We start from the raw sequence: 72,089 nt of genomic DNA on the forward strand, positions 1-72,089 counted from the left end.
TAAGAGCCTAACAAATGCCATTATTATTATTATTGTTATTATTATTATTATTATTATTATTATTATTATTATTATTATCTCTCCCTCCATCTGCCTAATGGCAGCAAAGAAGCCACCGCCCAAGGTTTCCGGGTGACTCCAGAATAAATGCAAAACACCAGAAGTTAATTGAGGCTCCGATGATGCCAACTCTCCAAGAAGCCTCGGATATGATCATCGTTATTGATTATTATTTCGCTCGGCAAGGGGAACCAGAGGCCATTGGCTTGGGCGCTGTCCGTGATCCTCCCCCCTCCTCTCCCGTTAATACTTAAAATAATAATGCTTTGGATTCATGTCCGACTCTCCTCTGGGGAGAGAAGAGCACTTTGTGGAGAGGAGGGTATTTTTAATTCAGCATCCGTCGGGGGCGGAGGAGGGGCAGTGGATGATCCACAACAAAGAGGACGAAGACGATACTAATGATAATGATAATAATCGTATTTGTTAAGTGCTGACTATGTGTCAGGCACTGCGCTAAGCGCTGGGGTGGATCTAAGCAAATAGGGTGGGGCACAGCCGTTGTCCCTCGTGGGGCTTACGGTCTCCATCCCCCTTTTACAGATGAGGTAACTGAGGCCCAGAGAAGCGAAGTGACTTGCCCAAGGTCACACAGCGTGGCTCAGTGGAAAGAGCCCGGGCTTTGGAGTCAGAAGTCATGGGTTCAAATCCCAGCTCCGCCAACTGTCAGCTGGGTGACTTTGGGCAAATCACTTCACTTCTCTGGGCCTCAGTTCCCTCATCTGTAAAAATGGGGATTAAGACTGTGAGGCCCATGTGGGACAACCTGATCATCTTGTTTCCCCCCCCAGCACTTAGAACAGTGCTTTGCACATAGTAAGCGCTTAACAAATACCATGATTATTATTATTATTGAGTGGCAGAGCTGAGATTCGAACCCATTACTCCCACGCCCGGGCTACTCAACTACGCCATGGAGTCGCCGCAGCTTTCTCAGGGAATCCATGCCACCTTCTCACCGCCCTTCCTATTGGGAAGTTCTTCTTCAAGTCTAACTTCATTCAGTCATAGTTACTGAGCGCTTACTGTGTGCAGAGCACTGTACTAAGCGCTTAACTTGACTCTCTCCTGCTGCAATTTTCTTTTAACGGTATTTGTTAAGTGCTTGCTGTGTTCCAGGCACCGGACTCAGCGCCGGGGTAGACACAAGATAATCAGGACACAATCCGTGCCCCACGCGGGGCTTACAGTCTTAGTCCCCCTTTTCAATCAATCAATCAATCAATCAATCAATCAATCGTATTTATTGAGCGCTTCCTGTGTGCAGAGCACTGTACTAAGCACTTGGGAAGTACAAGTTGGCAACATATAGAGACAGTCCCTACCCAACAGTGGGCTCACAGTCTAGAAGGGGGAGACAGAGAACAAAACCAAACATATTAACAAAATAAACATATCTATAAATAGAATAGATATGTACAAGTTCTTCCCTGGATCCTGTTCAGTTTCTCTTGATCCCTTTTTAACAATAATAATAATAATGGTATTTGTTAAAATAAATAAATAAATAATTTCCAGCCGAGGGCACCGAGGCCCAGAGAAGCGAAGTGACTTGTCCAAGGTCACACAGCAGACAAGTGGCGGAGCCAGGATTTGAACTCGATAAATAGCGCTGATTGATGGATACAGTAAGCGCTCCATAAATCACATTGATTGATTGGTTTTGGTTGGTTGGTTGATTCCATGGCCGAATCGATGCATCCAGGCCGATCTCGTCCAGTCTTCCTCCTAACCAGAAGAAGCAGCATGGCCTAGTGGGTAGAGCCCGGCCCTTGGAGTCAGAAGGTCCTGGGTTCTAATCCCGACTCCGCCACTCGTCGGCTTCGCGACCTTGGGTAAGTCTCTTCACTTCTCTGGGCCTCAGTTCCTTCACCTGTAAAATGGGGTTTGAGCCAGTTAGCCCCACGTGGGACAGGGACTGCATCCAACCTGATCAGCTTGTATCTACCCCAGAGATAGTGCCTGGAACACAGTAAGCGCCTAACGAATACCATTAAAAAACAAAAATAAAAGAAGCTTCTGTGGGCCTCAGGTCCCTCGTCTGTAAAAATGGGGATTAAGAGTGTGAGCCCTATGTGGGACGTGGACTGCGTCCAACTCGATTGGCTTTTATCTACTCCAGTGCTTAGTACAGTGCCAGGCACATAGTAAGCACTTAACAAATACCGCAATTAATATTATTAAGACACTTCACTTCTTAGTGTCCCAGTTCCCTCATCTGGAAAAGGGGGATTAAGAGCGTGAGCCCCACGTGGGACATGGACTGCGTCCAACCCGATTGGCTCGTATCTACTCCAGCGCTTAGTACAGTGCCTGGCGCATAGTAAGCACTTAACAAATACCGCAATTAATATTATTAAGTCACTTCACTTCTTAGTGCCCCAGTTCCCTCATCTGGAAAACGGGGATTAAGAGCGTGAGCCCCACGTGGGATGTGGACTGCGTCCAACCCAATTGGCTTTTATCTACTCCAGCGCTTAGTACAGTGGCAGGCACATAGGAAGCACTTAACAAATACCGCAATTAATATTATTAAGACACTTCACTTCTTAGTGCCCCAGTTCCTTCATCTGGAAAACGGGGATTAAGAGCGTAAGCCCCACATGGGACATGGACTGCGTCCAACCCGATTGGCTTTTATCTACTCCAGCGCTTAGTACAGTGCCAGGCGCATAGTAAGCACTTAACAAATATCGCAATTGATATTATTAAGTCGCTTCTTAGTGCCACAGTTCCCTCATCAGGAAAACGGGGATTAAGAGTGTGAGCCCCATGTGGGACAGGGACTTTGTCCAACCTGACTGGCTTGTATTCATTCAATCGTATTTACTGAGCGCTTACTGTGTGCACAGCACTGGACTAAGCGCTTGCTCTACCCCAGCACTTAGTATTTATTTAATCGTATTTATTGAGCGCTTACTGTGTGCAGAGCAATGTACTAAGCGCTTGCTCTACCCCAGCACTTAGTATTCATTTAATCATATTTATTGAGAACTTACTGTGTGCAGAGCAATGTACTAAGTGCTTGCACTACCCCAGCACTTAGTATTCATTTAATCGCATTTATTGAGCACTTACTGTGTGCAGAGCACTGGACTACAGCCCCTGTTCCACGCGGCGCTCACAGTCTAAATTAGGAAAGAGAATAGGTATTTCATTCCCATTTTGCAGATGGGGAAACTGAGGACCAGAGAAGTGAAGTGACCTATCGAAGATCACACAGCGGGCAAGTAGCAGAGCCTGGGTTAGAACCCAGGTCCCCTGACTCCCAGGACCGGTCTCTAGCCACTAGGCCACACTGCTGACGATTATGGATCTCATTCCCTCATTCACAAAGGCTGAAATTTCACTTTTCTTTTCTCTTTGAATGGTTTCTGTTAAGCACTTACTATGCGTAAGGCGCTGGACTAAGCGCTGGGGTAGATTCAAACTAATCAGTTTGGAACAGTCCCTGTCCCCCAGGGGGCTCACAGTCTCAATCCCCATTTTACAGATGAGGGAACTGAAGCACTGAAGTCACAAGTGAAGTGACTTGCCCAGGGTCACACAACAGACGAGTGGTGGAGCCGGGATTAGAACCCAGGTCCTTCTGACTTCCAGGCTGGGGCTCTAGCCACTGGGCCACGCTGTTCTCCATCCTAATCCCAGCTCCGCCACTTATCAGCTGTGTGACTTTGGGCAGATCACTTAACTTCTCTGTGCCTCAGTGACCTCATCTGTAAAATGGGGATTAAGACTGTGAGCCCCAAGTGGGATGACCTGATTACCTTGTATCTACCCCAGTGCTTAGAACAGTGCTTGGCACATAGTAAGGGCTTAACAAATACCATCATCATCATCATTATTATAACGATAACAAATACCATCATCGTCATTATTATAATGATAAAAGACATACACAACAATGCTTATAATAATAATAATAATCATGATGGCATTTATTAAGCGTTAACTATGTGCAAAGCACTGTTCTAAGTGCTGGAATGAGAAGCAGTGTGGCTTAGTGGAAAGAGCCCTGGTTTGGGAGTCAGAGGTCATGGGTTCTAATGCCGGCTCCGCCACTTGTCTGCTGTGTGACCTTGGGTGAGTCACTTCACTTCTCTGGGCCTCGGTTCCCTCATCTGTAAAATGGAGATTAGGACTGTGAGCCCCACGTGGGACAACCTGATTACCTTGTATCTATCCCAGTGCTTAGAACAGTGTTTGGCACATAGTGAGCGCTTAACAAATACCATCATCATCATTATTAATATTAGTGGAAAGAGCAAGAGCCACCAGAAAACCTGGCGTTCTCTTCCCAGCCCTGCCGCTGGCTGGCTGTGTGACCTTGGACAAGTCACTTAACCTCTCTGGTTCCTCTTCTATAAAATGCAGATAAAATGCCTGCTCGCCCTCCATTTTGGACTGGGACACCTGTACGGCCTAGGGGCTGGGCCTAATCGGATTATGTGGTATCTACCCCACTGCTTCATCCTTAGTAAGCGTTTAAGCAAAACCACCACCATTATGGATACTAGCGCCCATGAGAGCCGATTTTGGAGTTACAGAGCGTTACAGCCCGGGCTTGGGAGTCAGAGGTCATGGGTTCTAATCCCGGCTCCGCCAATTGTCAGCTGTGTGACTTTGGGCAAGTCACTTCACTTCTCTGGGCCTCAGTGACCCCGTCTGTAAAATGGGGATGAAGACTGGGAGCCCCCCCGGGGGACAACCTGATCACCTTGTCTCCTCCCCAGCGCTTAGAACAGTGATTTGCACATAGTAAGAGCTTAACAGATGCCATCGTTATTATTACTGTTTTCCTCCCAAGATGCTTGCAGACTCTTTTCCCTCTGCCGTCTCGCTCTTCCCCACACCACCTCTGGCCTCTCAGGAGGGAGCGCTGATTGGCCTGGGATTCCCAAGCACAGAGAGGCCAAGGGCCTCGCCAGAGGTCACCCAGCACGTGGGGGAAATGATGGTAGAACTCAGGAGACCTGGAAGCCCCCACAACGCCTCTCCAGCCCCCCGAGACCCCACCCTGCTCTAACACGGGATCCTCTCTCACTAGGCCCCCTCCGCCAGGACCCCCGCGACCCGGTTCGCTCTGGTGACCCGCAGCGGGGCGGGAGGGTCCGGTGGTGTTTCCCCTTCGGCTCCATCGCTCCCAGACACCCCAACGCGCTTTCGACCAGAGATGATATCATGCTCTCCAAATTGGCCAGAGCCTGTCTCCCCCAGGGCCTGGACTCCTCAGCAGCTTCCTGGACTGAATAATTTATCGGCCTAACTGGCCCTGCTGGCCTTTAGTACCTCTTAAGACCCCACCACCCCCGCCCCGGAGCCCGACCCTGAGCCAAGCTCGATCCACTTGGACTCTGAAAACCTGCGGGCGGGATGGGGGAAGGGAAGTGGGGAATCCTGACCATCTGACTGAGACTGACTGAGACTGAGCCCCCTTTTTCCTCTCCTCCTCCCCATCCCTCCCACCCAACCTCTTTCCCCTCCCCACAGCACCTGCATATATGTTTGTACAGATTTATCACTCTATTTTTTTTTACTTGCCCATATTTACTATTCTATTTGTTTTGTTAATGAGGTGCATCTAGCTTTATTTCTATTTGTTCTGATGACTTCATCATCATCATCAATCGTGTTTATTGAGCGCTTGCTATGTGCAGAGCACTGTACTAAGCGCTTGGGAAGTACAAATTGGCAACATATAGAGACAGTCCCTACCCAACAGTGGGCTCACAGTCTAAAAGAGTGGGCTCACAGTCTAAAAGAGTGGGCTCACAGTCTAAACACCCATCCACATGTTTTGTTTTGTTGTCTGTCTCCCCCTTCTAGACTGTGAGCCCGTTGTCAGGTAGGGACCGTCTCTGTATGTTCCCGACTTGTACTTCCCAAGCGCTCAGTCCAGTGCTCTGCACACAGTAAGCGCTCAACAAATATGATTGATTGAATGAATGAATGAATCCTGACCATCTGACAGAAACTGAGGCCCCTTTTTCCTCTCCTCCTCCCCATCCCCCCCGCCCTACCTCCTTCCCCTCCCCACAGCACCTGCATATATGTTTGTACAGCTTTATCACTCTATTTTTTTTGCTTGGCCATATTTACTATTCTATTTATTTTGTTAATGAGGTGCATCTAGCTTTATTTCTATTTGTTCTGATGACTTGACACCCGTCCACGTGTTTTGTTTTGTTGTCTGTCTCCCCCTTCTAGACAGTGAGCCCATTGTCAGGTAGGGACTGTCTCTCTATGTTGCCGACTTGCACTTCCCAAGCATTTAGTACAGTGTTCTGCACACAGTAAGTGCTCAATAAATACGATTGAATGAAAAAAATCAATATTTCAGCCCCTCACGGGTGGGCCTGCGAGTGGCCAGGACTGAGGAACCAACAGGGTTGGGAAGAAGGGGAAGGGGGGGAGCCCAGCTGACCGCTTTACCCGAGACTTGAACCCAGACCACGAGTTCCTTGGGGTCCCTCAACCCCGAATCCTGCTGGATGGCAGCGTGGCATAAGGGATCGAGCCCAGGCCTGGGGGTCAGAAGGACCTGGGTTCTAATCTCTTCTCTGCCGCTTGTCTGCTGGATGAGTTTAGGGAAGCAGGGAAGCAGCGTGGCTCCGTGGAAGGACCACGGACTTGGGAGTTAGAGGTCGTGGGTTCAAACCTCGGCTCCGCCAATTGTCAGCTGGGTGACTTTGGGCAAGTCACTTCACTTCTCTGGGCCTCAGTTCCCTCATCTGGAAGGTGGGGATTAAGACTGTGGGCCCCACCAGGGACAACCTGATTACCTTGTATTCATTCATTCATTCATTCAATCGTATTTATTGAGTGCTTACCGTGTGCAGAGCACTGGACTAAGCGCTTGGGAAGTACAAGTTGGCAACACATAGAGACGGTCTCTACCCAACAGTGGGCTCACAGTCTAGAAGGGGGAGAAAGAGAACAAAATAAAATAAATAGAATAAACGTACAAAATAAATAAATAAATAAATAAATAGAGTAATAAATACGTACAAACATACATACATACATGCAGGTGCTGTGGGGAGGGGAAGGAGGTAAGGCGAGGAGGGGGAGAGGAAGTGGGAAGGCCTCCTGGAGGAGGGGAGCTCTCAGTAGGGCCTTGAAGGGAGGAAGAGAGCTAGCTTGGCGGATGTGCGGAGGGATCCTCCCCAGAGCTTAGAACAGTGCTTTTGCACATCGTGAGCGCTTAACAAGTGCCATTATTATTATCATTATGAGTTTGGGCAGGCCTCTTCACTTCTCTGGGCCTCAGTTACCTCATCTGGAAAATGGGGATTAAGAGACTGTAAGCCCCCTGTGGGACAGTTTGCTTATATCTACCCCAGTGCTTAGAACAGTGTCCGACATATAGTACGTGCTTAACAGATATTATTATTATTATTCTAGGGGCCCATGGCCGGTCTCATCTGGGGAGGAAAGCTCGTCCCCATCTCTCGGCTTCTGCAGAAAGGACTGTGGGCAGGATGAAGAGCTGGTCCAGAGGCCGGGGCAGCACCTGGGCGGCCCCAGGAGTCCCGGCCCCGGCTGGGGGCGATCAGCAAGGAGCCGCCCCGCAGTTCTGGGGGTTGGGGTGAGGGGGGCGAGGAACCCAGGGGCGGCTCCCCTTCCCACCCTCAAGGCCCGAGTGAAAAGTCCACTGAGGCAGAACGGCGGGAGGGGAGCGAGGGCGGAGGGGGAGGGTGGGCCGACACGCTAGAGAAGCAGTGTGGCTCAGTGGAAAGAGAACGGGCTTTGGAGTCAGAGGTCATGGGTTCAAATCCCAGCTCTGCCACTTGTCAGCTGTGTGACTTGGGGCAAGTCACTTAACTTCTCTGCGCCTCAGTTACCTCGTCTGTAAAATGGGGATTAAGATTGTGAGCCCCCCGTGGGACACCCTGATCATCTTGTAACCTCCCCAGCGCTTAGAACAGTGCTTTGCACATAGTAAGCGCTTAATAAATGCTATCATTATTATTATTATTATTATTATTATTCCAGATCTCCATCAAAGGGCAGCGAGCAGCATGCCACGCCCCAGAGGATGATGGGAAGGAGAACCACAGTGACTTTAAGACGGGATCCAATGAGGCACGGATTAAAGAGCCTACTCTGGGCTAAGTCCCGGGATAGGTCCAAGACCATCAATTTGGAGCCAGTCCCTGCCCCCTCCTGGGGTGCCCTGCCACAGAGGGAGGGAGGCCGGACTGACAGCTCACCCCCATTTTGCAGATGAGTTGACAGAGGCCCAGAGAGGTTAAGTGGCTTGCTCACGGCCCCCCAGCAAGCAGAGCGGACACCAACCAGGGAGGGGAGTTGAAAGGCTTTTTGGAGGGAGGATCTGGTTGCCCCCAGAGGAAAAGAAAAAATCACGTCTCTGGGCAAGGAACTCGGATGGTGTCAGGTTGTCTTGGGAAGCTTCGATTAATAATTCAGCCACACTTCGATTTGCTCTGTCATGGCTGGGCTGGGAGCTTTGTGTTCCTCCCCTCTCCCCTTCCCCGCTGCCTGTTGAGACCCCCGTGCCAGGGATCAGATCGGGTGGGCGGACCCTGGAGGGAGTGTGGAGGGGGCTGCGGGGTCCGGAAATGGGGTGGGGAGGTGAGGGAATTCCTTAAGGAGGGAGGTGGGGAGAGGGATGCCTTGTCTAGAGGCAGGGGGATGGACTAGATGACCCCTCCAGGGCCCTCCCACCCTTGAGCCCACTGTTGGGTAGGGACTGTCTCTATATGTTGCCGACTTGTACTTCCCAAGCGCTTAGTACAGTGCTCTGCACACAGTAAGCGGTCAATAAATACAATTGATTGATTGATTGATTGATTGAAGACGGGGACCCAGAGATTCAGTTGCTCGGGTCTGTTGGGCTCGTGGCTGAATTCTCCCCGTGTATAATAATAATAATAATCAATCAATCAATCAATCATATTTATTGAGCGCTTACTGTGTGCAGAGCACTGTACTAAGCGCTTGGGAAGTACAAGTTGGCAACATATAGAGACAGTCCCTACCCAAGAGTGGGCTCACAGGGTGGCATTTGTTAAGCACTTACTATGTACAAGCCACAGTTCTAAGCGCTGGGGAGGATACAAGGTGATCAGGTTGTCCCACGTGGGGCTCACAGTCTTCATCCCCATTTTACAGATGAGGGAACTGAGGCCCAGAGAAGTGACTTGCCCAAAGTCACCCAGCTGCCAGCTGGTGGAGCCGGGATTTGAACCCATGACCTCTGCCTCCGAAGCCCGGGCTCTTTCCATTGAGCCACGGAGCGAGGGCCAGAACGGGCATCAGAGAAGGCTCTGGCAGGGCCCAGACTCCAGGCCGGAGTGGCTGTCAGGAAGGGAATTTCCGGAGGGGGCTGGCTGGTCTGGACAAGAGCCCCGGGATGCCGGCGGAGGGGGATTGATGGAGGTGATAGTGGGGAAGGAGCGGGCAGGAAGCGGGAAGCCAGGATGCTTGCCTCTCCTCTCCCGCCCCCGGATCTGGATCCGGAGGGGCTGCGGGTTCCCCCGGCTGCAGGTCCTGCTCGTGAGACGCTAATGGAGGCAAATCCAAGAGCCATTCGGGGACACGGCTCAGCAGCTGGAGGGGCAGGGCATTGGGGTCCCCTCCACCGCTAATCTCCTCACTGTACCTCGCTCTCGCCTGTCCCGCCGTCGACCCCCGGCCCACGTCATCCCCCGGGCCTGGAATGCCCTCCCTCTGCCCCTCCGCCAAGCTAGCTCTCTTCCTCCCTTCAAGGTCCTGCTGAGAGCTCACCTCCTCCAGGAGGCCTTCCCAGACTGAGCCCCTTCCTTCCTCTCCCCCTCGTCCCCCTCTCCATCCCCCCATCTTACCTCCTTCCCTTCCCCACAGCACCTGTATATATGTATATATGGTTGTACATATTTATTACTCTATTTATTTATTTATTTATTTATTTATTTTACTTGTACTTTTCTATCCTATTTATTTTATTTTGTTGGTATGTTTGGTTCTGTTCTCTGTCTCCCCCTTTTAGACTGTGAGCCCACTGTTGGGTAGGGACTGTCTCTATGTGTTGCCAATTTGTACTTCCCAAGCGCTTAGTACAGTGCTCTGCACATAGTAAGCGCTCAATAAATACGATTGATTGATTGATTGATTGATTGATTGATTGATTGATTCTGGCCTCCCCCCTACTTTGAATCAGGCCGAGGTTCGGCCTGGGGCTCCTCATCGGGCCCCGCGGGGCATGGCGGAGAAGCAGCGTGGCTCAGTGGAAAGAGTCCGGACTTTGGAGTCAGAGATCATGGGTTCAAATCCCGGCTCCGCCAATTAATAATAATAATAATGGCATTTATTAAGCACTTACTATGTGCAAGGCACTGTTCGAAGCGCTGGGGGTATACAAGGTGATCAGGTGGTCCCACAGGCGGCTCACAGTCTTCATCCCCATTTTCCAGATGAGGCAATTGAGGCCCAGAGAAGTGAAGTGACTTGCCCAAAGTCACACAGCTGACAAATAGCAGAGCTAGGATTCGAACCCATGACCGCTGGCTCAAGTCCGTGTTCTTTCCACTGAGCCACGCTGTAATTGTCAGCTGTGTGACTTTGGGCAAGTCACTTCACTTCACTTCTCTGGGCCTCAATTGCCTCATCTGGAAAATGGGGATGAAGACTGTGAGCCCCCCGTGGGACAACCTGATCACCTTGTAACCTCCCCAGCGCTTAGAACAGTGCTTTGCACACAGTAAGCACTTAATAAATAGGCCTTCCCAGACTGAGCCCCCTCCTCCCTCTCCCCCTCCCCATCCCCCCCCCGCCTTTTCTCCTTCCCCTCCCCACAGCACCTGTATATATGTATATATGTTTGTACGTATTTATTACTCTATTTATTTTATTTGTACATATTTATTCTATTTATTTTATCTTGTAAATATGTTTTGTTTTGTTGTCCGTCTCCCACTTCTAGACTGTGAGCCCGCTGTTGGGTAGGGACCGTCTCTAGATGTTGCCAACCTGGACTTCCCAAGCGCTTAGTACAGTGCTCTGCACACAGTAGGCGCTCAATAAATATGATTGAATGAATGAATGAATGAATAAATCCCATTATTATTATTATTATTATTATTATTATTATTATTATGGTGGGAGTCCGGCTCCGGAGGCTCAGGGGAAGATCCCTGGCCAGCGGAACCCGGTGGGAGCCCCTCTTTCTGCCTCTACTATCTGGAGTCCCGGCGTGGGGAGGGTAAAGGCTACAACCGGGGGCCATCCTGTGCCAACCAGGCTGGGCGTAAAACACACAGACACTCCCTTCCTTCTGTTGTACTTCCCAAACGCTTAGTACAGGGCTTTGTACCCGATGAGAAGCAGCGTGGCTCAATGGAAAGAGCCCGGGCTTGGGAATCAGAGGTTATGGGTTCTAATCCCAGCTCCGCCACTTGTAAGCTGGGTGACTTTGGGCAAGTCACACAGCTTCTCTGTGCCTCAGTGACCTCATCTGTAAAATGGGGATTAAGACTGCGATCCCCATGTAGGACAACCTGATCACCTTGTATCCCCCCAGTGCTTAGAACAGTGCTTTGCACATAGTAAGCGCTTAACAAATACCATCATTATCGTCATCATCATCAATGGTGCTCCTCCTTCCTCTCCCCCTCCTCCCCCTCTCCATCCCCCCCACCTTACCTCCTTCCCTTCCCCACAGCACCTGTATATCTGTTTGTACGGATTTATTACTCTATTTATTTTACTTGCACATATTTATTCTATTTATTTTATTTTGTTAATATGTTTCGTTTTGTTCTCTGTCTCCCCCTTCTAGACTGTGAGCCCACTGTTGGGTAGGGACCGTCTCTATATGTTGCCAACTTGGACTTCCCAAGCGCTTAGTACAGTGCTCTGCACACAGTAAGCGCTCAATAAATACGATTGAATGAATGAATGAATGAATGAATGGTGCTCAATAAATACCATAGTAACTAACCTACCTAGTATGGTCTCACTTGCCTGCTGTGCAACCTTGGGCAGGTCACTTCCCTTCCCCATGCCTCACTTTCCCCAACTGTAAAATGGGGGTTCAATCCCTGTTCTCCCTCCCTTTTCGACCGTAAACCCCATGTGGGATGGGGGCTGTGTCGGCCGTAATTAGGTTGTATCTTTTTTTTATGGCGTTTGTTAAACTCGTATTTTGTGCCAGGCACTGTACTAAGCGTGGGGCAGATACAAGCTAATCCGATTGGTCAGAGGCCCTGCCTCACATGGGGCTCCCAGCCTTCATCCCCATTTTACAGATGAGGGAACTGAGGCCCAGAGCGGTGAAGTGACTTGTCCAAGGTCGCAGAGCAGACAAATTTCAGAGCCGGGATTAGAACTCAGGTCCTTCTGACTCCCGGCTATGTGCTCTATCCACTAGGCCATGCTGCTTCTCAGATGACTTGAGCATTAGGGTGTTTGGTCCATAGCAAGCGTGTCTCTATATGTTGCCAACCTGTACTTCCCAAGCGCTTAGTACAGTGCTCTGCACACAGTAAGCGCTCAATAAATACGATTGATTGATTGATTGATTAAATACCACCACTGTTATTTTTAAGTGCCAAGTGCTGTGCTAAGCACTAGGGCAGCTACAAGACATTAGGCTCCCAGTAATTTAGGATACCAGGGAAGGACACCCGGATAATCTCAGAGTCGCCTAATAGTTACAGACCGAACCCGGGAGTCAGAAGGACCTGGGTTCTAATCCTGGCTCCGCCACTCGTCTACTGTGTGGCTTTGGGCCAGTCAGTTCACTTCTCCGGGCCTCAGATCCCTCCTCTGTACAATGGGAAGGAAAACTGTGAGCGCCAGGTGGGACGGGGACCGTGTCATTCATTCAATCGTATTTATTGAGCGCTTACTGTGTGCAGAGCACTGTACTAAGCGCTTGGGAAGTCCAAGTTGGCAACATCTAGAGAAGGTCCCTACCCAACAGTGGGCTCACGGTCTAGAAGGGGGAGACAGACGACAAAACCAAACATATTAACAAAATAAAATAAATAGAATAGTAAATATGCACAAGTCAAATAAATAGAGTAATAAATCTGTCCAAACATATATACAGGTGCTGTGGGGAGGGGAAGGAGGTAGGGCGGGGGGGAATCAATCAATCAATCGTATTTATTGAGCGCTTGCTGTGTGCAGAGCACTGTACTAAGCGCTTGGGAAGTCCAAGTTGGCAACATATAGAGACGGTCCCTACCCAGTAGTGGGCTCACGGGCTAGAAGAGCTAGATGGGGGGGATGGGGAGGGGGAGCCGGATTAGCGGCATTTATCTCGGTGCTTAGAACAGTGCTTGGCATCTAATAATCCCTTAACAAATACCATCATCAGTGTGGCTCAGTGGAAAGAGCACAGGCTTTGGAGTCAGAGATCATGGGTTCGAGTCCCAGCTGTGTGACTTTGGGCAAGTGTCCCGAGGTGACCCTTGGGTACCGGCCATCTCAAGGTCAAAAGCTATCTCGTGACCACCTGAGCCAGCAGGCGGAACTCGGAAGTGAGGGTGGGATACCGCCCCCATGACCAAATCTGCTAGATTGACAGTCCAAGCTGGGAATACAGAAGGTGTCCCTCGCCCCCGTGCCAATCAAATTAGGTATGGAGGAGGCGGGGAGGGCAGAGATTGGATAGACTGTACCCGGAAGCTGGAATGGCCTAGGGGCACAGGCAATAAATACCTGTCGCCTCTGACCTTCCGGGTCAGAACACCAGGACATGCAGCAGCAGGAGCAGCAGCAGGAGCAGCCCACGTGTCTCTCCCTGCCCAGAAGGCCAGATGCCCGCTCTACAACCAGAACCAACACACTGAGGCAAGGGCCGCGGGATGGGTGAGTGTCTCGTGGGTGGGACCCAGGTATCCCGCTGCTGATGGGAATTATGAGTGGATTCCTCCCATGTAGGGAGAGCACATTGTGAGAGCTAGCCGCCCACCACGTGCGCGGGTAATGTAATGAATTCTTCCCATGTGGGAAAGTAAGTGGGTTCTTCCCGAGTGGGAAGTGCACATGGGTAAGAGTTAACCAACTCACCCACGCGCGATTAACGGATGATTGTGTTCCTCCCGTGTAGGGAAGCTCTAATATTGCTAATTGATTATATTCCTCCCGAAAGGGAAGCTCAATCCATTGCGCCTAAACAATTACATAAATTCAATGCACCTCGCGGAATAAATTTTATATAAAACTTAGGCTTTCCGTCCCCGGCCTCTCTCTCTCTCTCGCCTCGCCGATCACTGAACGAACCCGTCCCCGGACGACGGGTGACAGCAAGTCACTTCACTTCTCTGGGTCTCAGTTCCCTCATCTGTCAAATGAGGATTAAGACTGTGAGCCCCACGTGGGACAACCTGATCACCTTGTAACCTCCCCAGTGCTTAGAACAGCGTTTTGTACATAGTAAGCGCTTAATAAATGCCATTATTATTATCATCATCTCTCCGGCCGGCTGAGGGTCTCCCGACTCGACCACCAAGCCCCGGGCCGATCTGGGTGGGAGAACCAGGGCCCGAGGTGACATCTTCCGGAAGCACATTATCCCCGCTTCCGTCAGTAAAGGTACTCCCGGTAATGGGCACGGTTCATTTTGATGCTATTTTACAGTCATTTTCTCCCTGACATTGTCTCTCCTTGGGCCCAATTTCCAATAATCAATCGATAAGAACTCAGAAAGAACGGGCAGGGAGAGGTGGAGGTTTTCTCTGATTTGGGGCTGGAGGCTCGGAGGGGCCCAGTCTGGCTCGGTCCCAGCCGAGGGGTTGGCAGATTGATGATTAAGAGGGGAAAAGTTGGCGAAATCCCTGTCTTTCTCTCTCCCTCTCTCTCACACGCACGCACACACAACACACACACACACACACACACACACAACACACACACACACACACAGCTCGAGAGGGATTATGGAGGAGGAAGTTGGCAAAATCTCTCACACACACGCAAACCTCTAGAGTGATTATGGGGGGGAAAATTGGCAAAATCTCACACACACACAAACCTCCAGAGTGATTAAGGAGGGGGAAAATTGGAAAAATCTCTCTCTCACAATCAATCAATCAATCAATCGTATTTATTGAGCGCTTACTATGTGCAGAGCACTGTACTAAGCGCTTGGGAAGTACAAATTGGCATCACATAGAGACAGTCCCTACCCAACAGTGGGCTCACAGTCTAAAAGGGGGAGACAGAGAACAGAACCAAATATACCAACAAAATAAAATAAGTAGGATAGAAATGTACAAGTAAAATAAATAAATAAATAAATAAATAAATAAATAAATAGAGTAATAAATATGTACAACCATATATACATATATACAGGTGCTGTGGGGAAGGGAAGGAGGTAAGACGGGGGGATGGAGAGGGGGACGAGGGGGAGAGGAAAGAAGGGGCTCAGTCTGGGAAGGCCTCCTGGAGGAGGTGAGCTCTCAGCAGGGCCTTGAAGGGAGGAAGAGAGCTAGCTTGGCGGATGGGCAGAGGGAGGGCATTCCAGGCCCGGGGGATGACATGGGCCGGGGGTCGATGGCGGGACAGGCGAGAGCGAGGTACAGTGAGGAGATTAGTGGTGGAGGAGCGGAGGGTGCGGGCTGGGCAGTAGAAGGAGAGAAGGGAGGTGAGGTAGGAGGGGGCGAGGTGATGGACAGCCTTGAAGCCCAGGGTGAGGAGTTTCTGCCTGATGCGCAGATTGATCGGTAGCCATTGGAGGTTTTTGAGGAGGGGAGTAATATGTCCAGAGCGTTTCTGGACAAAGATAATCCGGGCAGCAGCATGAAGTATGGATTGAAGTGGAGAGAGACACGAGGATGGGAGATCAGAGAGAAGGCTAGTGCAGTAGTCCAGACGGGATAGGATGAGAGCTTGAATTAGCAGGGTAGCGGTTTGGATGGAGAGGAAAGGGCGGATCTTGGCAATGTTGCGGAGCTGAGACCGGCAGGTTTTGGTGACGGCTTGGATGTGAGGGGTGAATGAGAGAGCGGAGTCGAGGATGACACCAAGGTTGCGGGCTTGTGAGACGGGAAGGATGGTAGTGCCGTCAACAGAGATGGGAAAGTCAGGGAGAGGACAAGGTTTGGGAGGGAAGACAAGGAGCTCAGTCTTCGACATGTTGAGCTTTAGGTGGCGGGCGGACATCCAGATGGAGATGTCCTGAAGGCAGGAGGAGATGCGAGCCTGGAGGGAGGGGGAGAGAGCAGGGGCCGAGATGTAGATCTGGGTGTCATCAGCGTAGAGATGATAGTTGAAGCCGTGGGAGCGAATGAGGTCACCAAGGGAGTGGGTGTATATTGAGAACAGAAGGGGACCAAGCACTGAACCTTGGGGAACCCCCACAGTAAGAGGATGGGAGGGGGAGGAGGAGCCTGCAAAAGAGACTGAGAAAGAACGACCGGAGAGATAAGAGGAGAACCAGGAGAGGACGGAGTCTGTGAAGCCAAGGTCAGATAACGTGTTGAGGAGAAGGGGGTGGTCCACAGTGTCAAAGGCAGCTGAGAGGTCGAGGAGGATGAGGACAGAGTATGAGCCGTTGGATTTGGCAAGCAGGAGGTCATTGGTGACCTTTGAGAGGGCAGTTTCCGTGGAATGAAGGGGACGGAAGCCAGACTGGAGGGGGTCGAGGAGAGAGTTGTTGTCTCACACACACACAACACATACACAGCTCGAGAGGGATTATGGAGGAAGCTGGCAAAATCTCACATACACACAAACCTCTAGAGTGATTATGGAGGGGGAAAATTGGCAAAATCTCACACACACACAAACCTCCAGAGTGATTATGGAGGGGGAAAATTGGCAAAATCTCTCACACACACAAACCTCCAGAGTGATTATGGAGGGGGAAAATTGGCAAAATCTCACACACACACAAACCTCCAGAGTGATTATGGAGGGGGAAAATTGGCAAAATCTCACACACACACAAACCTCCAGAGTGATTATGGAGGGGGAAAATTGGCAAAATCTCACACACACACACAACACATACACAGTTCGAGAGGGATTATGGAGGAGGAAGCTGGCAAAATCTCACACATACACAAACCTCTAGAGTGATTATGGAGGGGGAAGATTGGCAAAATCTCACACACACAAACCTCCAGAGTGATTATGGAGGGGGAAAATTGGCAAAATCTCACACACACACAAACCTCCAGAGTGATTATGGAGGGGGAAAATTGGCAAAATCTCACACACACACACAACACATACACAGTTCGAGAGGGATTATGGAGGAGGAAGCTGGCAAAATCTCACACATACACAAACCTCTAGAGTGATTATGGAGGGGGAAGATTGGCAAAATCTCACACACACAAACCTCCAGAGTGATTATGGAGGGGGAAAATTGGCAAAATCTCTCACACACACAAACCTCTAGAGTGATTATGGAGGGGGAAAATTGGCAAAATCTGTCACCCACACACACACATAGCTCTAGAGCAATTATGGAGGGGGAAATGGATGAAATCTCTCACACACACACAGCTCTAGAGAGATTATGGAGGGGGGAAAATTAATGTAGTCACACACAAACACACACAGCTCTAGGGAGATTATGGAGGGGGAAAGTTGGTGAAATCACACATGCACAAACACACTGCTCTAGAGGGCTTATGTATGGGAAAAGTTGATGAAATCACACAAACACACACACAAGAGATAGGTCTCATAAATGAGAAACAGTGTGGTCTCGTGGAAAGAGCCTGGGCCTGAGAGGTGGGGGACCTGGGTTCTAATCCCAGCTCCGCCACTTGACTGCCGTGTGACCTCGAGTGCGTCACTTCACTTCCCTGAGCCTCCTCATCTGTAGGTGTGTGTCTGTCAGTGGTGTGTGTACGTTTGTGTAGGTCAATCAATCAATCGTATTTATTGAGCGCTTACTGTGTGCAGAGCACTGTATTAAGCGCTTGGGAAGTACAAGTTGGCAACATATAGGGACAGTCCCTACCCAGTGTCTGTGTGTGTCTGTGTGTGTGTCTGTGTGTGTGTATGGATTGGTAACTTAGTGAGTGTGCGTATGGGCCGGTGTCTGTGTGTGTGTATGGATTGGTAACTCAGTGAGTGTGCATATGGGCCGGTGTCTGTGTGTCGATGTCTGTGTGTGTGTGTGTGTGTGTGTGCGCTTGTGTGTATGGATCAGTGGCTCACTGAGTGTGTGAATGGGCTGGTGTCTGTGTGTGTGTTGATGTCTCTGTGTGTGTGTGTGTATGTGTGTGAGTGGCTCAGTGAGTGTGTGAATGGGCCGGTGTCTGTGTGTGTGTTGATGTCGTGTGTGTGTGTGTGTGTGTATGTGTGTGTGTGTATGGATCAGTGGCTCAGTGAGTGTGTGAATGGGCCGGTGTGTGTGTGTGTGTGTGTGTGTGTGTGTGTGTGTGTGTGTTGATGTCTGAGTGTGTGTGGGGGGGGGGTATGTGTGTGCGGATCAGTGGCTCAGTGAGTGTGTGAATGGGCCGGTGTCTCTGTGTGTGTTGATGTGTGTGTGTGTGTGTGTGTGTGTGTGTGTGCGCGCGTGAGTGTGTGGGTATGGGTGGGTGGCTCAGTGTCTGTGTGTGTGGATCAGTGACTGTCTGTGTGTGTGGATGCCTGTGCATGTGTGTCTATGTCTGTGTTTGTGTGTCTATGTCTCTGGGAGTTGGTGTCAGGCAAGCGGCTTAGTGGCTACAGCCCAGGCTTGGGCATCAGAAGGTCGTGGGTTCTAATCCAGGTTCTGCCACATGTCTGCTGTGTGACCGTAGCGCTCAGTGCAGTGCTCCACATTCACAAGTCCCGACTCCACCACTTATCCAGCTGTGTGACTTTGGGCAAGTCACTTCACTCCTCTGTGCCTCAGTGACCCCATCTGTAAAATGGGGGTGAAGGCTGTGAGCTCCACGTGGTACAACCTGATCACCCCGTATCTACCTCAGCGCTTAGAACAGTGCTTGGCACATAGTAAGCGCTTAGCAAATACCAATATCATCATCATCATCACCCCAGTGCTTCAAACAGTGCATGGCACATAGTAAGCGCTTAACCTATACTATCATCATCATCATTACCCCAGTGCTTAGAACAGTGCTTGGCACATAGTAGACGCTTAACAAATACCATCATTATTATCATTTCGTCTCCTCCTCCCCATCCCCCGGTCCTACCTCCTTCCCCTCCCCACATCACTTGTATATATATTTGTACAGATTTATTACTCTATTTTCCTTGTAAATATTTACTATTCTATTTATTTTGTTAATGATGTGCATAGAGTTCGAATGGTCATGGGTTCGAATTTCGACTCGGCCACTTGTCTGCTGTGTGACTTCGGGCAAGTCACTTCACTTCTCTGAGCCTCAGTTCCCTCATCTGGAAAATGGGGATTAAGACTGTGAGCCCCACATGGGACAACCTAATCGCCGTGTATCCCCCCAGTGCTTAGAACAGTGCTTTGCCCATAGTAAGTGCTTAACAATTACCACGTGGCTCAGTGGAAAGAGGCTGGGCTTTGGAGTCAGAGGTCATGGGTTCGAATCCCAGCTCCACCACTTGTCAGCTGTGTGACTTTGGGCAAGTCACTTCACTTCTAGACTGTGAGCCCACCGTTGGGTAGAGCCCGTCTCTATATGTTGCCAACTTGTACTTCCCAAGCGCTTAGTACAGTGCTCTGCACACAGTAAGCGCTCAATAAATACAATTGATCGGTTGATTGATTCTCTGAGCCTCAGTTACCTCATCTGTAAAATGGGGATTGTCTGTGCGCCCCACGTGGGACAACTTGATTACCTTGTATCTACCCCAGTGCTTAGATCAGTGCTTTGCATATAGTAAGTGCTTAACAAATACCATTATTATTATTATAGAGCTTTAATACTATTTGACACCTGTCTACATGTTTTGTTTTGTTGTCTGTCCCTCCCTTCTAGACCGTGAGCCCGTTGTCGGGGAGGGACCGTCTCTATATGTTGCCGACTTGTACTTCCCCGGCGCTTAGTACAGTGCTCTGCCCACAGTAAGCGCTCAATAAATGCGATGGAATGAATGGATGACTATCATTATTCCGTCAATCCCATTTATTGAGCGCTTTCTGGGTGCAAAGCTCTGTCCTAAGCGCTTGGGGGAGTACGATAGAACAATAAGCGCTCGATAAATACCATTGATTAATTGACTGATTGATGGATTAATTAACCCGCAAAATCTTGCATCCGGTTTCCTTGAGCACCTGTGGCCATTCGCTAGTATATATGCTTGTACATATTTATTACTCTATTTATTTATTTATTTTACTTGTACATATCTATTCTACTCATTTTATTTTGTTAGTATGTTTGGTTTTGTTCTCTGTCTCCCCCTTTTAGACTGTGAGCCCACTGTTGGGTAGGGACTGTCTCTGTGTGTTGCCGACTTGGACTTCCCAAGCGCTTAGTACAGTGCTCTGCACACAGTAAGCGCTCAATAAATACGATGGATCGCATTTATTCGCTTCCTTGCCCTGCCCCCTTGTGGCCGTCCGTGGAAGTGCGCGAGCCCGCTGGTCACAAAACGGGCTGAAAACGATGGTAATAATCATTATTAATAATAATGGCGGTATTTGTTATTCATAATAATGATGATAACGGTATTTGTTAAGAGCTCACTCTGTGCGGAGCACTGTACTAAGCGCTTGGAAGTACAAGTTGGTGACATCTAGGGACGGTCCCTACCCAACAACGGGCTAGAAGGGGGAGACGGACAACAATTGTTATTCATAATAATAATGATAATTCATTCACTCATTCATTCAATCGTATTTATGGAGCGCTTACTGTGTGCAGAGCACTGTACTAAGCGCTTAGGAAGTCCAAGTTGGCAACATATAGAGACGGTCCCTACCCAACAACGGGCTCACGGTCTAGAAGGGGGAGACAGACAACAAAACAAAACATGTGGACAGGTGTCAAAATCGTCAGAACAAACAGAATTAAATCTCTATGCACATCATTAACAAAATAAATAGAATAGTAAATGTGTACAAGTAAAATAGAGTAATAAATCTGTACGAATATATACACAAGGGTTACACAGTAGACTGTGTAGTCTGGCTTCCGTCCCCTACATTCCACAGAAACTGCCCTCTCAAAGGTCACCAATGACTTCCTGCTTGCCAAATCCAACGGCTCATACTCAGTCCTAATCCTCCTCGACCTCTCAGTTGCCTTCGACACTGTGGACCACCCCCTTCTCCTCAACACGCTATCCGACCTTGGCTTCACAGACTCCGTCCTCTCCTGGTTCTCCTCTTATCTCTCCGGTCGTTCATTCTCAGTCTCATTTGCAGGCTCCTCCTCCCCCTCCCATCCCCTTACTGTGGGGGCTCCCCAAGGTTCAGTGCTTGGTCCCCTTCTGTTCACCATCTACACTCACTCCCTTGGTGACCTCATTCGCTCCCACGGCTTCAACTATCATCTCTACGCTGATGACACCCAGATCTACATCTCTGCCCCTGCTCTCTCCCCCTCTCTCCAGGCTCGCATCTCCTCCTGCCTTCAGGACATCTCCATCTGGATGCCTGCCCGCCACCTAAAACTCAACATGTCCAAGACTGAACTCCTTGTCTTCCCTCCCAAACCCTGCCCTCTCCCTGACTTTCCATCTCTGTTGACAGCACTACCATCCTTCCCGTCTCACAAGCCCGCAACCTTGGTGTCATCCTCGACTCCGCTCTCTCATTCACCCCTCACATCCAAGCCGTCACCCAAGCCTGCCGGTCTCAGCTCCGCGACATCGCCAAGATCCGCCCTGTCCTCTCTATCCAAACCGCTACCCTGCTCGTTCAAGCTCTCATCCTATCCCTGTCTGGACTACTGCATCAGCCTTCTCTCTGATCTCCCATCCTCGTGTCTCTCCCCACTTCAGTCCATACTTCACGCCACTGCCCGGATCGTCTTTGTCCAGAAACGCCCTGGGCATGTTACTCCCCTCCTCAAAAATCTCCAGTGGTGACCAATCAATCTGCGCATCAGGCAGAAACTCCTCACCCTTGGCTTCAAGGCTCTCCATCACCTCGCCCCCTCCTACCTCACCTCCCTTCTCTCCTACAGCCCAGCCCGCACCCTCCGCTCCTCTGCCGCTAATCTCACCGTGCCTCGTTCTCGCCTGTCCCACCGTCGACCCCCGGCCCACATCATCCCCCTGGCCTGGAATGCCCTCCCTCCGCACATCCGCCAAGCTAGCTCTCTTCCTCCATTCAAGGCCCTACTGAGAGCTCACCTCCTCCAGGAGGCCTTCCCAGACTGAGCCCCCTCCTTCCTCTCCCCCTCATCCCCCTCTCCATCCCCCCAGCTTACCTCCTTCCCCCCAGCACCTGTATATATGTTTGTACATATTTATTACTCTATTTATTTATTAATTTATTTAACTTGTACATATCTATTCTATTTATTTTATTTTGTTAATATGTTTGGTTTTGTTCTCTGTCTCCCCCTTCTAGACTGTAAGCACACTGTTGGGTAGGGACTGTCACTATATGTTGCCAACTTGTACTTCCCAAGTGCTTAGTACAGTGCTCTGCACACAGTAGGCGCTCAATGAATACGATTGATTGATTGATTTCAGCAAGTCACTTCACTTCTCTGGGCCTCAGTTCCATCTGTTGTTGTGATCGGGTTTGTCTGATCTCCATTTTGTTTTCCCATTCCTTCCTCCCATCCCTTTGTACACCCTTCTTCACGGAAGAAGAATGCCCGCCAAAACTTCCCGCCACAAAACCTGCCTAACAAAAGGCCTCCCCCACCCTGACCTGCCTGACAAAAGCCATCCCCCACCCTGCTCAGGGCCGTTTATGACCCCAAGCGAAAATTAACCAATTGCAAGCCTCTGTTTCTGTAAACTTTCCACTGATTCGCAACTCCTGACCGTTAGCCTTGCGTTTTTGTGCCTTTATAAACTCCGGCCCTACCCCTGATCGGGGCTGCTTGATCTGGGTTCCTGGCCCCTTGCAGCCGCGCGCTAATAAAATCCACTTCTAAATTACTACCTGGGTCTCACTCGCTGATTCTCGGCACAACACTGTAAAATGGGGATGAAGACTGTGAGCCCTGCGGGGGGCAACCTGATCACCTTGTAACCCCCCATCGCTTAGAACGGTGCTTCATTCATTCATTCATTCCGTCGTATTTATGGAGCACTTACTGTGGGCAGAGCACTGTACTAAGCGCTTGGGAAGTTGGGAAGCAGCGTGGCTCAGCGGAAAGAGCCCGGGCTTTGAAGTCAGAGGTCATCGGTTCAAATCCCGGCTCTGCCACTTGTCAGCTGTGTGACTTTGGGCAAGTCACTTCACTTCTCTGGGCCTCAGTTACCTCCTCTGTAAAATGGGGATTAAGACGGTGAGCCCCACGTGGGACAACCTGGTCACCTTGTAAATTCCCCAGCGCTTAGAACAGTGCTTTGCACATAGGAAGCGCTTAATAAATGCCATTATTATTATTATTATTACAAGTTGGCCACGTAGTAAGCTTGGTACATAGTAAGCGCGGGCGCGCTCCGACTGCGCATGCGCCGCGCTTTCCCGGACGGGCCCCCCTTCCCCCCTCCGGCCCGGGCTCTGAATGCGCATGCGCAGCGCTCTCCAGGGCGGGGGCTCCCTTCTACCCCGGCCCGGGCTCCGACTAGGCATGCTCCGCCCCTCGCCTAGGCTCCGACTGCGCATTTGCCCCGCTCCCTCCTCCCGGGCTCCGCACGCGCTTGCGCAGAGCTCCCTCCCTTCTCTCCCCCTTCCCGGGCTTCGACTGCGCATGCGCTGCGCTCCCCCTCTCCCCCCTCCCCCTTCCCTCCCCCTCTCCCCTCTCCCCCCCTCCCTCCCTCCCCCTCCGTCCCCCTCCCTCCCCCCTCTCTCCCCCCTCCCTCCCCCCTCTCCCCCCTCCCCCTCCCTCCCCCCTCCCTCCCCCCTCTCCCCCCTTCCTCCCTCCCTCTCCCCCTCCCTCTCTCTCCCTCTCTCTCCCTCTCTCTCTATATAATGGCATTTGTTAAGCGCTTACGATGTGCAAAGCACTGTTCTAAGCGCTGGGGAGGATATTAAGTGATCAGGTTGTCCCACGGTGGGGGGGCTCACAGTCTTAATCCCCATATTCCAGATGAGGGAACTGAGGCCCAAAGAAGTGAAGTGATTTGCCCAAAGTCACACAGCTGACAATTGGCAGAGCTGGCATTTGAACCCATGACCTCTGACTCCATAGCCCCTGCTCTTTTCCACTGAGGTACAGTGGGTAGGTTGGCATTAATAATAATAATGGTATTTGTTAAGCACTTACTATGTGCCAAGCACTGTTCTAAGCGCTAGGGGGATGATCAGGCAAAAACTCCTCACTCTCGGCTTCAAGGCTGTCCATCACGTCACCCCCTCCTACCTCACCTCCCTTCTGTCCTTCTCCAGCCCAGCCCGTGCCCTCTGCCGCCACTCACCTCCTCACCAGGCCTCGTTCTGGCCCGTCCCGCCGTCGACCCCCGGCCCACGTCCTCCCCCTGGTCCGGAATGCCCTCTCCCCACATCCGCCAAGTTAGCTCTACTATTCCTCCCTTCAAAGCCCTACTGAGAGCTCACCTCCTCCAGGCCTTCCCAGACTGAGCCCCCTCTTTCCTCTCCCTCCCCACAGCACCTGTATATATGTTTGTACTGATTTATTACTCTATTTTACTTGTACATATTGACTATTCTATTTAGTTAATGTTTTGTCTTCTGTCTCCCCCTTCTAATAATAATAATTTTGGTATTTGTTAAGGGCTTACTATGTGCAAAGCACTGTTCTAAGCGCTGGGGAAGTTACAAGGTGATCAGGTTGTCCCATGGGGGGCTCACAGTCTTCATCCCCATTTTGGTTGTCACGTTCCCAGCCCACAACCAAGTTTACCAAGCTAACCCAGAGGCATGCCTTGCCCAAGGTCACGGCGGGCATATCAGGCCTGTGCTCCTTCCACTAGGCCACGCTGCCTCTTCCATTCATTCAATTGTATTTATGGAGCACTTTCTGCCCAAAGTCACACAGCTTACAAGTATGCACTTCCTCCCATGATTCTTTGGTCCCATTTATTTATTATTTATTGAATACCATTGAATAAACATCATTTATTCAATGGTATTTATTGGGCGCTTACTGTGTGCACAGCACTGCAGTAAGCGCTTGGTAAGTACAAGTTCCCATATAAAGATGGCCCCTGCTCAAAAATGGGCTTAGTCTAGGAGGGGGAAACAGACAAGTTTACTATTTTACATATTTACTGTTCTATTTTATCATTCTTTGGCCCTACATCATTCATTCAATCGTATTTATTGGGTGCGTACTTTGTGCACAGCACTGTAGTAAGCGCTCTGCACAGTAGACACGTGGCAGAGTTGGGATTTGAACCCATGACCTCTGACTCCAAAGTGTTCTTTCCACCAAGCCACGCTGCTTCTCATGTCTGCTGTGTGACTTTGGGCCAGTCACTTAACTTCTCTGTGCCTCAGTTACCTCATCTGTAAAGTGGGGATTAAGACTGTGAGCCCCCCGTGGGACAACCTGATCACCTTCAATCCCCCCAGTGCTTACTTAGAACAGTGCTTTGCACATAGTAAGCACTTAAATACCACCATTACCATTATTATTAACTGGCATCTACCACAGTGCTCGGCACATGGTGAGCACTTAAATGCCATCATTATTATTCACCTTGTAACCTCCCCAGTGCTTAAAGCAGTGCTTTGCACTTAGTAAGCACTTAACAAATACCATTATTATTATTATTATTATTAATTATTATTAATTGAAGCTATATACACATTCCACCCACTACCCCCAAACCGGCCGCAAACAGAAGACTCAAACCCAAACTCCAGAATGCGGCTATTTATTTCACGCCTTTTGGGATGGGACGGAAGAATCCAGAGTCGTCAAGGTGCAGCTCTGAAGCCTCCCGGGAAGCCTGCAGGATAAGAAGCCATGAGGGTCGTGTGATTGTGGCTCTCCCCGGCCGAAGCCCAGGCCCGGGTGGGGCGGGGGCGCTTGGGATTTGGGAGACCGGAGACGGGATTTAAATAAGGCTTTGAAGGAGGGGAGGGTGAAGGTCTGTCATTCATTCGTTCCATCGTATTTATTGAGCGCTTACTGTGTGCCGAGCACTGTACTATGCGCTTAGGAAGTACAAGTCAGCAACAAAAGACGATCCCTACCCACCGACGGGCTCACAGTCTAGAAGGGGGAGACAGACAAAACAAAACATGGAGACAGGTGTCCAAACCGTCAGAACAATTAGAATTAAAGCTATATTCATTAAGCGCTTACTGGGTGCAGAGCACTGTACTAAGCGCTTGGGAAGTACAAGCCACGCAGAGAAGCAGCGTGGCTCAATGTAAAGAGCCCGGGGACGGGTTCGAATCCCAGCTCCTCCACGTCTGCTGTGTAACTTAGGGCAAATCACTTCTCTGTGCTTCATATTACTAGTAATATAATGTATAGTAGTATAGTATAATATAAGATATAATATATTAGTATAATATAATAGTAATGTAATAGTAATAATATTACTATTATTCTCTGTGCCTCATCTGTAAAATGGGGATGAAGACTGAGCCCCATGTGGGACAACCTGATCACCTTGTAACCGCCCCAGCGCTTAGAACAGTGCTTTGCACATAATAAGCGGTTAATAAATACCATTATTATTATTATTATTAACTTCTCTGAGCCTCAGTTACCTCATCTGTAAAATGGGGGTGAAGACTGTGAGCCCCATGTGGGACAAACTGAGCACCTTGTATGCCCCCAGCGCTTAGAACAGTGCTTTGCTTATAGTAAGTGCTTAATAAATGCCATTATTATTATTATTAACTTCTCTGAGCCTCAGTTACCTCATCTGTAAAATGGGGGAAGACTGTGAGCCCCATGTGGGACACCCTGAGCACCTTGTATCCCCCCCCCAGCGCTTAGAACAGTGCTTTGTGGCATAGTAACTGCTTAACAAATGCCATCATCATTATTATTACAAGTTGGCAACATCTAGAGACGGTCCCTACCCAACAGCGGGCTCTCAGTCTAGAATGGGGAGGACAGACAAGAAAACTAAACATATTAACCACATTAAAATAAATAGAATATGTAAAAGTAAAGCTTTGGGGACTGTATCGTTCGTTCATTCATTCATTCATTCAATCGTATTTATTGAGCGCTTATTGTGTGCAGAGCACTGTACTAAGCGCTTGAGAAGTACAAGTTAGCAACATATAGAGACGGTCCCTACCCAACAGCGGACTCACAGTCTGGAAGGGGGAGACAGACAACAAAACAAAACATATAAACCAAATAAAATAGAATAAATATGTACAGGTAAAATAAAGAGTAATAAATATGTACAAAAATATATATACATATCTACAGGTATCTACCTATCCTAGCCTACCTACCCCCTACAGCACCTAGCATGTAGTAAATGCCCCTCAAAATCATCATCATCATCAGATGATGATGATGATGGCATGTCGTATTTATTGAGCGCTTACTGTGTGTAGAGCACTGTACTAAACGCTTGGGAATAGGATAGTATATAGTATATTACACTACAGTATAGTATAGTGAAGCAGTGTGGTTCAGTGGCAAGAGCCCGGGCGTTCGAGTCAGGCGTCAGGGGTTCGATTCCCCCTCCACCGGTTGTCACCTGTGTGATCTTGGGCAAGTCACTTCACTTCTCTGGGCCTCAGTTACCTCCTCTGTAAAATGGGGATTAAGACCGTGAGCCCCACGTGGGACAACCTGATCACCTTGTAAATTCCCCAGCGCTTAGTACAGCGCTTTGCACACAGTAAGCGCTTAATAAATGCCATTATTATTATTACAAGTTGGCCACATAGTAAACTTCGTGTATAGCGGGCGCGCTCCGACTGCGCATGCGCCGCGCTCTCCCGAGCGGGCCCCATTCCCCCCCCCCCCCGGCCCGGGCTCTGACTGCGCATGCGCCGCGCTCTCCCGGGCGGTCCCCCTTTCCTCCCGCCCGGGCTCGGACTGCGCATGCGCTACGTTCTCGAGGACGGGGGTCGCTTCTCCCCCGGCCCGGGGTCCGACTGCGCATGCGCCACACTCTCCAGGACGGGCCTCCCTCCTCCCCCCGTGGCGCACTCCGACTGCGCATGCTCCGACCTCTCCAGGGCAGGGCCCCCACCTCCCCTCGCCGAGGCTCCGACTACGCATGCGCCCCGGTCCTCCCCCGCTCCGGGTTCCGCGCGCGCATGCGCGGAGCTCCCTCCCCTTCACCCCCACTCGGGCTTAGAATGCACATGCGCCGCGCTTTCTAGGGCTGAAGATAGAGCTTTGGCGACTGTATCGTTCATTCGTTCAATCGCATTTATTTATTGAGCGCTTACAGTATGTAGAGAACTTTACTAAGCGCTTGGGAATAGGATACTATATAGTACAGTGCCAGCGCTTAGTGCTTTGCACATAGTAAGCGCTTAATAAATGCCATCATTATTATTATTATTACAGTATAGAGAAGCAGTGCGGTTCAGTGGCTAGAGCCCGAGCTTTGGAGTCAGACGTCAGGGGTTCGAATCCCGCTCCACCGCTTGTCACCTGTGTGACCTTGGGTAAGTCACTTCACTTCTCTGGCCCTCAGTTACCTCTTCTGTAAAATGGGGATTAAGACCGTGAGCCCCGCGGGGGCAACCTGATCACCCTGTAACCCCCCAGCTCTTAGAACAGTGCTTTGCACATAGTAAGCGCTTAATAAATGCCATTATTATTATTATTATTATTACAAGTTGGCAACATAGTAAGCTTTGTGCATAGTAAGCGTGGGCGCGCTCCGACTGCGCATGCGCCGCGCTCTCCCCGGCCGGGCCCACCTTTCCCCTCCGGCCCGGGCTCTGACTGCGCATGTGCAGCGCTCTCCAGGGCGGGGTCTCCCTTCTCTCCCGGCTCGGGCTCCGGCCGCGCATGCGCCGCGCTCTGCAGGACGGGCCTCTCTCCCCCCCCGTGGCGCACTGCGACTGCGCATGCTCCGACCCCTCCGCGGCGGGGCCCCCTCCTCGCCTAGGCTCCGACTGCGCATGCGCCATGCTCCCTCCCTTCTCCCCCCCCCCCTTTCCCGGGCTTCGACTGCGCATGCGCTGCGCCCTCTATGGCTGAAGATATAGCTTTGGGGACTGACTGTATCGTTCATTCATTCATTCGATTGTATTTATTGGGAGAATTAGTGGACAAGTTCCCTGCCCTTAATGAATTTACAGTGTAGAGTTAGCTCTGAGATACAGAAGTATGTATCAGTAAATGTGGATTAGAACAGACCTAAGGTTCCTAGGCTCAGCTCTTTGTGACTACCGTCTGACCCCTTTCTAAAGTATTATTGAATTATTATTCTTGTTATTAATATCATAATTGTATTAATATTCTAATCTCCACTGTAAATCTGAATTGGGTAATATTCCTATCTGGCAGCCTTGCCCAGTGTTTGGTCAATTCTGTGAGAGTGGAGAGCATTCAATAAATACCATTGACGGTTACTTTCGCATCCTATTCATGTGAAGCTGAGTAGAAAAGCTAAAGAGTTGTTTTTGGGATGTGGACAAAAAAGCAAGTCATGACTAAAGAAATTACATTGTGTTTTCAGAATGATCTAGACTAAAATCAAAGTGGAACTTTTTTGAGCTATGACCAGGATACATCATTGTCGGGTCATTAGCACAATTTAAACTGAAAAATACCAGGACCCCAGTTACAAACACTCAGAAAGAGCCAAGGCACTTAACAAAACTAATCAACAAGACTCAAGCCACTTAAAAATAAGCAAACAGAAAACCGCATTGAATCCATTCTGTTCTGCCCAAACCATGAACCTTATTCGTGGAGAGCTCATACTGACGTCAGCAGGAATTTTGCCTGAGTAAGAATCTCAGTCTCTGGCCCATTGTCTTTCAGCCTGTCTCCAAGTTACCTTTCCTCCAGAACTCAGGACAGGTTTAGCTTGCCCTCAAAGTTAGGTAACACATTTGACTTCAAATGAGAAGATAGAGAATTCCCAGGCAATATTTCTGTCAGTTCTCCAGTGTCTCCTTGATAGGTACCGTAATGAAGCAGATATGCTTGGAATCATAGATGGCTTATTTTTTTCTTTTGATGACTGCTAAAGATGAATACAAAATTGCAAATGAACCCAGAAGAACCTCGGTTCTACTCCCAGTTCTGCCACTTATCTTCTGTTTGACCTTGGGCTAGTTACTTAACTTCTCTGGGTCTCAGTTACCTCATCTGTAAAATGGGGATTAAGACTGTGAGTCCCATGTGGGACATGGACTGTGTCCAAAGTGATTACCTGGTATCTAATCCAGTGCTTAATACAGTGCCTGACACATAGTAAATGCACAACAAATGCCACTAAAATAAAGTGAGTAGAGTATGACATCTCTGCATTATCAGTTATGAGATGCCGTAAGATGCTTGAAGACATACTTGCATTAAATACATCTGCAAATTCCAATCTCTTAAATCACAATAAACCTAATTTGGTCCATTTATGCATGAGATTAAGTAATCCTTTCTCAAAGGAATTTTCAGTCAAAGGAAACTGTAGTTAACTAAACTGTTTTCAATTTTATTGTTATTTGAACCCAGACTAATTCAATTTAACATAATAAAATTTGTTATTCTTTTAACATATAAACTATGTAAATAAATTTCATTTTAAATCGAGCTACATTGTCAATGATAATAGACAGTGGAGAAAATGTCATCAAAAACATGATTTAGGACAATTTTAAGAAATGAAAGCATATGTCTTTGAAATGTTCTTATTATTCAAGTGGAAAAGTTACCTGTTCAAGATTAACCAGATCTGTCAAGCCAACATAAGGCTCTGTAAAAATGTTAAGATCTCAACGTTTTCTGTCTTTGCAATATAAGCTTTTTAGTAAGAAAGCTTACTCTTGAGAACTAAACAGCCTTTAATCAAAGTGCTGAGAAGTTTTTGAACATAGTTTTAAAACTAGAACTACCCTAGGAAGATAAAATGCATGAATCACATTTAATTCATTTTATCTCCTTGGAATACCTTAAAATAGCTTAAGGAAAGTGGAATTCATTACTAAGCATGGGCCTTTCATTTTACCACCTCTTAATGTAATAATAATAATAATAATAATAATAATAATGGCATTTGTTAAGCACTTACTGTGTGTAAAGCACTGTTCTAAGCACTGGGGAGGATACAAGGTGATCGATCGTTGTCCCACAGGGGTCTTACAGTCTTAATCCCCCATTTTCCAGATGAGGTAACTGAGGCACAGAGAAGTCAAGTGACTTGCCCAAGGTCACACAGCTGACAATTGGTGGAGCCGGGAAAGGAAGAGTTCCAGGTGGCAGTGTGCTTGGGTTATCGTCACCTTTAGCTTGGCCATCTGAGGAGAGAAAGGGGTTGACAATGTTAGATATTTTCACTGGCATTCTATTATGCCTTCAGTTGGAAATGAGCAGCCACTGGCTTACTTAGTAAGCCAGAAAATCCAGATCTTATATGACTAAAAAAATAATTTGTTCATGTTTAATACAATTGATAAATCACCTTGTGTTGCTGCTTTCTGCCTTCCGCTTCATATGAAATTGGTTTTGTATTGCACTTTTATTTCCAAATCACTCTCATTTTTGCCTTCACAATAATCCTGTGAGGTAGATAGGTAAGCAGCTGTTATTATCCACATTTTGCAGATGAAAAAACTGGGGTACAAAGATGCTAAATGTCTTAGGTACAGTCATGCAGCAGATCAGTGACAGAGCTCTCAGACTTGAATCTGAGGTGCTCCAGGTTTGTCCAGCACTCTTCTGCTGTATGCTGCCTCCCTTCGCTTCTTGTCGGCAGCTGGGGCTTTCCAAAATCTGAAAGATATATGGTACTGCCGTAACCACTTTTGCCATTTCTATAAATGTTTTGTTTCTCCCTTTCCTCAGTATTCTCCCTCTTGTTGTTCTTCAGTGTTTGAAATCTTGATTTAGCTCCTCATACCCTGTCCTGTTCCCCCAGATTTTACTCCCCCTCTACTTCTGCAGTTCCCGCTCTTCCCGTCTGTTATTTTTTCTATTATTTTTTATTATCTGTTAATTTTTCCATGTCTCAGTCAGTATTAGAATGGTTGAAGCAATGGAGGAATCAAAAGAAAAGGGAACTACAAATAATCTACCAATAGTAGAGAAGCAGTTTTGCCTAGTGGATAGAGCACAGGACTGGGAGTCAGGAGGACCTGAGTTCTAATTCCAGCTCCTCCACTTATCTGCTGTGTGACTTTGGGCAAGTCACTTATCTTCCCTGTGTTTCAGTTCCCTCATTTATCTAATGGGGATTAAGACTTTGAGCCCCATGTGGATTATGAACTGTGTCCAACCTGAGTAGATTGTATCTACCCCAGCTTTTAGAACAGGGCTTGGCACATAGAAAGCACTTAAGAAATACCATTAAAAAAGTAAAGTAAGCATAAAAAAAATTACATATACTAAAATACATTTCTTTGTACCTATTCAAATATAAATTTGCTATAGGAAAATGATGCTTTTGTTTCATTTCAGTGATGGTGTTTCATCTTGTTTAATCCTTGTATAATGTCTTCTTGTCCAATAATGTTTTTTTCTAGTCCTAGTAAAACCGTTCAGTAACCATCAGCACTTTACATGCTATGGGGAACAGTGTCTGCCTGACATGATTATCGTGTATCTGCCCCAGCATTTAGTACAGTGTTTGACACATAGGAAGAGCTCAACAAATGCCACCATTATTATTATTGTTAATAGTCAGCTGGCTGTCACTACCTGGGAAAGTGTTTGCCCTGAGAGTTCATCGGGATTCTAAGATTCATTGCCATGAGGAGACTGCCTGCAGCAGAATTGAATAGTGGTAGTAGAAGTAGGAGGAAGACTGCTGAGGAAACAGCATGGCCTAGTGGATAAAGTATGGGCCTGGGAGTCAGATGGATGAGGGTCCTAATCCTGCTCTGCCACTTGTTGGCTTTGTGACCTTGAGGAAGTCACTTAACTTCTCTGTGCCTCAGTTCCCTCATCCATAAAATGGGGATTGTCCTATGTGGCATAGAGACTGTGTTCAACCTGACTGGCTTGTATCTGCCCCAGAGCTTAGTACAATGCCTGGCACAAAATAAGAATTTAACAAATACCGTTAAAAGAAAACCTAGTTCATTCTATCTCTTCTGCATAGTCATATTTGAAGATGCAACATGTTTAGAGAAGCAGTGTGGCCTAGTGGAAGGAGAATGGGCCTGGGAGGCAGAGGACCTGGGTTCTAATCCCATCTCTGCCAATCGCCTGCTGTGTGATCTTGGGTAAGTCACTTAACTTCTCTGCCTCAGTTCCCTCATCTACAAAATAGGGATTCAATACCTATTCTCCCTCCTACTCAGACTCTGAGTCCCATGTGGGACCTGATGATCTTGTAGCTACCCCAGCACTTAGTACAGTGCTTGGCACATAGTAAGCACTTAACAAATGCCATTATCATTATTGTTATTAACAAGAAGTCTGGAAGACAATATCAACATAGCATTCTGCTGTCCTTGGAATCTCTTCATTCATTCATTAAATCATATTTATTGAGCACTTCCTGTGTGCAAAGCACTGTACTGAGCACTTGCGAAAGTACAACATAACAGACACATTCCTGTCCACAACAAGTACACAGTCTAGAGGGGAAGCCAGACATTAATATAAATAAATAAATAGATAAATGAATAAATAAAAAATGCATCTCTTCCTATTTATCAAGCTAAGAGTACTAGAGAAAAGTCCTCATTTCAACCACATAAGAACTCCTGTATGCTAATGACTAAACCCTAGTCAGGCACATAAAAACAAGTATTTGGATTATGAACCACTTTTCAGAATTAGTAACTGCTATGGACTGTGAGCCCACTGTTGGGTAGGGACTGTCTCTATATGTTGCCGACTTGTACTTCCCAAGCGCTTAGTACAGTGCTCTGCACACAGTAAGCGCTCAATAAATACGATTGATTGATTGACTGTGAATTAGCCTGAAGAAGAGCCCTACAAATAAGTAAGAATCTCCATTGCAGGCACAGAGTTGAATACTATTAATTTAGTTGTTGTCTCCTCTGCATTGCATGTTCTTAAGGTAGTTCTTTGTTGGACTGATTGCTTTGTTGCACACAGGATCTCCTCTTTGTTTTCAAGCTGGCCTTTTGCATCCTGATCTTTGTGAATCCTCTACAGTCCTCCATAAATACTGTTGATTATGATGATGCCTGCCAGTTTGTTCCATCTGCTGCAATGGTCTCCCAGCCTCCCTCTGCTTGTTCACATAGTGGTTTTTTTGTTCTTTTTTAAAAATGGTATTAAGTGCTTACTATGTATCAGGCACTATACTAAGCACTATGGTAGATACACGCTAATGAGGTTGGACACAGTCCAAGTACCACATGGGGCTCACAGTCTTAATCCACATTTTACAGATGAGGTAACTGAGGCACAGAGAAATAACTTGCCCAAGGTCACAAAGCAGACAAGTGGTGGAACCGGAATTAGAACCTGGTCCTTCTAACTCCTGTGCCTGTGCTCTACCCACTGGGTAATGCTGCTTCTCTTGAGGTTGTGCTAGCCTGAATTTTTGAATCATTTGTTTTGCTCTCACTGCTTATGTAGTCCCCTCTTTTAGTAGGCTGAATGAGCCTTCTGAAGTATCTTCTATAGTAGATAGATTCCCATCAATGTGTGCCCCACATCATACTTCCTGTTTCATTTACAGACTTCTTCTGCAGGAAGGTGGGTGAGCGGGCATCAGCAAACCCTAATCGTCCAAACAATGCTCTTCTCTTGGGGAGAAGTCCATGCCTGAATTTACCCCTTCAGTCTTTGGGCTTCTCATTTCAGGGGCTACCCCAGAGGCCCCCTGGCCACATGCAGAGTCCTTGGGGTGTCTAGCCGGCCTTCCCCACAGGGACTCATGGGCAAAAGAACTTGAGGGGATCAGGGTGGGGGTGGGACACTGGGTGGTCACTCTGTGCCCTCAGGGAGAGGCAGGGCTATTTGGTGGTCATACTGTACTCTGTGCCCACAGTGGTGTGGCCATGTGGTGGGCACACTGACCATGCTCTGTGCCTGCAGGCAGAGTGGTGGCCATGCGGTGGGCATGCTGACTGTACTCTGTGCCCGCAGTCAGAGCAGTGGCCATGTGGTGGGGACACTGACCATGCTCTGTGCCCGCAGGCAGAGCGGTGGCCCTGCAGTGGTCAAGCTGAGCTTGTTGTGTGCCCACAGGTAGAATCGGGGACGGTGGAGCTGAGCCTCAGCCACGTGGCGGACACGCTGATCGGGAGCTGTGCGACCGGAGGCGTTTCTAATGGCGAAAGTCCATCGTGGCCCAACTCCTCCGGGATCCAAGTGAGTGGCTGGCCTGCGAAGCCATCTCTGGGCACTTCAGGGGGCCCCAGAAAGCAGGCCCTTCTGCTCCGATGTGGGTACTTTAAAGTGCTTTAAAGCCAATGGTAAGGAGTTTCTGTTTGATGCAGAGGTGGATGGGTAACCACTGGAAGTTTTTGTAGAAAACCGATCCAGGTAGCAGAATGAAGTATGGACTGTAGCGGGGAGAGACAGACGGCTGGGAGGTCAGCAAGGAGGCTGACGCAGAAACCCAAGTGGGATAGGATAAGTGTCAAAATGACACGAGCCACAGCACCATAAACTCTGGCATCATCGTTCACTGTAGTGTGGTCAGTAGGTGCCATGAAGCTCAGCAGCTTACTAAGGACATGATACCGGAGTTTTCTTCCTTTGCTGGCTTTCCTATCCACTTTCCTGTGAATTTTACTCCGTAACTTCTGAATAGCTGGCCATTGCCCGCCCATGGCCAACTGATCATTCGGATCCAAGGAACTGGTCTTCCGTTCTATAAGTTCTCTCAGAATCTGGTGGTAAAAGTCATCATCACCAAAGATCTCTTCATCCAGGTCCTTCAAGTGAGCGTTGGCTGGAGCCTGCGGCAAAATCTCCTGCTGTCCTGGCACGCTGTCGGGGATAGGCTGGAGTTCTGGCTCGGCCTTGCCAAGAACACGGTACAAAGAGCACTTAGTCTGCTTCCGCCAAAGTTATCTCTCTTTGTCCATCGGAATATGTTCTATCTGAGTCAGGATTGGGCGCTCAAAGGCTCCAAAACCCTTTCCCGGCTTGCCAGAAGCCAATTTGGTTTTGTCGTGCCATTTTTGCAGCGTCCGGTTATGATAGGATGTGAAATCAGCAAAGTGTTTTGCCATGAAGTCAGGGTAGTCACTCATCTCTAGCTTGCTTCCGCTTAGGTGGCCCTTTTCTCTGCAGCTGCTGCTGCTGCTGCTGTCCCTCCTCAGCAAGCAATTCCTCCTCCTCTTCACTGGAAATTTCCTCCTCACTCTCTGCTTTGGGTTTTTTCCCACCTACCAGGTGCCTCGTGTCTGGATGCTGGTAAAGCAGTTCATCCTGAAGATCCACCAGAGACCTCAATAATGCTTTAAGTGCCTTGTGACTGTTTTTCAGGATGCTGGCAAACTCTGATTCTCCCTTGTCCTTGAATATGGGGAACGTTTCTGGCTGTGGAAGCTGGTTGGTGGTGAGCCGGGCCTTCTGCAGTTTGATTCTTTCTTCCAAAAGCAGGTCCCATGATGCTATTTGGTTCTTCACAGCTCTTCCTTTCTCCATTTCCTCTGTCACTTTCCATTTCCATCTCCATGTCCCACATGGGGCTAACGGCCTTAATCCCCATTTTCCAGGAGAAGTGGAGTGACTTGCCCAAGGACCCACAGCAGACAGGTGGCGGAACTGGGACTAGAACCCAGGTCCTGCTGACTCTCGGGCCCGGGCTCTATCCTCTCGGCTACTGTGCTTCTCACCATTAATATGGGTATTCAAGCTTTGGCTGTATTTTATGGCCCTCTGACGAGAAGCTCAAAACATTTTGCAGACGTCATCTCCTGATGGCCCACCGAGTCCGGGGAATATTGTCCCGTCCCAGCTTGACTACCATATCGGTCTCCTCACCGGTCCCTCTGTCTCCGGTCTCTCTATTGCCCAGGGTATTTTCCAAAAATCTCACCTGGAACAGCGATAGTTAAAGCCATGGAAGTGAATGAGCTCCCCGGAGGGAGGGAGTGTAAAGTCAGACGGAAAAGGTCTCAGAAGAGAACCTCAAGCGATCCATACAAGTTAAGGGATGGAGGGAGAAGAGGAACTGGTGAAAGACTATTTCTTGACTTTGTGTTTTGAATGGCATTTGTTGAGCACCTCCTATGTGCGAGGCACTGTTCTAAGTGCTGGGGTTGATACAAGATAATCGGGTTGGACAGAGTCCCTTACCCCCATAGGGCTCACAGTCTTATTCCCCATTTTACAAACGAGGTCACTGAGGCACAGAGAAGTGAAGCGACTTGCCCAAGGACACCCAGCTGACAAGTAGCGGAACTGGGGTTAGAACACGGGTCCTTCTGACTAGTAGGCCCGGTCTCTGTCCACTAGGCCTTGCCACGTGACTCCGAAACCATCGAGGGGCAGATGAGAACCGTGTCGACCTGTGTTCGGCCCACCTGTCCGGGATTCCGGCACACTGTCGGGCACCGTGACTCACGGGAATTTTTTGTGCTCGCTCTGTGCCAGGCTCTGTACTAATTGCTTGGGCAGAAACTAGCTAATCACATTGGACACGGTCCCTTTTGGGGCCCACAGTCTTTGTCCCCATTTTGCGGATGAGGGAACTGAGGCACAGAGAAGTGAAGTGACTTGCCCAAGGTCCCACAGAAGACAAGTGGCAGAGCTGGGATTAGAGTCCATGATCTTCTGACTCCCAGAACCGGGTCTGTGTTTTAGACGGAAAAACATTGTTTTACCACGGAAAAACGTTTCATCGTCACGGGCGCGTGATGATGACACTCCCCCGATTCGAGGCCAGAAAGGAGGGGATGCAGGCAGGAGCAGGAAGGCTGGCTCTAGGCCATAGGTCTGGGGTTTCCTTTGCTAACCCCCTGCCACACCCTAGACCGAGCCACCGGAGCCCGTCGTCGCTATATGGGGGTCGCTCGCTGGCCTCCCGTAGCCCGAGCTGCCATCTAACGGTTATTGGTCAATCGTATCTATTGAGCGTTTACTCTGTGCAGAGCACTGTACTGAGTGCTTGGGAAAGTACACTGCAGTGGAGTTGATAGCCATAATCCCTGTCCTTAAGAAGCTTGCAGTCTACAAGGGAAGACAGACAGAAGTGCTTAGAGGGATAGCATCCAAGTGCACAGGCCACATAGAAGGGAGAACAAATAGGGGAAATGAGAACTTAGTTGTGGAAGACCTTTTAGAGGAGATAATAATAATAATAGTAATAATTCTGGCATTTGTTAAGCGCTTATTCTGCATCAACCACTGTTCTAAGCGCTGGGGTAGATACAAGGTACTAGGGTTGTCTCACGTGGGGCTCACAATCTTAATCTCAATCCCCACTTTATCGATGAGGTAACTGAGGCACAGAGAAGTTAAGTGTCTTCCCCAAGGTCACACAGCAGACAAGTGGAGGAGCCAGGATTAAAACTCACGTCCTCTGACTCCCAAGCCCATGTTCTCTCCGCTAATCCACGCTGTGGAGAAGTGATTTTAAGAGGGCTCTGAAGGTGGGGAGAGTGGTGGGCTGCCTAATTGGAAGGGCCAGGCTTTCCTGGCCGTTCCTTGGGTCCGGTGTCAGCGGCCTGGATGTGGGGGTTGTGAGGAGGGAACTGAGACGGGACAGGAAAGGGGGGTGGGGGTCGGGCCGGAGATGAGACTGACTGGAGAGGCGTTTGGAATTAGTGTTTCTCTGGACAGACCCTTTCATCCTATCATATTCATTCATTCGATTGTATTTATTGGGCACTAACTGTGTGCAGAGCACTGTACTAAGCACTTGGAAAGGACAATTTGGCAACAGATAGAGACAATCCCTACCAGACAATGGACTCACAATTTAGAAGGGGGAGACAGACAACAAAACAAATTAAGTAGACAGGCATCCCTAGCATCAGAATAGATCAATAGAATTATAGACAAATACACATCATTAACAAAATAAATAGAATAATAAATATGTACAAATATACACAAGAGCTGTGGGTCGGGGCAATGGGTAGAGCAGAGGGAGGGAGTAGGGGCGATGGAGAGGGGAGGAGGAGCAGAGGAAAAGGGGGTGCTCAATCTGGAAAGGCCTACCTGCCCTACTCTATCTTTCTGGCAGCCATACCCTCATCCAGTGATGCAGCTGGACCTTCCCTGAGGGACAACTGATCTCTACCCCAGCTGTTTCCAATCAGGGGAATTAGTGACTAATGCATGCACACCCCACCCCCACAATCTCCCTGTCCTGTATAAGCCTACAGGGGCCCCCCTCACTTCAAGGCTGGTTGTCTTTGAATCGTTTCAAGGGCTGGGTTTGGTGAGCTGGGGAGAATAAGGGGATTTTTGGAAGGTGGTTTTGATGATTTGGGAGCCTTGAATCTGCTTACTGGTTTTGATGGCGGCGGTTGTTCCAGATGGCCACCAAGTCACCGGGCGACTAAAGAATTAGTCAGACAGCATGTGACTGCCGAAAGTTTTAATGAAGTTTTTATTGGTAAGGCTGAAGACCGAATAGGGGGTAACGCACTGGCAGGCTCATTTCCTTAAGGGAAAAGGCCCCGAGTGCCCAATACAATGGGCTTATATACCGCTGTTGCTGATCACAGTGATTGGTAGATTTGAAAACAATGGGGACTGGATTGGTGCAGATTTGTTCCAGATTTGGTACAGAGCTAGGCGGAGTCTTTCACCTTATTTGGTTTGGTTCCTGGACCCAGCCAGTGGGCTGCAAGGTCAGAGGCCCATACCAGATATGGCAACAGAACCACGTACATTCAAACAATATCTGCAACCTTTCCATGGTGCGTGAGGGGCCCCCATCAGTTTAATAGCTGGGAGTTCTTTAAGGCCACGTAATTTCCCCAAGATTTTGCCCGTAGGGTTGTGCTGAGAGGGTATCTTTACTCTACTCTGACCTCACTCATTCCTGTGTTGGGGGGTAAGGGTGGTTAGTGGGCAAAAGGGCTACTTCTCCATCTTAGATGGCTTCCTGGGCACTCAAACTGCCTCTTTGTTCTACCACTTCTCTCCCTGGCAGGGGAAGTTCTAAGGGATGCTTTGCTACAGCAGTCAATCAACAGCATTTGAGATCTTCCTTTGGGAGGAGTATTGTACTAACTGCTTGTGAGAGCCTAATAGAACAGATTAAGCAGACATGTTTCTTGCAGCCTTGCCTCACCACCTCAACACACCTGTCCCCACTTCTCTGTTCTCATTATGGTGTTGCTTTCCCTTAAACCTTCAGATAGGCCTGTCTTGTGCATGCTGACATAGTTCTTTTTGAATCTAACAGGTCCAGTATCAGTGTAATGAGGGGGATCGGATCCAGATGGTGCAATACAGGTAAGGGAAGATTCTGGGTAAAACAATAGGTACTTAATTGATGTGGGGTGAATGCTTCAGTGCTTAGGAGGTGGGATTAAGTGCATTGGTGAGCTGGAAGGGAAAAGAAAATGTTTGGGGAGGGGCTAGGGAGATAAGAACTTTAGGGAAGGCCCGTTGAAGAAGTAACAACTTCAGTAAGCATTTTAAAGAGGTGGAAGACCCCTGGTACATTGATTGGGTAGGTGGGGGGTGGGAGTGCCCAATGGGAGGATATTTGGGATGGGTTGAGGGTGGATGTGGTCCAAGTGAGGCATAAGGAGCTGGCTGGAGTTTGCGGGCTTTTCCTAATCCCAGGTGAGTGCCGTCCGGAGGTGGATGTCGAAGGAGTCTTGATGAGCAGAAGAGAAGGACTAGCTCATTTCTCCTTCCAGAAGCTTCTCAGCACCCTTCCTGGCCATGAGGACTGTTGCCCCTTCAGTGAGGACCCAGAACAGCTGATCCCCATGGAGTGGAAGAATCAGGAGCTGAGCTTCCATTCACTCATTCATTCATTCACTCACTCAATCAATCAATCAATCAATCAATCGTGGGTGCTGATTGTGTGCAGAGCACTGTATTAAGTGCTTGGGAAGTACAAGTTGGCAACATATAGAGATGGTCCCATGTGTGGATGACTAGGGGTTAATGCAGGAGGAGGATAAGGTGTGTAGAGGAGCCTGTCACTGTCAGTACTGTGGCTGGTTCTACCAACTGGGGCTAAGGCTCTGCATAGGGAACTGATTCGGTTTGACTTGACTTTGGGACTGAGGAGACCCAGGACCCTTAATTCTATAGATGGGTCATTCCTTCCTGAACCCACAGTCCTGTCCACAGGGTCACTCTGCAAATCCTCAGCACCTCTAGCGGTGGAACCCCTCTGTGCTTGACAGTGACTGCCTCTGAGGGAGTTGGGAGGGTGGGCTGGGGGGTTGGGGGGAGGAGCGGGAAAGAGCCTAGTGTTTAGAGTGATGCTGACTAAAGTGTTCTGTGGCTTGCTAGATGTGAGCTCTACTGGGCCAGGAAACTTCCCCAAGGCCCTCCATGCGGGGCTGTTCTGTGGAGGTATCATTCTCACGGATGTCGACCTCATTAATGCCTGGGTTCGGGGTCAGGGTTGGGTACTGGGTTGAAGGGCCTAATGCTCTCGCCAGGCTACCTGGCCACTCAAACTGCCTCTTTGTTCTCCAGCTTCTTGCTGTGGCTGTGGAAGTTCTCAAGGACATTTGGCTCCTGCAGTCCATCAGTGGTACGTGAGGGCTTGGTGGAGTAGACTGCAAAACACCTGTTGCATGCCACCCTCACTCACCTACCTCAGCACACCTGTCCCCACTTGCCTGCAATTCTAACAGAGTTCTCTTCCTATCTTATAGGTCCAGCATCAATATAATAAGGGGGACCCAGGTGATACAATACAGGTAAGGGAAGAATCTGAGTAAAAAAGATATGTACTTAATGGGGATTAATGTTCCTCTCCCTCTCGTCCCCCCCTCCATCACCCCCATCTTATCTCCTTCCCTTCCCCACAGCACCTGTATATATGTATATCTGTACATATTTATTACTCTATTACTTGTACATATCTATTCTATTTATTTTATTTTGTTAGTATGTTTGGTTTTGTTCTCTGTCTCCCCCTTCTAGACTGTGAGCCCACTGTTGGGTAGGGACTGTCTCTATATGTTGCCAACTTGTACTTCCCAAGCGCTTAGTACAGTGCTCTGCACACAGTAAGCGCTCAATAAATTTGATTGATTAATGCTTCAGGGATTAGTGGGTGAGAGTTAAGTGCATGGGTGAGCTGGAAGTGAAAATAAAATGCATGTTTGGAGGGTTGGGGGCATGGGGGGCCAGCAGTGGGGAGGAGAGCTTGTTAGAGAAGAAAAAATTTCAGTAGGGCTTTACAGGATGTGGGAGAAGGCTGGGAGATCCACTGGGAAGGTGCGGGTCGGGGGCGGAGGGAGGATGTGGTCCAAGTGAGGCATAAGGAGCAGGCTGGAGCTTTCAGGCTTTTTTTAATCCCAGGTAAGTGTCGTTTGAAGGTGGATGTCGGAGTCCTGATGATGGGAAGAGATGGACCAGTGGATTTCCCTTCCCAGAACCTTCTCACCAACCTTCCTGGCCATGAGGACTGTTTCCCCTTCAGTGGGGACCCAGAGCAGCTGATCCCCATGGAGATGAGGAATCCAGAGCTGAGCTTCCATCTCTAAGGGGAAGGTGATTGGGGGGCACGTGGGGATGAAGAGGGGTTACTGCAAGAGGAGGACCAGGTGTGCAGAAGAGCCTGTCACTCTCAGTACTGTGGCTGGTTCTACCAACTGGGACTAAGGCTCTGCATAGGGAACTGGTTCTGTCTGACTTAACTCTGGGACTGAGAAGACCCAGGGTCCTTAATTCTATAGAGGGGTCACTTCTCCCTGAAGGCAGTCCTGTCCACAGGGTCACCCTGCAAATCCTCAGTTCCTTTAGTGGTGGAACCCCTCTGTGCTTGACAGTGACTGCCTCTGAGGGAGATGGGAGGGTGTTGGGGAAGAGGGGAGGGGGGAAGAGCCTAGTGTTAAGAGTGACGCTCACTAAATGTTCTGTGGCTTGCTAGACATGAGCCTTTGTAACCCGGGAAAACTTCCCCAAGGTTCTGCCTGCAGGGCTGTTCTGTGGGGGTATCATCCAGAGGGATGTTGACCTCATTAATGCCCAGGTTCAGGGTCAGGGATTGGTACTGGGGTGAAGGTCTTAAGACTCCCTCTCAGAAGGCTTCCTGTCCACTCAGACTGCCTCTTTGTTCTCCAGCTTCTCAGTGTGGCCGTGGAAGTTCCAAAGGACACTTGGCTCCTGCAATTCATCAATGGTATGTGTGTGCTTAGGATATGCAGACCACTGGACTAAGTGTTTGGGAGAACACAAAGCAACAGAACTAGCACACCTGTTGCCTGCCACCCTGACTCATGACCTCAGAACACCTGTCCCCACTTGACTGCAATTCTAACCGAGTTCCCTTTCAATCTTATAGGTCCAGCATCTGTTTGTTGGGGAGTCCCAGGTGATACAACACAGGTAAGGGAAGGATATGAGTAAAAAGGTAGGTACATGATGTGGGGTGAAAGCTTCAGTGCTTAAAGGGTGGGATAAAGTGCATGAGCGAGCTGGAAGGGAAAACAAAGCGTATGTCGGAAGGGGCGTTGGGGGCCCGGGAGGATGAGAGCTTTAGTCGAGGCAGGCTTATTAGAGAAGAAACCATTCCGGTAGGGCTTTTAAAGCTGTGGGAGACGGGTGGTAGATCCACTGGATAGGTACGAGGTGGGGGTCCAGAGGGGAGGATGTGTGGGATGGGTTGAGGGTGGGTGGTGGTCCAGGTGAGGCATAAGGAGCAAGCTGGAGCTTTCAGGCTCTTCCTGATCCCGGGTTAAGGCCATCTGGAGGTGGATGTCGGAGGAGTCCTAATGATGGGAAGAGATGGATGGGGGGATTTCCCTTCCCAGAACCTTCTCACCACCCCTCCAGGCCATGAGGACTGTTGCCCCTTCAGTGAGAACCCAGAGCAGCTGATCCCCATAGAGAGGAAGAATCAGGAGCTGAGCTTCCATTGCTTAAGGGAAGGTGATTAGGGCATGTGTGGATGATGATTAGGAGTTAGTGCAGGAGGACTACAAGGTGTGTAGAGGGGCATGTCTGTCTCAGTATTCCACCATCTGGGGCTAAGACCTTGTGTAGGGAACTGGTTCTGTCTGATTTGACTGTGGAACTGAGAAGACCCAGGACCTGCCCCCCCGAACTTCTCTGGAATTGCCCCCCCCCCCCCCCCCCCCCTTTCTCCCTGGACCAGCTTCCCCTGCTCTCTCTGGACTGGCCTCCCCTGCTGTCTCTAGACCACCCTCCCCCCAGCTCTCTCTGGACTGCCCCCCCCCCAGCTCTCTCCAGACCCCCCCCCCCCCAGGTTTCTCTGGACCCTCCCCCGCAGGTTTCTCTGGACCCCCCCAACCCTCTCTGGACCTGCGGCCCCCCCCCCCCCCGCCCTCTCTGCACCTATATGCCCTGCTCTCTCTGGACTGCCCCACCATCTCTGGCCCTGCCCACCCGCTGCCCTCTCTGGAGCGCCCCCCCCCCCCCCCGGAAATGCCCATCCGCCCTTTCAGGACATCCCCCCCCCGCCCCCTCTGGACATGCCCCTCCTGCTCTCCCTGGACCTCCTCCCCTGCTCTCCCTGGACCTCCTCCCCTGCTCTCCCTGGACCGCCTCCCCTGCTCTCCCTGGACCGCCTCCCCTGCTCTCCCTGGACGGCCCCCCTGGCTCTCTCTGGACCGCCCCCCCGGCTCTCTCTGGACCAGCCCCTCCATACCCTGGCTCACCCTGGACCTACCTCCCTGCTCTCTCCTGACTGGCCCCCACGTCTTTCTCCGGCCCCGGCCCCACCCCCTCCACTCTCTCTAGGCTGACCCCCACACCCCACTCTCTTTGGACCGCCCCCCCCCCCCCCCCCGCTCTCTCTAGACAGGCCCCCCCCTTAACTCTCACTGAAGCGCCCCCACCCCGCTCTTTCTGGAAGTATTTCTGCGCCCCCTCCCCATTCTGTCTGGAAGTATTCCCGCCTTGCTCTGCCTGGAAGGATTCCCCCCCTTCCTCATTCTGTCTGGAACTATTCCCACCATGCTCCCCCTGGAAGTATTCCCCGACTTTGCTTTGTCTGGACCGATCTCCCCTGCTCCCTCTAGTCGTACTGTCCTTCTCTAAGGTTCTATCTCTCCTTCTCTAACTGGTCCTATCACCCCTTCTCTGTCTGGTTCTGCCCCCTTTCTCTGGCTCTGCTGCCCGGCTCTCTGTGGACCCAGCCCCGCCCGCTCCCTCCGGACCCGCCCCCCACCTCAGCAGACCGGCTCCCTCCCCCGCTCTCTCTGGACACCCCCCCCCCCCCCCGCCCCCGGGACTGCCTCCCCTGCTGTCTCTGGTCCGCCCCCACACTCTTTCTGGAAGTATTCACCCCCCCCTGCCTGCCCCCCATTCTGTCTGGAACTATTCCCACCTTACTCTGTCTGGAACTATTCCCTGCCCCCCCTTGCTCCTTCTGGACCTATCCCCACTGTTCTGTATGGACCTATGCTCCCTGCTCCCTTTAGTCCTATTGTCCTTCTCTGTAAGGTCCTATCTCTCCTTCTCTGTCTGGTCCTATCACCCCTTCTCTGTCTGCTTCTGCCCCCCTTCTTTGTCTGGCTCTGCTGTCCAGCTCTCTCCGGACCCGCCCCCCTCCTGCTCTCTCTGGACCGGGCCCGCCCGCTCTCTCCCGACCACCCCCCACCCGCTCTCACTGGATCGCTTCCCCCCCCCATGCCGCCCCGCTGTCTCTGGACCGGCACCCCCCCTGCTCTTTCTGGAAGTATTCCCCCCCGGCCCCCTGTTCTATCTGGAACTATTCCTGCCTTGCTCTGTCTGGAACTATTCTCCCCCCTTTGCTTTGCCTGAACCTATCCCCACTGTTCTATATGAATTCTGCAGCCCAGCTCTCTCTGGATCGCCCCCCCCCCCTCCCTGGACCGCCCCACCCCGCTGTCTCTGGACCGGCCCCCCCGCAACTTTCTTTCGGGAAGTATTCCCCCCACCCCGTTCTGTCTGGAACTATTCCCGCCCTGCTCCATCTGGAACTATTCCCCCGCCCCCCTTTGCTCTGTCTGGACCTATCCCCACTGTTCTGTATGAACCTATTCCCCCTTCTCCCTCTAGTCCTATTGTCCTTCTCTGTAAGGTCCTATCTCCCCTTCTCTAACTGGTTCTATCACCCCTTCTCTGTCTGGCTCTGCAGCCCAGCTCTCTCCGGACCCGCCCCTGCCTGCTCCCTCTGGACCCGCCCCCGCCTGCTCCCTCCGGACCCGCCCCCGCCTGCCCTCTCCGGACCTGGACCCGCCCCCGCCTGCTCTCTCCGGACCAGTTCCCTCCCCCGCTCTCTCTGGACTGGCCCCCCCATCTCGTGACTACCCCCCCCCCCCGCACTTTCTGGAAGTATTCCCTCCCCTTGCTCCATCTGGACCTATCCCCACTGTTCTGTATGGACCTATGCTCCCTGCTCCCTTTAGTCCTATTGTCCTTCTCTGTAAGGTCCTATCTCTCCTCTACCTGGTCCTATCACCCCTTCTCTGTCTGGTTCTGCCCCCCTTCTCTGTTTGGTTCTGCAGCCCGGCTGTCTCCGGACTTGCCCCCCCCACTCCCTTGGGACTTGCCCCGCCCGCTCCCTCCGGACCTGCTCCCCCCCAATCCCTCCGGACCTCCCCCCCGTTCCTTTCCCACTTGCCCCCCCCCCCCCAGCTCCCTTCAGAATTGCCCCCGCCGGCTCTCTCCAGACTCCGTCTGGAACTATTCCCACCTTGCTCGCACTGGAACTATTCCCACCTTGTTCACTCTGGAACTATTCCCACCTTGCTCGCTCTGGAACTATTCCCACCTTTTTCAGTCTAGAACTATTCCTACCTTGCTCAGTCTGGAACTGTTTCCCCCCCCCCCCGCCTTTTGCTCTGTCTAGACCTAGCCCCACTGTTCCCTCTAGTCCTATTGGCCTTCTCTGTAAGGTCCTATGTCTCCTTCTCTCTCTGGTCCTGTCACCCCTTCTCTTTCTGGTTCTGCCCCCTTCTCTGTCTGGCTCTGAGCCCGGCTCTTTCCGGACCCGCCCCCCCCCTCCCTCCGGACCTCTCACCCCCCCCCCCCCGAACAGCCCCCCCCCCATTCTCACTGGACCGCCCCCCCCCATGCTTTTTCTGGAAGTATTTCTACATCCCCCCGCATTCTATCTGGAATATTTATTAATCTATTTATTTATTTTACTTGTACATATCTATTCTATTTATTTTATTTTGTTAGTATGTTCGGTTTTGTTCTCTGTCTCCCCCTTTTGGACTATGAGCCCATCATCATCATCATCAATCGTGTTTATTGAGCGCTTACTGTGTGCAGAGCACTGTACTAAGCGCTTGGGAAGTACAGGTTGGCAACATATAGAGACAGTCCCTACCCAACAGTGGGCTCACAGTCTAAAAGGGGGAGACAGAGAACAAAACCAAACATACTAACAAAATAAAATAAATAGAATAGATATGTACAAGTAAAATAAATCAATAGAGTAACAAATATGTACAAACATATATACATATATACAGGTGCTGTGGGGAAGGGAAGGAGGTAAGATGGGGGGCTGGAGAGGGGGATGAGGGGGGAGAGGAAGGAAGGGGCTCAGTCTGGGAAGGCCTCCTGGAGGAGGTGAGCTCTCAGTAGGGCCTTGAAGGGAGAAAGAGCGCTAGCTTGGTGGATGGGTAGAGGGAGGGCATTCCAGGCCCGGGGGATGATGTGGGCGGGGGTCGATGGCAGGACAGGCGAGAACGAGGTACGGTGAGGAGATTAGCGGCAGAGGAGCGGAGGGTGCGGGATGGGCCGTAGAAGGAGAGAAGGGAGGTGAGATAGGAGGGGGCGAGGTGATGGAGAGCCTTGAAGCCCAGGGTGAGGAGTTTCTGCCTGATGCGCAGATTGAGTGGTAGCCACTGGAGATTTTTGAGGAGGGGAGTAACATGCCCAGAGCGTTCCTGGACAAAGACAATCCGGGCAGCAGCATGAAGTATGGATTGAAGTGGGGAGAGACACGAGGATGGGAGATCAGAGAGAAGGCTGATGCAGTAGTCCAGACGGGATAGGATGAGAGCTTGAACGAGAAGGGTAGCGGTGTGGATGGAGAGGAAAGGGCGGATCTTGGCAATGTTGCGGAGCTGAGACCGGCAGGTTTTGGGTGACGGCTTGGATGTGAGGGGTGAACGAAGAGAGCGGAGTCGAGGATGACACCAAGGTTGCGGGCTTGTGAGACGGGAAGGATGGTAGTGCCGTCAACAGAGATGGGAAAGTCAGGGAGAGGGCAGGGTTTGGGAGGGAAGACAAGGAGTTCAGTCTTGGACATGTTGAGTTTGAGGTGGCGGGCAGACATCCAGATGGAGATGTCCTGAAGGCAGGAGGAGATGCGAGCCTGGAGAGAGGGGGAGAGAGCAGGGGCAGAGATGTAGATCTGGGTGTCATCAGCGTAGAGATGACAGTTGAAGCCTTGGGAGCGAATGAGGTCACCAAGGGAGTGCGTATAGATGGGTTGGGTAGGGACTGTCTCTATATGTTGCCAACTTGTCCTTTCCAAGCGCTTAGTACAGTGCTCTGCACACAGTAAGCGCTCAATAAATACGATTGATTGATTGGAAGTATTCCCGCCTTGCACCGTCTGGAAGTATTCCCCGGCTTTGCTTTGTCTGGACCTATCCCCACTGTTCTGTATGCACCTATTCCCCCTGCTCCCTCTAGTCCTATTGTCTTTCTCTGTAAGGTCCTATCTCTCCTTCTCTAACTGGTCCTATCACCCCTTCTCTGGTTGTGCAGCTAGGCTCTCTCCGGACACGCCCCTGCCTGCTCTGTCCGGACATGCCCCGCCTGCTCTCTCCGGAAATGCAATGCCCTGCCTGCTCTCTCCGGACCCCCCCCCCAGTTCTGTCTGGAACTGTTCCCCCCCCCCCCCCCCCCCGGCTCCATCTGGACCTATCCCCACTGTTCTGTATGGACCTATGCTCCCTGCTCCCTTTAGTCCTATTGTCCTTCTCTGTACGGTCCTATCTCTCCTTCTCTACCGGGTTCTATCACTCAGCGCTTAGAACAGTGCTTTGCACATAGTAAGCGCTTAACAAATGCCATTATTATTATTATATCACTCCTTCTCTGTCTGGTTCTGCCCCCCTTCTCTGTCTGGCTCTGCCTCCCGGCTTTCTCCATACTGCCCCTGCATGCTCTCTCTGGACCCGCCCCCACCCGCTCTCTCTGGACCGGCCCTCCCCCCCCCCCGGACCGCCCCTCACCCGCTCTCACTGGACCGCCCCCCTCCACACTCTCAGGACCGGCACCCCCCCTGCTCTTTCTGGAAGTATCTTCCCCCCCGCCCCCCGCCATTCTGTATGGAACTATTCCTCCCCACCCCCTTTGTTCTGTCTGGACCTATTCCCACTGTTCTGTATGGACCTATCCCCCCTGCTCCCTCTAGTCCTATTTTCCTTCTCTTTAAGGTCCTATCTCTCCTTCTCTATCTGGTCCTATCACCCCTTCTCTGTCTGGTTCTGCCCCCAGCTCTCAGTAGGGCTTTGAAGGGAGGAAGAGAGCTAGCTTGGCGGATGTGTGGAGGGAGGGCATTCCAGGCCAGGGTGAGGACGTGGGCCGGGGGTCGACGGCGGGACAGGCGACAACAAGGCACAGTGAGGAGATTAGCGGCAGAGGAGCGGAGGGTGCGGGCTGGGCTGTAGAAGGCGAGAAGGGAGATGAGGGAAGAGGGGGCGAGGTGATGGAGAGCCTTGAAGCCGAGGGTGAGGAGGTTTTGCCTGATGCGTAGTTTTTTCCTGCAGTGGTATTTGAGTGCCTACTGTGCACAGAGCCCTCTAGTAAGTGCTTGGCAGAGGATAACAGAACAATAGAGCACAGGCCTGGGAGTCAGAAGGATCTGGATTCTAATTCTAATTTTTCCACTTGCCTGCTGTGTGATCTTGAGCGAGTCACCTAACTTCTCTGGGCCTCAGTTCCTTCATCTGTAAAATGGGGATTCAACACACAGATTGGGTCCAAGCTGATGACCTGGCATCTGCCCCAGCATTTAGAACGGTGCCTGATACAGTGCTTATAAATGCCATTTAAAAACAAATATCATAAAAAAGAGAGAGACTGATGATGGTAGTGATGATGATGGCATTAAGCGCTGACTATGTGCCAGGCACAGTATTAACCGCTGGGATGGTTACGGGCAAACCAAGTTGGACACAGTTCCTGTGAGGTAGCTGGGGCACAGAGAAGTGAAGTGACTTGCCCAGGGTCACACAGCAGACAAGTGGTAGAGCTGGGATAAGAACCCACGACCTTCTGACTCCTAGGCCCGTGCTCTATCCACTATGTCATGTTGCTTCCCCAGCATGCTGGAGCTGTAATCCCAGTCACTGGCCTGCTCTGTGTGACCTTGGACAAGTCTTCTCTTTGCCTTAGTTTTTCATCTGCAAAATGGGGGTTAAATACCTTTTCTTCTTCCCTGTTAATTAATGAATGTGGTTTTAATTATGGTACTCATTAAGCATTTACTCGGTGCCAAGCACTGTTCTAAGCACTGGGGTAGATACAAGGTCATCAGGTGGCCCACAGTCCCACGTGGGACTCACAGTCTAAGTAAAAGGGAGTAAAATCGAATCCCCATTTTACAGATGGGATAACTGAGGCACAGAGAAGTGTTAGGCTGCATTTCCCATGGGGGACAGGGATTGTATCTGATATCTACCACAGCGCTTGGCATAATGCTTGGCACTTAGCTGTTTGAAGAAACAATGTGGGACAGTGAATAGAGCACAGGCCTGGGAACCGGCAAGACCTGGGTTCTACTCCCAGCTCTGCCACTTGTCTTCTGTGTGACCTAGGGCAAGTCACTTCATTTCTCTTTAAAATAGGGATTAAGACTGTTTGCCCTATGTGGGACAGGGTCTAGGTCCAACCCGATTAGCTTCTGTCTACCTCAGCATTTGCAACAGTGCTTTACACCTAGTAAGTGTTTAAATACCATCACCATTATTAGTATTATGAAGAGGACTAGGGGAAAGGGGGAAGGAGGACAAGGAGGAGAGGAAGGAGGAGGAGGAGAGGGAGGGGCAGGCTGAGCAGGAGCAGGTGATTTGTCCTCTCAAAGGAGTGGAGCTCTATTTCAGGGATTGAGGAGGTGATGGAAAAGGAAGCAGAGGGAGCTGTTATAAACGACCCACTCTAGGGTTTTGGGCAGGAATGGTAAGAAGGGGGTGTAGTGAGCAGCGGATGGGACTGTGGAGTACAGGGTGGGGGGTTTTCTTGTTGTTTAAACCTAGGGGAAGTTTGGGGCATATTTGAAATCAGTGGGGAAGGAATTGAATCGGCACAGAGGAACTGGGTGAAGATGCCAACCAGTCCTTAACTAGAAGAAAAGTGGATGCAAGTGTCCAGGTGGTGTGAAGGCAGAGCCATCTAAGGCAAAGTTTGAGGGGTTGGACTTCTAAATTAGGCAGGTGTGAGGTAGCTGGGAAGGATAATAATAATAATAATGGTAATGATAATAATGGCATTTGCTAAGTGCTTACTATGTGATGAGCATTGTTCTAAGCACTGGGGTAGATACAAGGTTATCAGGTGGTCCCACGTGGGGCTCACAGTCTTAATCCCCATTTTACAGATGAGGGAACTGAGGCACAGGGAAGTCAAGTGACTCGCCCAAAATCACACAGCAGACAAGCGGCGGAGCCGGGATTAGAACCCATGAACTCTGACTCTCAAGCCCGGGCTCTTTCCACTAAGCCACGCTGCTTCTCCGTAAGGGATGAGGGTGGATGTGGGGTGGGTGGGAAGATTTGGGGTCAGGGTAAGTCCAGTGGCTTCAGGGTCACTAGTCTTTGATGGTAGGAGGAGTATTTAGTACATACTTCCCAAGTGCACAGCATGGTATTAAGCACTGACAGTTGCCTCGGCGATAAGGAGGGAGTTGGGGGCACTGGAAGCTTAAGGCAGGAGTTAAAAGTCCAGAGGAGATGGTAAAGGCACTAGGCTTGGGAGTCCACGAGCCAGGGGAATCATTGTCGCTGAGCAGGAGAGAGAGAACAGTGTAATTCCTTCTCATCGGCTCTGAGATGGTTGAGGTGATCCTAGTGCCTGGATTCCCCCTAAAAGCACTCCATGGCATGAGTGGTCTGATAGTGCTCCATCGAGACCGATTAGTCCTCTAGACTGTAAGCTCGCTGTGGGCAGTAATCATGTCTGTTGTACTCTCTCAAGCGCTTAGTACAGTGTGCTGCACCCACCAGGTGCTCAGCAAATGCAATCTACTTGGTAGACCTGAGGCAGTTGTCTTCCAGCTTTCCATGTAATGCACTTTTCCTGTGCTCTGCTGTGTGGGAGTCAGAAGGATCCGAGTTCTAATTCCGGCCCTGGCACTTGTCAGCTGGGCGACCTTGGGCAAGTCACTTCATTTCTGCACCCTCTGCTTCTCTGATACTAACCTCCTCACTGTACCTCGTTCCCACCCGTCCCGCCGTCAACCCCCGGCCCACGTCCTCCCCCTGGCCTGGAATGCCCTCCCTCCGCATATCTGCCAAGCTAGCTCTCTTCCTCCCTTCAAAGCCCTACTGAGAGCTCACCTCCTCTAGGAGGCCTTCCCAGACTGAGCCCCCTTTTTCCTCTCTCCCCCGCGCCACCGCCCGGCCCTATCTCCTTCCCCTCCCCACAGCACCTGTATATATGTTTGTACAGATTTATTACTCTATTTATTTTACCTGTACCTATTTACTATTCTATTTATTTTGTTAATGATGTGCATCTAGCTTTACTTCTACTTATTCTGAGGACTTGACACCTGTCCACATGTTTTGTTGTCTGTCTCCCCCTTCTAGACTGTGAGCCTGTTGTTGGGTAGGGACTGTCTCTACGTGTTGCCAACTTGTACTTCCCAAGTGTTTAGTACAGTGCTCTGCACACAGTAAGCGCTCAATAAATACGATTGAATGAATGAATGAATGAATTTAAGTGCTTAGTACAGTGCTCTGCATACAGTAAGTACTCAATAAATACGATTGAATGAAGGAATGAATTTCTCTGGGCCTCAGTTCCCTCATCTGTAAAATGGGGATTGGGACTGTGGGACAGGGGCTGGGAAGAGCTTACCCAGCTCTCAAGACCATGCTTGACACACAGTAAGTGCTTAGCAGATACGATCATTGTTATCAGTCACCCCATCACGGCTCACTATTCAGCAGCTAAGTTTGAAGCTTATTGCGGGCAGGGAACTTGTCTACCAACTCCGTTATACTGGACTCTCCCAAACAATTAGAACAGTGTTCTGCATCCATCAAGCACTCAATAGATGTGCTTGAGAGAGCATGGGCCTGGGAGTCAGAAGGACCTGGTTTCTAACACCGGCTCTGCCCCATGTTCCCCTAGCCCGTAAGCTCGTTGTGGGCAGGGATGTGTCCCTTTATTGTTATAGCCAGCTCTCCCAAACACTAAATGCAGTGCGCTATAGACAGTAAATGCTCAGTAAATGTGATTGATTGACCGGCGTGATGACCGATTGAATATCCAGTGGGCTATCTTTTCTCCCTATGTATCCCACCCAGGAAAGTTGTATTTAGGTGAGCAGAGTTTCAGAGCTGTTAGAATGACAGCATTCTAAGAATTCCTGGTTTGTGATCCAGTCTCACCACTTGATGTCGGAGGGGTAACTGAAAGACAAGAGACTTTCTTTCTCGACGACTGTTCGAGTAAAAAGAAGCATTATGGTAGAGTCCAGGTAACACGGGTGCTGAATAGCAATAGCAGTGTTGTCGGTCTCCCCCTTGTAGACTGTGAGCCCATTGTTGGGTAGGGACTGTCTCTATTTGTTGCCTAATTGTACTTTCCAAGTGTACAGGGCTCTGCACACAGTAAGCGCTCAATAAATGCAATTGAATGAATGAATGAATTATGGTATTTATTAAGAGCTTCCTATGTGCCAAGCACTGTACTAAGTGCTGGGGTGGATACACGCAAATCGGGTTGGACACAGTCTCTGTCCCACGTGGGGTTCAGAGTCTCAATCCCCATTTTATAGATAAAGTAACAGGCCCAGAGAAGTGAAGCGACCTGCCCAAGGTCACACAGCAGATAAGTGACAGAGCTGGGATTAGAATCCATGACTTTCTGACTCCCAGGGCCCATGGTCCGTCCACTGTGCCATGCTCACAGATTAGGACTGGGAAGCCCCAGGTGGGACAGGGACCGTGTCAAACCTGATTTGGTTGAATCCACCCCGGCACTTAGTACAGTGCCTGGCATAGAGTAAGTTCTTAACAAATATGACAGTTATAATTATCATTATTGTTATTATCATCATCATCATTATTATCATCATGGTAGGGTAAGACGAGAGCTTGGCTCAACACGGTAGTAGTTTGGAGAGGAAAGGGTGGATTCTAGCAACACTTTGAAGGTTGAACTGACAGGAGTCAGTGAGGCACTGAATGAGAGAGAAGTTTAAGGGAACAGCAAGCTTACCCCAGGAACGAGGGTGGTGGCCTGTATAGTTAGGGGAAAGTCAGGGGAGGTGTCTGGATGGGAAGGTAAGATGTTCTGTTTTGGACATAGTAAGTTTGAGGTGTCAGCCTCCGCAGTACATCCAAGTAGAGATGTCTTTGAAGGCAGGAGGAAATGTGAGACTGCAGTGAGGGAGAGAGATCAGGACTGGAGATACCAATTTGGGAATCAACCTCATTGAGGCATAATTTTGATAATAGCGATGGTATTTGTTAAGTGCTTACTATGTGTCAAGCACCAGGGTAGATACATTACTCGAGAGTTGGCCTATCCTGCTGGATCGTAAGCTCCTTGAGGGCTGGAGCTCACCTGTGCTCAGTATAGTGACCCGCAGGCAACATGTCTGCAGGTGTTCCCGTTGGATTTATTTCCATCCTCCATATTACTCCCTCACAGAGATCTCCGCTCTCTTGACCCCATCCATCTTTCGGAGCGCCTCACACCCCACCTCGCCTCCCTCTCCTCTCTACCCAGTCTTGATGATCAGATTACTGCTCTCAACTCTACCCTTTCTACTCAGCTAGACTCACTCGCTCCCCTTTCCCTTCACCGCTCTCGTACCACTAACCCACAGCCCTGGATCACTGCCACTGTCCGCCTCCTTCGCTCTTATGCTCGAGCTGCCGAACGCTGCTGGCGAAAGTCTAAACACCATGCCAACCTCGTTCACTTCAAGTTTATCCTCTCCTGCCTTAACTCAGCCCTCTCCTCTTCCAGACAAAACTAATTCCCCTCCCTTATTGACACCCATGCCCATCATCCCCGCCAGCTCTTCCGTACATTTAACTCCCTTCTCAGGCCCCCAGTTCCTCCCGGGCCCTCCTCCTTCCCTCACCCCCAACGATCTGGCCTCCTACTTCATTAACAAAATTAAGTCCATCAGGTCCGACCTCCCCAAAGTCACCCCCCCCCACTTCTCCAACCCCCCAGCTCTCAACACTCTCTGCTACTCTCCCATCCTTCCCAGCAGTATCCTCAGAGGAGCTCTCCTCCCTCCTCTCAAGTGCTACTCCGGCCACCTGTGCTTCTGACCCCATTCCCTCTCATCTCATGATATCTCTCGCTCCATCCCTTCTCCCCTCCTTAACTTCCATCTTCAACCGCTCACTCTCCACTGGTTCCTTCCCCTCTGCCTTCAAACATGCCCATGACTCTCCCATCCTAAAAAAAAACCCTCTCTTGACCCCACCTCACCTTCTAGTTATCGCCCCATCTCCCTCCTACCATTCCTTTCCAAACTCCTTGAACGAGTTGTCTACACGCACTGCCTCGAATTCCTCAACACCAACTCTCTCCTCGACCCCCTCCAGTCTGGCTTCCGTCCCCTACATTCCACGGAAACTGCCCTCTCAAAGGTCACCAATGACCTCCTGCTTGCCAAATCCAACGGCTCCTATTCTATCCTAATCCTCCTCGACCTCTCAGCTGCCTTCGACACAGTGGGCCACCCCCTTCTCCTCAACACGCTATCTGACCTTGGCTTCACAGACTCCGTCCTCTCCTGGTTCTCCTCTTATCTCTCCGGTCGTTCATTCTCAGTCTCTTTTGCAGGCTCCTCCTCCCCCTCCCATCCCCTTTCTGTGGGGGTTCCCCAAGGTTCAGTGCTTGGTCCCCTTCTGTTCTCGAACTACACTCACTCCCTTGGTGACCTCACTCGCTCCCACGGCTTCAACTATCATCTCTACGCTGATGACACCCAGATCTACATCTCTGCCCCTGCTCTCTCCCCCTCTCTCCAGGCTCGCATCTCCTCCTGCCTTCAGGACATCTCCATCTGGATGTCTGCCCGCCACCTAAAACTCAACGTGTCCAAGACTGAACTCCTTGTCTTCCCTCCCAAACCCTGCCCTCTCCCTGACTTTCCCATCTCTGTTGACGGCACTACCATCCTTCCCGTCTCACAAGCCAACAACCTTGGTGTCATCCTCGACTCCGCTCTCTCATTCACCCCTCACATCCAAGCCGTCACCAGAACCTGCCGGTCTCAGCTCTGCAACATTGCCAAGATCCGCCCTTTCCTCTCCATCCAAACCGCTACCCTGCTCGTTCAAGCTCTCATCCTATCCCTTCTGGACTACTGCATCAGCCTTCTCTCTGATCTCCCATCCTCGTGTCTCTCCCCACTTCAATCCATACTTCATGCTGCTGCCCGGATTGTCTTTGTCCAGAGACACTCTGGGCATGTTACTCCCCTCCTCAAAAATCTCCAATGGCTACCAATCTGCGCATCAGGCAGAAACTCCTCACCCTCGGCTTCAAGGCTGTCCATCACCTCGCCCCCTCCTACCTCACCTCCCTTCTCTCCTTGTACAGCCCACCCCGCACCCTCCACTCCTCTGCCGCTGATCTCCTCACTGTGCCTCGTTCTCGCCTGTCCCGCCATTGACCCCCCCCCCCCCCGGCCCATGTCATCCCCCGGTACTGGAATGCCCTCCCTCTGCCCATCCGCCAAGCTAGCTCTCTTCCTCCCTTCAAGGCCCTACTGAGAGCTCCCCTCCTCCAGGAGGCCTTCCCTGACTGAGCCCCTTCCTTCCTCTCCCCCTCGTCCCCCTCTCCATCCCCCTCATCTTACCTCCTTCCCTTCCCCACAGCACCTGTATATATGTATATATGTTTGTACATATTTATTACTCTATTTATTTTACTTGTACATATCTATTCTATTTATTTTATTTTGTTAGTATGTTTGGTTTTGTTCTCTGTCTCCCCCTTTTAGACTGTGAGCCCACTGTGGGGTAGGGACTGTCTCTGTATGTTGCCAGCTTGTTCCTCCCAGGCGCTTAGTACAGTGCTCTGCACACAGTAAGTGCTCAATAAATACGATTGATTGATTGATTGGAGGCCTCATGGACGGATTGCTCTGCAATGAGGCCTGGACCGCAGATTCAACCCCCGACCCCCATTCCCCCATCCTCCGGCCTGAAACTCTTGCCCCATTAATCCTTATCTCATTTCTTCTTCTCCCTCTCCCTTTTGTGTCACCTTTGCCCACACTGTAGTGACCCTCTCAGCCCCGCAGCACTTATGTCCATAGCTATAATTTATCTATATTAATATATACCCCTCTAGACTGTAAGGTCATTGTGGGGAGGTGACAGGCCTACCAACTCTTGTTTATACTGTCATCTCCCCAGCTCTTTGTTTGGGGCTCTGCACACACTAAGTGATCAATGGAAACAATGATGGATTTCTCCTGCAGACACTCCCTGGCTCACTAACTCCGAGAGCAGGTGCCAAGAATTCCCTGTTAAATTACCTTAATTGGTATTTGTTAAGCACTTACTATGCGCAAGGCACCGCACGAAGCACTGGGGTAGATGCAAGCCGGTCAGGTGTCGGACACAGTCTTAATCCCCATTATACAGATGAGGGGAATGAGGCACAGAGAAGTGAAGTAACTTGTCCAAGGTAACCCAGCAGACCAGTGCGTGCCAAGCACTGTACTAAGCTGTGGCGTAGAGACAAGGTAATCGGGCCAGACACGGTCCCTGTCCCACATAGGGCTCCCAGTCTTTAACCCCCATTTTGCAGAGGAGGGTTAGAACTCATTCTCTTATTTTCCATTGAAATACTGGTTCAGAACCCTCAAGTTCACCAAAATCACATCAGTGGTGGACTTGCCAATTATGAACCCGTGTTTCAAGGGGAATGAGGTGTCATGTCCACCTCTGTAGTCTGTCTTAGAGTTCATTACAATGCTTGGCACATAGTAAGTGCTGATTCCTACTATTACCACTGTTAATGTCTTTTCAAGAAAGACCATGTCTGTGTTCGCTAGCGGGACTTTCATACAGTGAACTCTTGTATTCACGAATGATGCTAAAGAGAACCCTTCACTTTGAAAAATATTCCTAAAGTGACCAGAGGAATCTTTTGGTTGCAGTGTGTTTTTAGTTCAGAAAAGAATGAATTTCAAATCAACCCCCACTTCACTTGGGACTCCACCTGAGATTTCTGCAACACTTGTAGAGGCTACAGTTATGATGATTATTACTACTGTATTTAAGTGCTTACTATGTGCCAGGCACTGTACTAAGAGATGGATAAAAGGAAATCAGAGTGGACACAGTCCCTGTCCCACCTGGAGCTCACAGTCTCAATCCCCATTGTACAAATGAGGTAGCTGAGGCCCAGAGAAGTGAAGTGCCCAGCCCAAGGTCACACGGCAGACATGTGGCATGGTTGGGATTAGAACCCGGGTCCTGCTGACTCCCAGGCCCTATCCGCTAAGCCCCGCTGTTTCTCCTAGGCATTCTCCAATGGCTTGCTCTGACAGACAGGTCTCTCAATCAAAAAAAAGAAAAACAAATGAACCATACAGAACACTGCCCATTCCTTGTTTAACTCTGCAAGGAAAAGCACTACGCAAATGAATCAATCAGTCTTATTTATTGAGGGCTTACTGTGCTCTTGAGAGAGTACAACATCTATTCCCTGCCCACAACAAGCTTACCGTCTAGCCAAAATGTTTTTCAGTTCGCCACATTGCCAAGTGGTTTTGATAAATCTTTCCAAACCATGTTAAAACCAAAACAGATTTTGCTTGGACTATTCCTCAGAGAAGGACAGGTAAACTTGACACCTTATTTCTTTAGATAGAGCTCAACCTCTGTGGCTCACTTTGAAGACTGCTGTTCTAAATTGGCATTTTTATTACCAATTCATAGACGTACCACGATAAACACTTTGGTACCCCAACCCATAGTTCTTATGTAAATCTCCTTATACTCTACTTCCCCTTTCTGTCATTTATTTTAATGTCTGCCTCTTCCTGGAGACAAATCTTCTTGTGGGCAGGAGAATGATAATAATAATGACGATGGCATTTATTAAGCGCTTACTATGTGCAAAGCATTGGGGAGGTTACAAGGTGATCAGGTTGTTCCACGGGGGGCTCACAGTCTTAATCCCCATTTTACAGATGAGGTCACTGAGGCCCAGAGAAGTGAAGTGACTCGCCCAAAGTCACACAGCTGAAAATTGGCAGAGCCGGGATTTGAGCCCATGACCTCTGACTCCAAAGCCCATGCTCTTTCCACTGAGCCACGGATATTATTACTGTATAAAGAATAATAATAATAATACAGTTGCACGATGGTTCACATGGTGCCACACAGCTCTCCTGCCTCACCTTCCCCTCTCAACCCAGCGGTGTCCCCCACCGTCAGTCGATCCCCTGCTCCACAAACTGAGGTTCTCAAACTCTCGGCCACCGTCAAAGCTCTGGTCTTTGCTAACGATCCAGTCGGCTGCCTGAAGCCACTTTGCTTCAATTGTCGGTTTTCCTAAGTGGCTGGAGAGTTTGACGATCAGCTCCTTAACAGCCGTAATGCCACAACCAAACGCGAGACAGATGAGAAAGAGGCCCAGGGAGTAAGCAGGTGCTGCAGGATCGAAGTGCCAGCAGGTGGCGAAAGAGAGAGACGTGCGGCTTCCCTGAATCACCGTCTGGGAGAGAAGCAGCGCCGCCGAGTGGATAGAGCGCAGGCCTGAGGGTCAGAAGGACCGGGCTTCTAATCTGTGGCCTGCCGCTTGTTCGCTGAGTGACCTTGGGCAAGTCATTTCACTTCTCTGAGCCTCAGTTACCTCATCTCTAAAATAAGAATAGTAATGATGATGACGATGATGGTAATTGAGGTATTTGTTAGGCGCTTACTATATTCCAATCACTGGGGTAGAAACCAGGTAATCAGATCAGACACAGTCCCTGTCCCCCCTGGGGCCCACAGTCTTCATCCCCATTTTACAGATTCATTCATCGATTCATTCAATCGTATTTATTGAGCGGTTACTGTGTGCAGAGCACTGTACTAAGCGCATGGGAAGTCCAAGTTGGCAACATATAGAGACGGTCCCTACCCAATTCATTCATTCAATCGTATTTATTGAGCGCTTACTGTGTGCAGAGCACTGTACTAAGCGCTTGGGAAGTCCAAGTTGGCAACATATAGAGACGGTCCCTACCCAACAGCGGGTTCACAGTCTAGAAGGGGGGGACAGACAACAAAACAGACAACAGACACGGCTTCAACTATCATCTCTACGCTAATAACACCCAAATCTATATCTCTGCCCCTGCTCTCTCTCCCTCCCTCCAGGCTCGCATCTCCTCCTGCCTTCAGGACATCTCCATCTGGATGTCTGCCCGCCACCTCAAACTCAACATGTCCAAGACTGAACTCCTTGTCTTCCCTCCCAAATCCTGCCCTCTCCCTGACTTTCCCATCACTGTTGACGGCACTACCATCCTTCCCATCTCACAAACCCGCAACCTTGGTGTCATCCTCGACTCTGCTCTCTCGTTCACCCCTCACATCCAAGCCGTACCAAAACCTGCCGGTCTCACCTCTGCAACATCGCCAAGATCCACCCTTTCCTCTCCATCCAAACCACTACCCTGCTCGTTCAAGCTCTCATCCTATCCCGTCTGAATTACTGTATGAGCCTCCTCTCCGATCTCCCATCCTCCTGTCTCTCCCCACTTCAATCTATACTTCACACCGCTGCCCAGATCGTCTTCGTCCAGAAACGTTCTGATCATGTTACTCCCCTCCTCAAAAATCTCCAGTGGCTACCAATCAACCTACGCATCAGGCAGAAACTCCTCACCCTCGGCTTCAAGGCTATCCATCACCTCGCCCCCTCCTACCTCACCTCCCTTCTCTCCTTCTACAGCCCAGCCTGCACCCTCCGCTCCTCTGCCGCTAATGTCCTCACTGTGCCTCGTTCTCACCTGTCCCGCCATCGAACCCCGGCCCACATCATCCCCCTGGCCTGGAATGCCCTCCCTCCGCACATCCGCCAAGCTAGCTCTCTTCCTCCATTCAAGGCCCTACTGACAGCTCACCTCCTCCAGGAGGCCTTCCCAGACTGAGCCCCCTCCTTCCTCTCCCCCTCCTGCCCCTCTCCATCCCCCCACCTTACCTCCTTCCCGTCCCCACAACACCTGTATATATGTATGTATGTTTGTACGTATTTATTACTCTATTTATTTTACTTGTACATATTTACTCTTATTTTATTTTGTTAATATGTTTTGTTTTGTTCTCTGTCTCCCCCTTCTAGACTGTGAGCCCGCTGTTGGGTAGGGACCGTCTCTATATGTTGCCAACTTGGACTTCCCAAGCGCTTAGCACAGTGCTCTGCACACAGTAAGCGCTCAATAAATGCGATTGAATGAATGAATGAGCAAAACAAAACATTAACAAAATAAATAGAATAAATTCATTCATTCAGTCAGTCATATTTATTCATTCATTCATTCAGTTCCCTCATCTGTAAAATGGGGATTGAGATGTTACCGAGGGATTCATTTCCATCCTCCTGTCGACCTCACGGATGAATTGCTTGGCAATAAGGCCCGGACCAAAGATTCAACCCCCGACCTCCATTCCCCACCCTCCAGCATGAAACTCTTCTAATTCTCATCTCATTTCCTCTTCTCCCGCTCTCTTCTGTGTCACCTTTGCCCTCCCTTTATGGATCCCTCAGCCCCACACACTTATGTCCATATCTGCAATTTATCTATATTACTATCTACCCCTCTAGAGACTGTAAGGTCATTATGGGCAGGTCTACCAACTCTGTTTATATTGACCTCTCCCCAGTTCTTTGTACAGTGTGCTTGCTGCACACACTAAGTGCTCAATAGAGTCAATCAATCAATCAGTCAGTCGTATTTATTGAGTGCTTACTGTGTGCAGAGCACTGTACTAAGCGTTTGGGAAGTACAAGTTGGCAACATATAGAGACAGTCCCTACCCAACAGTGGGCTCACAGTCTAAAAGGGGAAGACAGAGAACAAAACCAAACATACTAACAAAATAAAATAAATAGAATAGATGTGTACAAGTAAAATAAATAAATAAGTAGAGTAATAAATATGTACAAACATACAGGTGCTGTGGGGAAGGGAAGGAGGTAAGATGGGGGGGTTGGAGAGGGGGATGAGGGGGAGAGGAAGGAAGGGGCTCAGTCTGGGAAGGCCTCCTGGAGTAGGTGAGCTCTCAGTAGGGCCTTGAAGGGAGGAAGAGAGCTAGCTTGGCGGATTGGCAGAGGGAGGGCATTCCAGGCCAGGGGGAGGACGTGGGCCGGGAGTCGATGGCGGGACAGGCGAGAACGAGGTACGGTGAGGAGATCAGCGGCAGAGGAGCGAAGGGTGCGGGGTGGGCTGTAGAAGGAGAGAAGGGAGGTGAGGTAGGAGGGGGCGAGGTGATGGAGAGCCTTGAAGCCCAGGGTGAGGAGTTTCTGCCTGATGCGCAGATTGATTGGTAGCCACTGGAGATTTTTGAGGAGGGGAGTAACATGCCCAGAGTGTTTCTGGACAAAGACAATCCGGGCAGCAGCATGAAGTATGGATTGAAGTGGGGAGAGACACGAGGATGGGAGATCAGAGAGAAGGCTGATGCAGTAGTCTAGACAGGATAGGATGAGAGCTTGAACGAGCAGAGTAGCGGTATGGGTGGAGAGGAAAGGGCGAATCTTGGCAATGTTGCGGAGCTGAGACCGGCAGGTTTTGGTGACGGCTTGGATTTGAGGGGTGAATGAGGGTGGAGTCGAGGATGACACCAAGGTTGCGGGCTTGTGAGACGGGAAAGGTGGTAGTGCCGTCAACAGAGATGGGAAAGTCAGGGAGAGGGCAGGGTTTGGGAGGGAAGACAAGGAGTTCAATAGAAGCAATGATGGATTTCTCCAGCAGACACTTCCTGGCTCACTAACTCTGAGAGCAGGTGACAGTAACTCTCTGTTGCTGCCAACACCAGCAGCTCACCAGGGTTTGTGCTTCTGTTGTTTCAGCAGAGTAGTGAGCACTGGGAATGGGGGTTAATCGGAAGATGAGGAGGAGCAGCAGCGATTTTTTTTAGGTGGTATTTGTTTAGCGCTTACTATGTGCAAGGCACCGTATGAAGCACTGGGGCAGATACAAGCTGGTCAGGTTGGACGCAGTCCCTGTCCCACATGGGGCTCACAGTCTCAATCCCAGTTTTACAGATGAGGGGACTGGGGCACAGAGAAGTGGAGTGACTTGCCCGAGGTAACACGGCAGACCAGTGCGTGCCAAGCACTGTACTAATGGGTGTGGTGGTCACAAGGTAATCGGGTTGGGCACAGACCCCATTCATAATAGTGCTCTTAAGTCTTAACCCCCATGCTACAGAGGAAGATTAGTCCTCATTCTCTTATTTCTCACTGAAACACTGGTTCCCTACTACTACTTTTGTGCTCACCAAAATCACATCATTGGTGAACTTTGCAATTATCAACCAGTGTTTCAATGGGAATGAGGTCATTTCCACCTGTGTAGTCCTTCCTAGCACTCAGAAAAGTGCTTGGCATATCGGAAGTGCTTATTCCTGCTATTACCTCTCTTAATGTCTTCTCAAGAAAGACCATATCTGTCTTCACAGAAAGACTTTTATACAGTGAGCGCTTGTATTTATGAATGTCTCTACAAAGAACCCTTCACTCTGAAAAATATGGGGCTCACAGATGAGGGAACCGAGACACAGAAAGGTGAAGTGACATGCCTAAGTTCACACAATGGGCAAGCAGCAGCGCTGGGATTAGAATCCAGGTCCCTCTGACTCCCAGGCTCTGGCTCTATCCATTAGGCCACGCTGCTTCTGTATTTCTTACACTGGCATTTTCCATGTATTATAGAATGCCCTGGCTTGACCTATATGGAGTTTGATTCAATCTCTCCTACGGTGCTTGATTCAATCTTTTCTTGTCCCAAAGGTTTCCTGGGTTATCCATATGCGTGGTCTCAACACTCATCTGTTACAACTGTCTTTGATCTGTAATTCTACCTTTGGTCTACTATCTGCGTCCAAGTAGATTCTTCAGTGGGAGATTGAAATTTACTACTACTCCTTTCACATTTAGGAGGTCTTTGAAACCTTCCAGTTGTCCATTTCAAATTTAAGTGTAACCGGTGTTTCAAACCTATAGATTTATTCTTGCCATATTTTCTGCCAAGGTAACCGTGAAGACGATAATGATGACGCTAGTGACAATAATAATAACTGTAGCATCTGTTAAGCGCTTACAGTGTGCCAAGTACTGTTCTAAGCGCTGGAGTAGATACAAGCTAATCGGGTTGGACACGGTCCACATCCCACATGGGGCTCACGGCCCTAATGCCCATTTTACAGATGAGGGATCCGAGTCACAGAGAAGTGAAGCGATTTGCTCAAGGTCCCACAGCAGACATGTGGCAAGAGTCAGGATTAGAACCCATGACCTTCTGACTCCCAGGCCTGGGTTCTATCCACTTGGCCATGCTCTGGAAGTCCAGCCCGAACAGCTCTAGGGGAACCAGTGCTCCCCTTGCCCCCGAAACGCAGCCCAGGACCCAGGGGTGGCATGTTCCCTGTGGTCTGTGGGCAGCCATGGTTGGGCCAACTGACCCAGAGCGTCTTGGCTTAAAGCAAGAGGAATTTTCATTTCCTCTTATCGGTCGATCACTGAGCGCTTATTACGTGGAGAGCACTGTACTATGGCCCTTCTCAGGATCACGCCTAAAGAGTTCAGAACTCTACCGGTCTCTATTATCAGAGGAAGAGTCAAGCAGAGGCATACCATTCCATTCCTAGCTTGGGCTGTGGCTAGCGAGTGGAAAGCAATCTGCTACAAGTCAAAACTCACCTGTGCCGGGCAGCAGCGGCATGGGAGAGAGTTGAGGGCGGAGACTCAAGTTTACTGTGCGAAAGGTGGCAATGGTAAACCCCTTCCATATTTTTACGAAGAAAACTCTAGGAATATACTACCAGAATGATTGCAGATGGATAAGGGGCGTTCTGGGAGAGACGTGTCCCTGGTGTCGCTATGGGTCGGAGATGATGATGATGATGATGAAGAAGATATTTATTAAGCCCTAACTATGGGCCAAGCATTGTTCTAGGCACTGAGGTAGATACAAGATAATGAGGCTGTCCCATGTGGGGCCCACAGTCTTCATCCCCATTTTACAGATGAGCTAACTGGGGCAGAGAGAAGTTAAGTGACTTACCTAAGGTCACACAGCAGACAAGTAACTCGACAGCTTAAGGCAACTGTACTGTGGCTTGGGAGAGTACCTGGAGCCCTGCCCTGGTTCGTACCCTCTGCTCTGGGTGGGGCAGGGGCCCTCTGCCTCCCCGAATCACAACCCTGTGGAACACTCTCTCTCTGTCTCTTTCTCTGCCTCCCTTTCTTCTGTCTGTATCTCTATCGATCTCTTCTCTCTGTGTCTGTCTCTCTTCTCTCTCTCCCTTTCTCTCCCCCACCCCCACCCCCGCACCCACCGCCACCCTGATCCCAGGGCTCTGCATCCTGGGGAGGGGATTGCTTTTGGTGCCGGCCCCATTGGTCAGGAGCTCTGGCTTGGTGGGACAACGGGGCCCTCCCTGCCAATACAACCTTCACATACCAGGCCAATGACTTCACTTCCTCCTCCTCCTCCTCCTCCTCCCTTGGCTTTCACGGGCTCCCCTATCCTGCCAGCTCTCTGGCCAAGCTCCAGGTAAGGCACAGGTGGGTTCCTCATGAACCAACCAGTTGGAGCATGGGCTGGGTAATCCACCCTGCCCCCTTCTTGCCCCCACCACAGCTTCTGCCCTTCCCAGTCCCCCAAGGTCTTCTGGGGGTCCAAGCAGAGCCCAGGCCTGGGAATGAGAAGGACCTGGGTTTTAATCCCGACTCCAGCACATGTCTGCTGTGGGAACTGGGGCAAGTTGCTTCACTTCTCTGGGCCTCTGTTCCCTCATCTGGGAAATGGAGATAAAGAGTGTGAACCCCATGTGGGACGGGGACTGGACCCAACCTACTTAACTTGTGTCTACTCCAGCACTTAGAATAATGTTTGGCACATAGTTAAATGCTTAAGAATTTAATTTAATTTAAATGCTTCCCATCTCTGTTGACGGCACTACCATCCTTCCCGTCTCACAAGCCCGCAACCTTGGTGTCATCCTCGACTCCGCTCTCTCATTCACCCCTCACATCCAAGCCGTCACCAAAACCTGCCGGTCTCAGCTCCGCAACATTGCCAAGATCCGCCCTTTCCTCTCCATCCAAACCACTACCCTGCTTGTTCAAGCTCTCATCCTATCCCGTCTGGACTACTGCACCAGCCTTCTCTCTGATATCCCATCCTCCTGTCTCTCCCCATTTCAATCCATACTTCATGCTGCTGCCCGGATTGTCTTTGTCCAGAAACGCTCTGGGCATGTTACTCCCCTCCTCAAAAATCTCCAGTGGCTATCAATCAATCTGCGCATCAGGCAGAAACTCCTCACCCTGGGCTTCAAGGCTCTCCACCTCGCCCCCTCCTACCTCACCTCTCACCTCCCTTCTCTCCTTCTACAGCCCACCCCGCACCCTCTGCTCCTCTGCCGCTAATCTCCTCACCATGCCTCGTTCTCGCCTGTCCCGCCATCGACCCCTGGCCCACGTCATCCCCCTGGCCTGGAATGCCCTCCCTCTGCCCATCCGCCAAGCTAGCTCTCTTCCTCCCTTCAAGGCCCTACTGAGAGCTCGCCTCCTCGAGGAGGCTTTCCCATACTGAGCCCCTTCCTTCCTCTCCCCCTCGTCATCCCCCTCATCTTACCTCCTTCCCTTCCCCACAGCACCTTGTATATATGTTTGTACATATTTATTACTCGATTTATTTATTTATTTATTTTACTTGTACATATCTATTCTATTTATTTTATTTTGTTAGTATGTTTGGTTTTGTTCTCTGTCTCCCCCCTTTAGACTGTGAGCCCACTGTTGGGTAGGGACTGCCTCTATATGTTGCCAACTTGTACTTCCCAAGCGCTTAGTACAGTGCTCTGCACACAGTAAGCGCTCAATAAATACGATTGATTAAGAAGTACCATTGTTATTGTTGTTATTATTATTATCCTGAGAGAAGTTCAGGGTAGGGCGCTCGGCTCTCTGGGAATCTCCCCTGATCCTCCCAGAACCCCACAGGGCCTGCATGGAAACCGTCCTTTCCCACATCCTTGAGAGCATGCAATTTCACCCCAGAAAGGTCCACATTTGGCTGGGAAGCTCATCTTGAGCTGGTCACTCCCGGCTAACCGGGCAAGGCACCTACCCCCATCCCTCTCAGGACTGCCAGAAACGCCTGATTCATCTGAGTAAGAGAGACTTTGGGTCTGTAGCAGACTGGGAGTCTGAAGGTCATGGGTTCCAAACCTGGCTATGACACGTGTCTGCTGTGTGACCTTGGGCAAATCATTTGACTTCTCTGTGCCTCGGTTACCCCATCTGTAAAATGGGGATTGAGACCGTGAGTCTTACGTGGGACAGGGACTGCGTCCAACCTGATTGCCTTGTATCTACCCCAAGCTTAGTTCAGCACCTGGCACGTAGTAAGTGCTTAACTAATACCATAAAAAAATGCAAACCTGTTCTCCCTCCCTCTTAGACTTGTGAGTCCAACATGGGCAGGGACCGTATCTGATCTGGCTGTCCATTATCTATCCCAGCACTTAGCACAGTGCTTGGCACACAGTAGTGGTAGTAATAATCATAGAATTTGTTAAGCGCTTACTGTGTGTAGAGCACTGAACTAAACACTAAACTAAACTAAGAGAAGCAGCGTGGCTCAGTGGAAAGAGTACGGGCTTTGGAGTCAGAGGTCGTGGGTTCAAATCCCAGCTCTGCCAATTGTCAGCTGTGTGACTTTGGGCAAGTCAGTTCACTTCTCTGGGCCTCAATTACCTCATCTGTAAAATGGGGATTAAGACTGAGCCCCCCGTGGGACAACCTGATCACCTTGTAACCTCCCGAGTGCTTTGCACATAGTAAGTGCTTAATAAATGCCATCATTATTATTATTAAACACTGAGCGAGGAGAGAACTAGTGGGTGGGAACTAGTCACAGTTCCTATGCCTTGGGCGGCTCACAATCTATAGTAAGCGCATATGAAATACCTCAGTTACTACAGGGGAAAATTTGAATTTTCCTTCTTCCCCTTAGACTTGGAGCCCCATAAGGACAGAGGCCTTTTCTTTCTAAGCCCTCCTTTCCTATTCTCCCACTCCCGTCTGCGTCACCCTGACTTGCTTCCTTTATTCATCCCTCCCACCCTCCCCTTCCAGCCCCGCAGCACTTTTGTCCATATCAGTCATTTATTTATTTCTTTTACTATCTGTCTCCCCTTCTCAACTGTAAGCTCGCTTTGGGCAGGGAATGTGTCTGTTGTTATGCTGTCCTCTCCCAAGCACTTAATACAGTGCTCTGCACACACTAAGTGCTCAATAAATATGATGGACTGACTGCTGGGGTTTGGATTTCCATCTGATTATGCCATGAGTACTACCTACCCCAGTGCCCGGTAGAGCACTTGGTGCTAAGTAAGTGCTTCATAAATGTTATAGTGATCATGAACACACTGCACAAAGGCAAGATTCCAAAGGGAAAAGGCCGGCGAAGGTGGCATTGGATCGGAGACCGTTTCTTCCCAATAGAGTCAATTAGGGACAGGGACGGTGGGTGGCTGGGGCAGTTCATGACTCAGCTTTACGGACGAAACAACCCTCATGGCCTAGTGGATGGAGCATGGGCCTGGGAATCAGAAGGCCATGGGTTCTAATCCCAGGTCCTCCACTTGCCTGCTGTGTGACCTTTGGCAGGTCACTTCACTTCCCTGGGCCTTAGTTACCTCATCTGTAAAATGGGGATCGAGCCTGTGAGCCCCACGTGGGACAGGAACTGAACCAGTTGATCTTGTTTCTTGTTACAGTGCCTGGCACATAGTAAGCACTTAACAAATACTATCATTATTATTATTATGAATAGTAATAACAACCCACGATATTCAGTTTCTCAGACAGAAAAACACTGATCGCAAAGGATCCTGCTTCTGTTAAGCCCTCAACCCAGAGGCAGTGAGATCTCTGACACTATGGAAGCCCTCAGCCTAGGGTTCTTGAGAATTTCCTCCCGCGGGATGATCGGTCCAGTTGTTCAGGGCCTTAAGGGGCCGGCCCAGCCGGGGCGTTCCCCAACCAAACGGTCTTCTGCCGGGAGTATCCCACTGCCTCCCTTCCCTTCAGAGGCCAGCGAGCAGCCAAGTAGGGGCTGAGAGCCACCTGGGCATCCCCTGGGTCGGTGGCCTCGGTGGACTCAGTTGCCCTTACCCAGAAGGGCAAGCAGCAGCAGCCACGGGCATTTCCCCCCAGCCTTTCCACTCTGCTGCTGGTTGAGCATTACTTCCAGCTGCTTCTGGGCCAATGACAGTCCATTGTCTTCTGCTCTTAGAAGACATCTTGCCCTGACCCCGGCGGGGGTCGGGGGGGAGTGGGGGCAGAGTGTCAACATTTAGGTCTTCCCTTGGAGACAGTGTCTGGCTCACCTGTGATTCTGGGAAGCGAAATGCCTAAGGGCATTCGATGGAATCAGGTTGTTAGTGAGGACTGAGGCAGTGCTTTCCCCTGCTGAGAAGCCAGAAACTGGATGGAACACGGGCCTGGGAGTCAGAAGGACCTGTGTTCTAGTCCCAGCTCTGCCACTGGTCTGTTGCGGGACCTTGGGGAAGTCACTTACCTTCTCTGTGCCTCAGTTACCTCATCTGTAATTTGGGGACTGTGAACCCCATGTGGGACATGTACTGTGACCAACCTGGAAGTTTGAATCAACCCCAGTGCCAGGTCCTTCCGACTCCCAGGCCTGTGCTCTATCCACTTGACTACGCTGCTTCTGGTAGAGAGATTTTTCTGGTGCTCTGGTGCCCCCAGCGAAAAAGAGCAGTACGCACCGGTGGGACTATAGAGATCTCATCTTATGTGACCCTGGGGCATTTTTTTTGCCCAAAGAGACGAGCGTTGTTCTCTCTCCTCCTTCTTAACCAACCGATCTTCCCAAAAGTTGCTGCCCAAATACAGTTACCCACTTTCTGATTGCTGCCTGCCAAGCTGACCTGTCTCCCAGCCACACGATGCCCTCCCCTCAAAAGCCTCCATGTCACTGTGGCCCATGAAGCCCCCCCAACTCCATCATGGGCACCCCCTCCCTTCATCCTCACCCTGTCCCCCGCCCTCTCCTGCCTCCTCCTCATCTCATGTCATCCCCATTTGATAGATGAGGGAACCGAGGCAGAGAAATGTAGTGACTTGCCCTAGGTCGCACAGCAGGCAAGTGGATAGCGCACGGACCTGGGAGTCAGAAGGACCTGGGTTGTAATCCCGGCTCGGCCACCTGTTGGCTGTTTTATCTTGGGCGAGTCACTTCACTACTCTGGGCCTCAGTTCCCTCATCTGTAAAATGGGGATTAAGACCGGGAGCTCCCCGTGGGACAGGGACTGCGTTCAAGCCCCTGCCTGTATCCACACCAGCGCTTAGTGTGGTCCCTGGCCCATTGTAAGTGTTGAACAAATACCACCATATTTATTATTATTGTTATGGGGATCAAGATGATGAGCCCCTTGTGGGACAGGGACCATGTCCAACCTTCGAAGGTGAGAAGGAGGTAGTGTAACTGGGAGAGGAGGAGCATGCTGACCTCTCAATTTTCCTGGGAGACGGGGGCAGTAGAAAATAGAGGAGGCCCCCTTGGGGGAGGGCAGCAGGGCAGGAAGCGTCATCTGGAGGGTGCCAAACCTTGGTGATAATACTAATGATAACGGTGGTATTCAATGCTTACTTTGTGCCAGGTGCTGTACTAAGCACTGGGGTAGATACAAGCTAACTGGGGGTTGGACACAGTCCCTGCCCCACATAGGGCTCACTGTCTCAATTCCCGTTTTCCAGATGAGGGAACCGAGGCCCAGATAAGTGAAGTGACTTGCCCAAGGTCACCCAGCAGACAAGTGGAACGCTAGTCCTTCTGATTCCCAGGCCTGGGCCACTAGGCCGTATTGATTAAGCACTTACTGTGTGCCAAGCACCGGGAGGCGGTGTGACCCCATGGATAGAGCACGGGCCTGGGTTCTAATCCCAGTTCCACTGTTTGCCTGCTTTGTGACCTTGGGCCAGTCACTGAGCCTCAGTTTCCTCAACTGCTAAACAATAATAATTATAATAGTCACAATAACTGGCATTCGTTAAGCGTTTACTATATGCCGGATGCTGTACCTAAGCACTGGAGCAGAAGCAGGCAAATAGGATTGGATGCAGTCCGTGTCCCACTCGTGGGGCTCACGGTCTTAATCCCTATTTTACGGGTGAGGGAACTGAGGCCAAGAGAAGTGAAATGACTTGCCCAGGGTCACCCAGCAGACAAGTGGCAGAGCTAGGATTAGGATCCAGTCCTTCTGACTCCCAGGCCCGTGCTGCAAAATGGGGATCCAGTGCTTGTTCGCCCTCCTACTTGCCTGACACATAGAAAGCTCTTAACGAATGTGGTCAAAATAGCACCGTGCCAAGCCCTCGAAATAAATACCTGAATGAGATGACAGTCCCTGACCCCCAGGGGGCGCCGGTGACAGACAGCTTGGGACCCATGAAAACTAAAAAGCCAGGGGCCAGAGAAGGGAGGGCAGCGATTACTGCAACCAGAATAACAGGGTGCG

At 50.1% G+C, this 72,089-nt stretch overlaps 1 pseudogene; it reads right to left on the bottom strand.

Annotated features, from left to right (window-relative positions):
• Positions 1-9,338: 9,338 nt before the first annotated feature.
• Positions 9,339-36,698, bottom strand: LOC119922708 (annotated as a pseudogene).
• Between the last annotated feature and the right edge of the window lie 35,391 nt (positions 36,699-72,089).

Source organism: Tachyglossus aculeatus, unplaced genomic scaffold, assembly GCF_015852505.1.
Source record: "Tachyglossus aculeatus isolate mTacAcu1 unplaced genomic scaffold, mTacAcu1.pri scaffold_121_arrow_ctg1, whole genome shotgun sequence".
NCBI lineage: Eukaryota > Metazoa > Chordata > Mammalia > Monotremata > Tachyglossidae > Tachyglossus > Tachyglossus aculeatus.